At 32.7% G+C, this 72,089-nt stretch overlaps 4 protein-coding genes across 4 annotated transcripts; 2 read left to right on the plus strand and 2 right to left on the minus strand.

The window, feature by feature from the left end:
* Positions 1 to 5,537: 5,537 nt before the first annotated feature.
* LOC133316888 (protein neprosin-like) lies at positions 5,538 to 19,491 on the minus strand. The gene is made up of 11 exons (XM_061518685.1): positions 19,402 to 19,491; positions 18,572 to 18,661; positions 17,088 to 17,177; positions 16,159 to 16,368; positions 7,618 to 7,848; positions 7,438 to 7,524; positions 7,131 to 7,331; positions 6,861 to 7,028; positions 6,678 to 6,731; positions 6,333 to 6,476; positions 5,538 to 5,909 (listed from the first exon to the last, which is right to left on the minus strand). Exons 1-11 carry the CDS (start codon positions 19,489 to 19,491, stop codon positions 5,538 to 5,540), a joined length of 1,737 nt encoding a protein of 578 aa, XP_061374669.1.
* A 17,354-nt stretch (positions 19,492 to 36,845) lies between these two features.
* Positions 36,846 to 39,814, plus strand: LOC133316880 (GDSL esterase/lipase At5g37690). The gene is made up of 7 exons (XM_061518677.1): positions 36,846 to 37,077; positions 37,195 to 37,322; positions 37,415 to 37,541; positions 37,660 to 37,772; positions 37,932 to 38,196; positions 38,300 to 38,314; positions 38,350 to 39,814. The coding sequence occupies exons 1-7, from the start codon at positions 36,846 to 36,848 to the stop codon at positions 38,589 to 38,591; spliced, it is 1,122 nt and encodes a 373-aa protein (XP_061374661.1). The 3' UTR covers positions 38,592 to 39,814.
* Positions 39,815 to 42,714: 2,900 nt separating this feature from the next.
* Positions 42,715 to 45,395, minus strand: LOC133316883 (glucan endo-1,3-beta-glucosidase 2-like). Its single transcript, XM_061518681.1, has 4 exons — positions 45,330 to 45,395; positions 43,239 to 44,492; positions 43,109 to 43,136; positions 42,715 to 43,016 (listed from the first exon to the last, which is right to left on the minus strand). Exons 1-4 carry the CDS (start codon positions 45,385 to 45,387, stop codon positions 42,860 to 42,862), a joined length of 1,497 nt encoding a protein of 498 aa, XP_061374665.1. The 5' UTR covers positions 45,388 to 45,395; the 3' UTR covers positions 42,715 to 42,859.
* Positions 45,396 to 47,974: 2,579 nt separating this feature from the next.
* On the plus strand, positions 47,975 to 54,331 carry LOC133316875 (uncharacterized). The gene is made up of 10 exons (XM_061518670.1): positions 47,975 to 48,209; positions 48,300 to 48,351; positions 48,665 to 48,939; positions 49,842 to 50,504; positions 50,597 to 50,645; positions 50,722 to 50,847; positions 52,042 to 52,146; positions 52,221 to 52,312; positions 52,404 to 52,557; positions 53,920 to 54,331. The coding sequence occupies exons 1-10, from the start codon at positions 48,076 to 48,078 to the stop codon at positions 54,193 to 54,195; spliced, it is 1,926 nt and encodes a 641-aa protein (XP_061374654.1). The 5' UTR covers positions 47,975 to 48,075; the 3' UTR covers positions 54,196 to 54,331.
* Positions 54,332 to 72,089: the final 17,758 nt, after the last annotated feature.

The raw sequence follows: 72,089 nt of genomic DNA on the forward strand, positions 1-72,089 counted from the left end.
ACACAAAGTTCTCTTTCATACAAGAAACGTCGTCGTTTAGGGTTTAGGGTTTAGGGTTCAACTCAAACCAGAAAGCATGGCATCGAATCGAAGGTTGAACGCATGAATTTGGGGAAAATTGATTGACGGTTTAGGAAAAATGATTGACGGTTTAGGGAAGGTGGGTGTATACTGTTCGATTTAGGGTTGAACTTTGTGTTTATGCCATGATTATGTCTTCTGGAAGGGGGAGCTTAGGTAGTTCGTTTGGGTTCAGTAGTGGAAGAAGGAAAGCTGCTCCATTATGTAAATGTGGGCTTAGTTGATCCATTATCATTGTCTTTGTAATATGTTTATATCTTTGTAGTATGGTGGAGTGAAATGCACATTTTTAATCTGTAATATGTATGCTTCTCTGTAATGGAAAGACCACTGTTGGGATGTAATGAGATGTTGATTGTTCTTAAAATGGTTAATGTCCTTGAAATTGATTGTTCATAAAGCACAATTTGCTAAGTATTAAGTTATCTTGAAATGCCAAATAAAATGTCAAAAGACTGTATGAGCTTCTGTGGATTGAGGGAATGCCAGTAACAACAAGGATTGAGGGAATTAAACAGAAGGGGGAACGAGCTGCTGTGGTAACAGCTTTTGGTGCCCCTTTGGTCTTACTGTCATGTGTCTTACTGTCATGTGTTACAGGCACTAATTTGGGTCTCGATGAATTTGTTAGGGACCTATTTGTCCAATAGGAAAAAATTATAGGGACTAAAATGGTCATCGACCCAAATTGTGGGGGACTTATAAGGCATAAAAGGGAACCCAGAATTCAGGTATGTTTACACATGACCCCAAAATGACACAGCATACAAATATTGTAACAAGACAAGCAATGAATCAAAAAATAGTACTGTTTGACAGTATAGAAAACAATCATGACAGTGAATACAGATAGTAACCAAACTGACATAATCTTCCAATCATTTCACATCAATGACAGCAATTCCAAACTAGTAATGACATAAGAGATTTAGTAATCCATAAAGCATATTTCATTGATATCATGACTGTGTACTTACAATTGGCACTGACATAATAAACCATTAAGTAGGAACACTATGTATTCCCAAAAAACAAAGTGTTCATACTTAATATGGCCATAACCAGAGGCATACAAAAAAAAGCCATTGGTGAATAATTTAAACAGGGCCAAAACCAAAGTAAACCAAAAAACTTGCCTAATTACAATTCCAAGCTAATGGCCTAATAACAAAAAAATGCCTCCTAAGACATTCGAACTGGCCTAATGTCAGTGATTACAATTCATGTTCAGTTATGTGGGGCTGGCCTAGGTGGCCTGAGTCCTGGTGTAGTCATGAAGCTCATGAATCTGGCTCTGGTGCCACTGCTAGCTGCAGCTGCTGTCTCACTGGTCACTGCCTCAGCAGGATTGCATGGTGGTGGGCTGCTGGCTCTTGGTTCAGCTGCATTTGGTGCATGCTGGCTGCTTGTCTCTGGTGGAGGGCCCTGACTCATGCTGATGAGGATCTCTTCAACTGACCTTGACTGGCCAACTTCAACATTAACCGGTTTAGTTTTTTTCTTTGATCCACCAGCAGGTCCCTTACATGTCTTGGCATAATGACCAGTCTGACCACACTTGGAGCATTGAACTGTGTAAGTCTTCTTAAGCTTCTTGTTGGTCTTCATAAGCTCTTCAGTTGGATCCTTCTTGCGATGCTTTTTTGGACGTCCAATAGGCCTTTTCAAGCGTGGAGGAAGTGGTTTTGGGGCATCACAAGTTGGCCAATATTGTTGGGAATTGGCTGGGTTCAGAGTGTGTTCATAAGTGGCATGCAAAGCATCCACTGTTAGCCATTGGTGAACATGATTTTCCACAGGTTCATTCTTGTGTGCAATGGCAGCAATGGCATGTTCACAAGGCAATCCAGTCAGCTGCCACACATTACAGCTGCAAGTTTGCTGAGTTAAATTCACCCCAACACGTTGACCCTTTCCAGAAACTTCATACAGATCTTGGACCAAGTTTCCAGTCCATGTTGGTGTCCAAGAATTGCTTGCAACCTTCAACTGGTCCAGCCTCTTCTGTTGTGCCGGTGCTATCTTACACCTAAAGGTTTGTAGAATCTTCTTGTGTGCTGCCATCCTTCGCATTATGTAGCACCTCAATTTCTTGGCCACCCAATCTCTTGTAGCCCTTTTATTCTTGAAGACTCTACAACATGTATGAGTCTCTTTAAAAGTCTCAACTTGGAATGTGCTTTGCTTACTGTTCCAGGCACAATACACCATCCATTCACAGTCTTCTACACTGCATTTGGCCCTTACTCTCACCTTGTCATTCTTAACCCATACGAAGTTCCTACCAAGACTGATATTGTAATCTTTTACTGCACCCTTAAATTGGTCCAGATTCATAAACTCCATACCAAGTTCTAAATAGACATGCCCAAAAGAAGCTTGCTCATTGAACTTTGGCATAACAGGTCTAACATTCTCATCATCATCACTTGAAGGAGGAGTCCTCAACTCCTCGGACAGATAGGTATATCCTTCTTCCTCAAATGACATCATGGCTTCCTCTTCATCAACTTCTTCAGATTCAGAGTCTTGTATTGGGGCATCCTTCTTGACTGCCTTCCTCCTTGGGGTCTGTTTTGCAGGCCTTTCTTTCTCTACAATTGGCACTGACATATCATCATCATCATCTTCTGAATCATCCTCAACACCAGGTGGGGGAGGCTTGTAAACCTCATCCTCTGCACTCTCATATGAATCTGAGTGTGAGGTAGCATGGTCATCATCTGCATTGTCTTCTTCAGACCCATCATCTGCACTGTCTTCATCATGGTCCGAATTGATCCCATCATCACCTTCTGCATTCAGGTCATCAGCAGCCTGTGCATGGTCTTCATCCAAATTCATCCCATCATCACCTTGTGCACCAAGGTCAACAGCAGCCTGTGCATGGTCTTCATTTTCTTTGACCCCAACATCACCTTGTGCACAACCTTCATGTGAACCGACCCCATCATCAACCTCTTCATGGTCGTCATTGTGTGCTGAATTAATGATATTATCCTCTTCACTGTCATGTGTAGGTGAAGCAAACTGGGGAATTGAGATGCAGCCCTCAAAGTAGACATGTATCTCATTGCCATTCCCTAAAGCAGCCTCACACATAGCACACACATCTGAATCTGTACTAAGAGGTCTCAGCCCCAGATCCAAATCGGGTACCCCAGGCTGTAGCCACATCATCCTCTTGTATTTTTCATACCCATATTGCTTAAACAGGGTGTCAAGGTCACGAATATTGCAGTAGTCAATGTCCATCTCCGGCAATGAGTCCACCCTTCCATATATATAGGTCATCACTCCATCTTCATCTCTGATAAACATACCACCGTGATGATAGACAATAACTATGTATTCGGACATCTGTCAAAACCAAAAAACCAATCCTATCGTTAAACCATGAAGCCACAGACTTTGAAAGTGTTAAACAATACAAAGCAATAAAAAAGCAACCTTTTTTATGGATGCAGACATGTATTCCAACGATTAACATGGGGTTTTTAAATATTTTTAAATGGGTCAACCATGGCAGGGACCACACCACCTGGTTGTTACTTTCTTTTAAAACAAAACCCTAAATGGAAACATGGACCACAAAGTTCCACTTCGTGCAGACAAAAACAAGCATTAAACAAAGGGGAACGACATGGGGACCACAAACATTAAACAAAGGATGACAAACAACAATATAAAAAAGTTTCAACTTATAAATACTCATACCTTTTTCAACGGAATGCTCAGCCTCACAAAGTATCCAAATATGGCCCTTCTTTCTTCCACTGGTTCCCTTTGATTCTGGAAAAAGTTGGCAATATTCTAAACGCAAGCACCAGGGTTTAATGGACGGTCTTCTTCCTTCCTTCTCAACGATGAAGTGTCGATGTTAGAAGAGGGGGGAAAGGTAAAGTGTCCAACGGTTAGGTGAGGGGCAAAATTGGGTTTTTGAAAAAAGGGTTGTCCAAGTGGCTGAGTTTGTACCAAACGACGTCGTCCAACCACTCCACGTGGGCAACCGCATGTCACTTAACGTGACACATCAGCACCGTCACTCACTCCGTCAATTTTCATTTGACAGAAGGACTAACGTGGGACCTGTTTGACATTGTTGGGGACTTTTTTTTGAGTTTATTTTTCCTAGGGACTAATTTGGCCACCGCATTTTTTGTCAGGGACCAATTTGGGTCTTTACTCTTAAAAAAAATTGAGAGAACAGATTCGAGAGTGGTTCTTGGGAGCTGATAAAGGTTATGTAGCACCGTTGATTCTCAAACAAGAAGGGTCTATCTATTAAAAATAATATCAAATAAATTTTTGTTTAGTATCTGTTTTTGTTTTAAATTTTCTTAGTCGATCAATCAGATCATCAGCCATCTAAATTAGGGTTGGCAAAACGGGCCAACCCGGCTCGACCCGGCCCAACCCACATTCAACCCGTAAAAAACGGGTCGGGTTAGGGTTGGTCCGAAAAAATAAACGAGCCAGAAAACTCAACCCAGCCCGACCCGAGCCGGGTTAGGGTTGGCTCGATAATCAGCTCGCGGGTTGGCTCGGAAAAAAGCTCGCGGGTTGGCTAAAAAAAAGCTCGCGGATTTGCTCGAAATGATGCCAGTGGGTTGGCTCGCGGGTTGGCTCAAAAAAATTGATTTTTGTGAAACTAGTCTTATATATGGACTTGTACTAAACAAGTTTAAAGTTCAAAATGTAAGCTTTCATCTTCCACTGATCAAAATTAAGCTAAATAAAAAACCAACGGTAAAAAAAAAAATGAAAAAAAAAAACTTGACAGCAATAAACATACAAAAAGACCAAAATGCTACCCTATTCTTAATAAAATTTATAAGTTACTAATTGGAAAAGCTAATTATTTATAAGTTCAAAATGTAAGCTTTCATCTTTCTTATTATTATTATTTTTTTAATTAAAAAAAAAAATACTCAACCCGCGAGCTGGCCCGTTTGACCCGCTGGCTGGCTCGTTTGGGTTTGGGTTGTATCGGGTCGGGTTGAGTCGGGTTGGCAGCTCATTTAGGCCAACCCAACCCGACTCATTTAGGACGGGTTGCGAGCCAACCCGACTTGCCATCCCTAATCTAAATAGCACTACTCTCACATTTTTTTATTTTGGGTTCTGTGATTAGACTTAATATCAAAATGAGTGATTGATGCATCTAGTCAAGCAATATAAAAGAAAGTACAGATAAGAAGAAAACAACATTTTCATGCCGAAAGAAACTTCCCAAACATGCAACTTGAAAGTCGCTGAATTTGGGCCTATTCTCCTTAGTTGGTGTTGCAACAAAATGAGAAGACATTAAAGTGCAATTTGAAAACCACAAGCATAGAAATGAAAAGCATTACAGTGCATAGCTCACCAGAAAAAAATAAATTCTTAATAAGCAATGATAGTCACATTCTTTTATTTATTGTTGAACTTCAAACAAAGCTAGATCGAAATATAGATTAATTAAAACAGGCACCTCCAGGTCCTCCAAATTGGAGAGCATATCCAAGCTCTGTATCCTCATATCCATAGTATTCAACACCAAAGCAATCTGGTTTGTCAGTGAATGTTTCTGTCAAATAATTTTCAGGTTCATAATCTTGTCTGGATGCATTCTGATATTTAACACCAATAAAATAGCATGCATGTATGTAGTTCTCATCAGGAAAGTATCCAGATCCCATTGGAGGACTAGGTGTACCCGCAGCTGTTGTTGTTCTCCCACCCCACCCAACTTGATCTGCTGTGGTCAAGTTGAAGAATAAATCTGCTGGAAAATATCCAACATTCGCATTTTCCATAATTAACCACCAATTTTTGGTACGTGCATCCTGTATAGTGTATACATCCATAAACTTTTGTAAAGAAATATATATATATATATATATATATATATATATATATATATATATATATATATATATATATATGACAGGATCCTTTGACACCGGTGTCAAAAAAAAAGTTTGACACCTCATCTGAGAACCGTTAGATTAAAAAAAATCAATGGTGTCACATGTTTACAAATCAGAATCGTTGATTTTTTTTAATCTAACGGTTCTATATATGAGGTGTCAAACTTTTTTTTTGACACCGGTATATAAAGGATCCTGCCTCTATATATATATATATATATATATATATATATATATATATATATATATATATATATATATATCATGGTTCATATACAAAATTTATTGAATAAATTTTAACCCTTAATTATTGAGATAATTTTATGGCACGGGTATGACCTGTTGAAGAGAAAATGCAGTCTCAATCATTAGCCCATTATAGATTGATGAATCCGTCACACGTGAACCGAGGTAGATTTGAGGGTTAGTCTGAACAAAACCACGGCACTGTACATTGTAGCATCCTGTCTTCTTCGAATCTGACTGTCATTTGTTAAACTTTGAAGGAATCAAGCTTTATGTTTTTCCAATTAACCTCAAAAGAAAAATTAGATTCAAACTAAAATTGAAAATATTCATTGAAAGCAAATAATTTAATAATCTTTTTTTTATATATATGAACAAATGAAGCACATCTCTATGTCGTAAGTAATGATTAAAAAAAAAAAAAAAACCTTTACTTACCCTCCAGAATGAGTATAGATAAGTTCCATCATCACCATATAATTGTGGAGACACCTAATACCAATGCACAAGATAAATTAGGTAGTGTTTTTATATCATTAAAATTGAGACAAATTAGCAAGCCATATATATGCAATTTTTTAGAAAACAGATATTGCGATAATTAAATAAATTAAAACTCACATGCCATCTTGTAATGATTTTATCAGTAGCACCTGGCCGTCCATTTTGAACCCATATATGAGAAGCGCTTGATTGATGTTTCTTAACTCTCGGATTGTAAATGCTATTATTTCCACTAACTCCATAGTAAGGCATACCAGGAATTGTTTTAAGAGATACTTTTGCAACCTACAAATTCAATAGATTGATCAGATAACTTGTCCAAAATTGATTGAAACATTATATGCGATCTATAGAAATAAATTGAGAAAATTTGAAATTGAGACTTACATGAGTACCAGGGCTGTGTTGAGTCAGGATGTGATTATTTAATAATGATTTAGCTCGAATGAGATCATCTTTTGTTGTCCTCCTAACAGGAACTGTTCCTGTTGGACACTGATCCTTCTCAAGCCGAAATATGCGTTTAGCTTTAGCTGGTGAACTATTCGAATTTGTTTTTCCGATTGTTTTTTGAAAGCTAGGTTTTCTCTACAATTAATGGAAGAAAAACGAAGATTGAAAGAGGAAATGTAATCAAAGAAAAAAGATAAAAAAAACTTAACCACATTAGATGCTATTCCAATTGGGTGTGTACCTGCAACTTGTGATTCTTTAGTAAAGGATGGTCAAAAGCTGGTTGCTTGTTAATGTCAATGCAATCAACAATGTACCCAAACTTTGTCTATAGAAACCAAAATTAAAAAATAAAACCATTTGGTGAAATCAAATTCAACAAAAAGGAAGCATATGGTGAAATATAAGATGTAAGGAATACATGAATACTCTTGACGGGAATCTTGTTGATATGCTTTAGCTTTTGCTCCAACTCCAAATCTTCTTTCAGTGCACTTTGCATACCATCAACTATATGGCTGCTACTGCCACTAACCAAACACAAGACAAAGAACAATATATTTATCATTTTCATACAACTCGATCTCTTGTCAAACAAAAATGACTCGATGATCAATTTCATTTTACTATAGCCTACTTTTATATTAATATGCTGCAGAAGAAATGAAATGAAGTAAGGTAAGACAATTAATGTCATAGGCATATAGCCATTTGTTATGGAAACATCACATAGGTTCTTGAGATATAGAAAATGCATTAAATAGTGTACATACCATATGCGTACATATAATTTGCAAATTGGAATTGGATGTGTCCAAGAAAGTCAGTGTTGCAATGCTGCACATTTCCTACATAAGATATTTTTTACAATGTATATCCCTTTTGTTTTTTATATAATGGGGTCCATGACTGCTATCACAGAAAATGATTGGTCCATTTCATCGGAACAGAGGACTAGCTATAGATCCATGGAAATGAAGATCGAGACTCATTTATTTGGACTTTGGAATGTAAATGCCAAGTGTTCATGGGAAATTACAGGCCTAGAGTGATATTTCCCATCAAAGGGCTACCCTTTGCCGCAATTAATTTGCATAAGGGAGTAGCATGATCAAAACTCATAACAAAACTGACACGTCATTTCTTGCACATGCATTTGACCTTATTATAGCTTAAATAATTAAACCCCGCAATGGTGCTTGTTGACGAACTCGGCAAGTGCACCGGTCGTACAAGTAATAAAGTGATAAAGTAGAGTTGTCGATCCCACAAGGACTGATGACCAAGCAATAATCTATTTATTTAATTAAAGTTGGATCTATCATTAAGGGTTTTCTTGAGAATATTGTGATTAAAGTAAAAACAGAATTTATAAACTTATTTTTGGTTTTTAATATTTTAGAAATTTAATTCAGAATTAATTAAAGCTAAAAGAAATTGATTTAAGTTTTCAATAAAAAGGCGTAGTTAGGATTCAACTTCCCCAATGGTTTCTTAACGTGGTTGTCTATTCTCACGATTACATTCAAGATTGAATTATTAACAATTCTTTCTATGATTGATTAAATCTCAATCCCTTGGTAATCCAATCCTTTACTCTAATCCAAAGCATAATCCCTTAGTACTTTCTCATAGAATAAGCATTAACGCAAGAACTCAAGTTATAAAATTCACAAGTCTATCCCTAGATCATGCAAATTCCAGCAATCAACCAATCAGAATCACATACCAACATCCCTATTGTCATATGTGACTCGTATGTTTATCTACGAGTGATCAAGTCATAAATAAAACTAATCATATATATCCGATTGATTGCATAATTCAAAGACAAGAATATAATTCATAAGAATAAACATACATCAACTAAGAACCCATTGGTTCTGTATCTTCCTAACTACTAAAAGTAATTTAGCCTAACATACTCATAAAGACAGAATTAAAATCTACTGTAAAAGAAATTGAGTTCATGGTAAACTTGTCTAAAAGTGATGATCAATGGTGCAGAGTTGACTCCTTCCTTCTCCTCTGCCACGATCCAGTGCTACGCTTATGCTCCTTCCTTCGCTTCGTCTCAAGTGCCTTCTTTCTCCGCGTTCCAGAATGATTTTCACAGCTTCCATCGCGTTGTATTTAAAGGGAAAATATGGGCTTTAATTTCCTGGTTTCGCTCGCTCCATCGGTCGCCTATGCTAAGAACTTTGCGAGCTGCTCGCCCACTTGCTCGCTTTAGCTAGGAACTTTGCGAGCAGCTCGCCCACTTGCTCGCTATAGCGAGCAGTGGAGCGAGCTGCTCGCCCACTTGCTCGCTTTAGCGAGCAGTGGAGCGAGCGTTACCAATTTTATTTTATTTATTATTTAATCTCTGATTTCCCCGTTGGTCCGCGTATTCGTTGCCTCATTTTGTTACTTTGTTATTCCAGTATTCCAATCTTAACAACCTGAAACAACAACAAATATTTAGAATTTGTTTATTTGTTGGCAATTCATTCTGTTTTACTGTTTTATTGTTTTAACACTATATTTTTAACTATTTTAATAATTATTTGAACTCTTTTTATCCATAAAAACACAGTGTCTTAAACACTTATCAGTGCTATTGGCTGATCATGCTTCATTGGTTTTTTTTTTTTCCCCTAAAATGGATTCATAATTTCATACAGACAATCATTTTAGCAAACTGAAGAACTCTTAACATTAATCAATGCATACTTTGTGAAAGAAGGAAGTACCGCGTAAATAGAAATACAAAAATTCACAGAATCACAATTTCGTAGGTATGACATCCGACTGTTATTTTTTTTTACAATATAATAATGGGGAGGATCCCCTTACCACCAAAATAGTTTACAATTCTTACAATCAATTTAATCACCGTTGATTTCTATTAATCTAACGGTTATAATTTATTGGAAATTAATAAATGTGACACAATAAATGCTATTAATTTATAACCGTTAGATTGACGGAAATCAATGGTAATTAATTGGTTGTAAGAGTTGTAAAATTTTTTGGTGGTAAGTGGATCCGTTCCCAATAACAATTCACTTTATTTAAACTTTGATTTACCTTATCACAAGTTGTTTTATTCTGTCTGTTGCATAGGTTACCTTAAAGGTTAATATATTACTTTGAATTTAATAAATAAATATCTAATATATGTAACTTCAAATTAGCTTATACGATTTTACAAAATTTTAAAGTCAAAATATTTTTAAAAAATAACATAAAGTTTTTTAAATTTATATAAGTTAATATAAATATATTTATCATTAATCATAGTGTAATAGAGACTCATACAAAATTTAATAATTATACAAAAAAAACTGTACATCCTTGCAATTATTTTAAAAACTTTTAAAGGTTTTATTATCTTATATTGTAAAGTGTTGATTAATAAATTAAAATAAAAGTTATTAAAAAATAGAAAAGTATTTAATAACTTAAAAATATAAATAAAAATTACATCTTATAAAATAATTAAGATGATTTGATGAAATCAATAAATACTTTTTAAGGCACATGTTAGAAGTTGGAAAATTTGTAATCTCCTAAATCTTATAGCGTAAATTGATAAATTTACGCGGGGCAAAGCAAAATAATGAAAAACACCCATGTGAAATTCAGTATTTCCGAGTGAAAAAAGGACATCTCATGCCTCAGTATATATAGCATACAACAGATGAGATGCATAATGTACTTTGATTGATCAATTTACTGAGAATTTGCATTCTACCAACTTGTGTGTACTAAAGGAAGTGAACACAAAATTGCAATACAAACCACGTCGACTTTCATGCCTTTGATGGCAAACATGTCTTCATTTTATGCTGTCAAAATTCCAGTGGCAAACTTGAGCATAATTAAGATGTATATCAGGAAATTTGTCAGACATCAAGAAATTTTTTGACTTTTGATTATGTACATCGCAGAATATATCTTATAGCCAAGTCATAGAGCCAAAGCCATCTAAGTATCTAACCCCAAGACACTAATAAAGCGCTGATATGAGTCCCAAATTTAAGTATAAGCATAAATATGAAACTATAAAAACAGGATGTAACATACAAGGAGTCAAGGGAAAAAATATCATACTTTAGAGGAAGGAAGAAGATGCAAGTTTAGTCCTTTTCAGAAATATATCTAAGGAGGCAAAAGGATTTCCAGAATCAAGAATATAAGCAGAATAATTCTTATTAATAAATAGTTAGCCCCTGTAAAACAAACCCAAGCTACTATACTTTACAATGTAGCAAGGTTTATCGAATTAAATTCAACAGATTAATGAAGAGCAATGAAGTAGATGACATACTAAGCACTTCACCAGTCAAACTTTAGTCTATCTGCAACATTTTATTTATTCAGCACGAAAAAGAAATACCTCTAGCAGTATATAGATAACCCAACAAATCCAGTCTTAAGAAATTTTATTTTACTGCTCGTTTAAGTTAATTCAAATATAAGCACGTGAAGAGGGTACTTAAAAGGCCATCAAATCTTTCATGCAGAGACTGAATTAGTAACAGATCTGCCACTTTCAACCATTTAAATAGCATATGCTATATAGCTGGTTTACAATGAATATATTCATTATTAAAGTACAAATTCAAGATCCAGTAAAGCATATAATCAGTAAGTAAACATAGAAAACAACAAGGCTTTCATAAATTTTACAAAGAAACATAAGATATCTCAAATATTTATATCAAACTCAATAAAATGGTAATCGTAATCCGACGAATCTAATAGTTGAAACTAAAAACTTAACGCAACGCAACCTTTGAACTTTTTTTTTAAATTTCTATAACGCGTGTTGAAGTGTCAGGGAGTGTCGGAGTGGCCGAGAGTGTCAGAAAGTGTCAGACACGACACGCCAGAGTTTTTGAAGTGTCGGTGCTTCATAGTTCAAGACTACCCTCATGTGATTCTAAAGCTGATGCCAAAGCAAAGCGCGGTGACGTTTCTCCATTTGTAAAGTATTTAACTTTCACATGGAGGAGTTGACTTATCAATGCAGGAACCTTTTCCACCAAAACCAGCCTATTCTAATTTGTCATAAGCAGCCCAGTGATTTTTCAGACAAATACTTAGCAATCCCGGACTAAGAATATTGAAAAAGAAGGAAAAACATATAGGGTGAATAGCAACTATAGGCAGATAGAAACATAAACTAGTAAAAATGATGCATAAATTAAATGTTACCAGTAAAGCAAGTATCAAGCCATCCTATCTCTTCAATTACTACCCGAAAAACAATATACATCAGAATTAGTGACATTTAATTTCAACACGTACACATCAGAAAAACAAGTATCAAGCCATCCTTCCTCTGCAAAGCCATTCTCTCATTTCTTAGAAGGCAGATCCTCAGGTTCAATCTCACGTATATTTATCTAAAAAACTGAACAATTTGCAGCTGTTAACCAATTGTGCCCTGAAGTAAAGAAGAATAATAGGCTGAAGAGGGGTTTGTTTATGGGGTCTTTGAAATAAAGAAGAATAATAGGCTGAAGTACTTTGAGTGACGTGGCACTCCGTCGTTAAAAGGTTATTAAACATTAATACTAACTTCTAATTCAATGAAAATTCTATATTGCTAGCCTGTCATCGATATGAAGAGATGAATCAAGTTTCAACTATTCAAGAGTATATCCACTGGACATGTCTGTGTGTGTTTTACCAAGTTATTTCCTATAGTAGCATGCTCCATTCATCATGTTCTTCAACCATGAGTTAAAATGATATAGATCAATTGTCCTTTGATTTAAATGAGAAGTTCAGAACATTATAAATGGACCAGAATAACTTAGCTGTGGGCTCATAGAATCAAATCAACTAATCATTGTGTGGAATAATGAATCATCTAATTGAACTAGGTAAGCGTGGCTGTCTAAGGGGAACCACAAGCAGAAAGTGGAATTTTCTAATCTTTTTGTATTGGCACTAATTATTCGTGGGGTTGTACTTTTTCCTCCTTTAGAAAAAGAAGGTTTAAATAAATTAAATAGAATAAATCAATCAACAATAGACAATTTAGTATATAACACAAAGATTTATTCTATAATTTAATATAACACAAAGATATATTCTATAAGCTGATGATAGTTGGAAAGTTCATGGTTTAAAAGTCAGAAATGTAGTTCTTTTTATGCCTACATTCAAATTAATGGTGAAAAGTGAGAAAAACAGTAAGGAGGCTTTTGGTTCAGGTTTTTGAGAATTTAGCCATGCATCTGAGTGTGTCTTTTTGGACTTCCTTGATTGGTTGAAGTTTTTGAAAAAATTTCCCATGCATCCGTGTTGCCCAGCCGTTCACATTTGTGTGGAAAATTGGGAAAAGAACACTGTTGAGAAAGACCTTTTGCAAGGTGGTATTTCAAGTTCCCTATGCTAATGGGTGAAAGAGGACAATTTCGCTGCCAAAAATACCCTCTTCGTAGGGCTCTTCAATCGTTAGCGCAGCTAGTCGGAGCAGAGGTTGTTGTGAACAGAATCGTTGGTGACATACCTCTTGCGAGAGTTAAGTGTCGCGAGCAGAGGTTGTCGTGAATAGAACCGTTATACGACAGTGGGTTGCTCTGAAACCATCGGTTGTGCAGTTGTTGTCCATCGCCTGTGTTCCACACTGGTCTCGTACGTGTCTATCCCGTTCCGTTTACCCATGTGGTCTACAAAACTTGTTCATTCTTGCAGAACATATTTTCAGCACGAGGCAAAAACTTGCTCATAGGAGATTTATTTAAGTCCTGTGTAATTTGAAGTATAAACTCAATGAATAAAAAAACTTGCAAAAGTTGTATCCAAGTTTCATCTCATTTTGTGCTAACATCAAGTGTGATCCATTTGGGTTTTGTAAGCCTTAAACCTGAAATTGTGCTATCCTCAAGTCTGCTACAAAATTCAAAAGTTTGATTAATTTAGAAATACACGTATGCTTCGAAAAACAAATAATATCTATTTATGAAATATTTTCCAATGCAGAACAGCCAGAAATATTTTCCAAGCTTCTTTGTTTACTGGATTGAGAATTCACACCACCGAAAACTCGTGTCGTACCAGATGGTTGCCGATTTTGAAACCAGACACAAAGAGAGAAGACAGAGAAACGTAAACTTGAATATTGACATTGTTGCAACGGCAGAGTAACAAATACTTTATTAGGCAACACCGTTTGCTATATAACGGTTATTTCGTAATTTGAAGTTATTTTTCATCAATATTTTATTTTCAACTAAACATAGACTCAGTAAATTTAACCAAACTTTCCTGGTCAAATTTCGGTCAACCAAACAACTCTTTTTCAACTTCCTTATCAAACTCATTTTCCCACCAATTTTCTAGTAATTGTATTTTCCTGGTAAAAAAAAATTATCCTGAACCAAACGCCCCCTAAGAATTGTAGATATTTGTGGACTACCTGTAGTTATTTTGAAAGCAACTTTGAAGCTTTTTTACCTTTTCCCTTTAACCTCACAGAATTTGTGTGTAAATGTTCAGTTGCATTTATTTAGTTATTGGTAATGATGTAAAAGGGATTATAACTTGTAATCTTTGACATAGGGAGGAGTTTTCCCTTTCAAATTTCTTGGTTTCGTTTTCATAATGCAAGTCATTCCAAAGGATTTACATACTGAAATTTTACATCAAAAATATAATCATGTGACATGAGAACAAATGATTTTTATTGCAAAGTGATTGATGGAAAAGAAGAAACAAAAGAAGATCCCATACTTTCATCATGAGCTGAGTATAGATGGAAAAGGGCAAATGGAGGCAGCGGAAAATTATGGGAATTCTAAATTTGACAAACAAAGACAAGGCACAAGAAACCAACCAAACATGAAATAAAAACCCCACAATTCCACTTGTCCAGAATACAAAGCTTCCTAAACGAAAAAATAAAAATAAAAATGACTCAAACATGGAAGCACCAATCAATTTAAAAACAAAACAAAATTATGAGGAAAAATCCATCCCGCTCAAAAGTACCTCACTCATTGGTTCTCAAATTAGAAACACTTTTTTTTTTTATTCAGTACACACCAACTTTGACATTCAAATTTCTAGCTTTTTAATCATCAAATTCAAATCCCACCATCACTCCTATTACAAATATATTCATCTACTACCACAAACAACACCACAACATTATCATCAAAACCTTAAAAGACAATCTTTCTGTTCTGTTATAGCCTTGTAAGATTTATCAAAATGAACGACAAACACACAAAAATAAAGATTAAAAAAAATAAGGAAAAGAGAAATACCTGAAAGTCCAAGGAAGTAGCAGGGGACTAAAAAAAAGGGTTCTAGAGCAAATATGGTAGAAAATAAAAAGGAAGTTATGGACCTGATTGAATTCATGATAGGTGAATTCAAAAATGGGTGATATTTATTTGATTGAATTAATTGCATCAGTTGCCAAATTAATTGCTGATTGCTAAAATGTTAGTAAATAATGTCTTATTTAATATTGTTAAATTATTAATTGATTATAAAATCAATTTCTGATTTTAATACATCCTTCAAATTTTTGTGTCCGGGATCCAAAACGATTATCTACATGACTACTGAAGGAAAAGGCAATTCATTAAATTGTCATAAAAATGAATTCAATTTGCATTTCATTGAATTATATATGTGTCACCACCAACAAAATGACATCAATGTACCCTGTCATTCATCGTAAAGTGTGGAAATCTTTTGATTTTTCCAATCAATGTTTATTGATCCCAAGGCCAGATAGTTCTAACCTAGTATCTAGCTACCCAAGGTACGTGCAAGGATTAAACTGCTTCATCCCCCTGTTTCTAGCAAAGAAGCCATCAAGGATATGCATTATCTTTTCATGACAGTACAACATACAAAATAAATGCAGTGCTTACAGCAGAATAAGCCAAATTTTATTAGCCTTAAAGAGTGATATCAAGCAGGAAGATCTATAAGCTTAACAAAGGCAGACCTGATGTTTTCCTTCAATTACAATAATTTTAAATGGATGCCAGTCTGGGTCCTTGAGATACCCTTCCCACAATGAACACAACTCCGAAACTCTATCTTCTGCCTCCTCCTCATTATATTTTTTCTTCATAGCTTGAAGGATTGGTCTAGTATCAAGTTCCCCCATTCTCTTCACACCAATATTGGCACGACTAGATATCTCTTTAATGCCCTGAAACAGATAAAAATCCAAGAAAGTTTAAAATATCAACATACACAAAACCTTTAACTCAAATTAGTTGAGGTCGATGGCAGATGAACCCAAATGACCAAGAGAGTTTAAAAAATGTGAGAAAATTTCGAAACATTAAATGCTACAAGTCATGTAACAAAAGAGCACTGGATATCCCCACACGGTATTGTAGTTTAAAAATCATCACCTAAAACGTGACTGGGGCTGGCTGTGTTCTACTGACAGCCAAGAATTCATATATGTGAAAATTCAAAAACACGACCCAATTGAACAGGTGCTCTTACAAAATCAGCACTCTGGAAACAGAAGATACAGTTGGGAACCAAAAAAAAACATAGACACTTACATTAATCAATTCTTTTCGAGCTTCCTGCAGCTCATTGTTGCTCTTACGTTCTTTAATGATCAGTGTTTGGTTCAACGCATCTAATTCTTGAAGTAATTGTTCCTTTTCTCTTAAATTCTTATGTAAAACATCCACCTTATTCAGAATTTCTGAATCATCTTACAAGTGCTTCATGACATTTAATTTTCCTTTCAGTTGTCTAGTTGTTTTTCAAGCAGGATGATTTGAGCATGGAGTTGTTCTTTTGGCCGCTGGATAAATAGATAGTCAAATACCATTAACAATCTGCTATTCTGATGCTGGGAATGACACTTTCAGTCATTAACAAAGCATACAAACAGGTTAAACAAACCTTTTGAACTGCAGCCACATTCAAAACATTTTCATCAGCTTTCTGTCGCTCCAGTACAGCCATTTCTAGAGAGCTATTTTTCATCGTACTCTAAAAAGACAATAGTCATTAGCATTGCTAAGCAAAACCTTCTACAAGCTTCTTAGCCACACCTTTATTATTAACGGATTTCAAAGACACATCAAAACCAATTAATATCAAACTTAAAAGACATATACAATATTCTGTAATAGAAACTATCTCATAGTGCATTTATGATTGGCAAAAAAAAAGACTATTCAAAGAGCAAATGCATAGCCTTCAATTACTACTCTAACAGAAACCACTTTGATTATATTCCCGATATTCTTGGACTTAATAGTGGATAAAGTCAACAGAAAATCTTTTCCAACCAATCATTTGATAATCATCCAATCTCATGAGTAAAAGTGGAAAAGTAATCAACCTCCTTTGAAACACTTAGGGCCTGTTTGGTGTGATGTATAAGGCCTGATAGTATAATACGTTATGACATTTTCAGTTGTTTGGTGTGAACATCAGGATAACTGACCAAAATGTCATTGTTCACCAACTTTTTTACCTAAATGCCACGCGAACAGTGTTATTTCCCAATCTGCCACGGGGGCAAGTTCGCTTCTGACACAGGCGAACTCGGTTTGCTGATGTGTCACATTTTTAGTGGATAACAAGTACCAAATTTAAAAATAAAAAAAAATGAAGGTCGCCTATATGGTAGGCGAACTTAGTTAAAAACAGAGGTCGCATGTTCAGAAGCGAACTCTGACACCACCAGCTTCCTGACACATCATCATGCATAGTTCGCTACCGCTGCAAGCGACCTTGCCTGCGTGGCAGTTTGGAAAATTAGTTCAGGAGCGTGGCATTTAGGTAAATTTGTGTGGGAACAGTGGCACAATGGTCAATGTTCCTGACCATCGTATAGTATAAGCTTATACAGCAGGACCCCTTTATACATCAAAATGATGTATAACTTAATCCGGCCTAAGAGTGGTTGATGTATTAATATTGATTACAAGTACAATTTCCAAGAACTAATAATCATTTCAATATTTATATATTAAAATAAATTTTGTTAATATATTAATTTTTAAAATATTAGAGGATATTATCTTATACAATATCATACCAAACGCTAGATAGTATTAAAATTTAATCAGGTCTTATACAATCAGGTCTTATACTATCACGTCTTATACTATCAGGCCTTATCCTATACTATGCACCAAACATGCCCTTAGGGAGCGTTTGGTAGAGGAGAAAAAAAAAATTATCCGGGAATCTCGATTAGAAAAAATATGATTTTTATATTCAGTTTACGATAATATTCACTTACTTAAAATTTAGAAAAATTATTTTTCCGAAAATCTTAAGTAAACAATATTTTTTCCCTTCGATATTCATTTCACAGAAATATCAATCACACCATGTTAGAATAGATGAAACAAAATAAGAAAAAACTACACCTTCTTCATCTCTTCTAACTTTTTTCTTTCACTTTCATTATGTGCCTCACGTTTTTCCAGTTCAATTCTCTGCAACTCAAGTTCTCTATTCTGAGATTCCAATTGCAACATAGTCACCAACTAAACACAATATTAGTAAAATTAACTCAACTTTCTCAGTATAATTTTGGCATACCAAACACTTTTTCATAACTAATCTAGTCAAAAATATTTATCACCTTATTCTTAGAAATCTTTTTTCCCCGGTAAAAGAAAATATTTCCTGTACCAAACATCTACTCTCGCCAGACTCCAATTTTTTATTTTTATTTTCTTTTTTCTTTTTTCTTTTTGGCACAAGATTCTCCGTTTTCTTGTGTATCCATTGAAGTCCAATTTCATGTTCGACACAAGCCCACGAATGACGGGTTTGGTTTGACGGCGTTTAATATGATGATGATCAAATTAATAGTAATGAACAAATTAAGAGTATAAAACCCATAAAAAACTAGGGGAATACTTTTCTCCTTTCAAAAGAGAGAAGAGTTGTCAAAGTGCGACCATCAATTTAAACAAAAATAAAAACTTGACACGGAAGTAGATGTATGTGTTGGAATGAAATTTGTCTCATGTGAAAAGAAAAAAAACATTTCTCAAAAAACTAATAAAAAAATTAATTCAACAAATAGATATCACAAGTTTTTGTCAAACCAAAGGTATTTTATATTACTCTTTTTGATTTTACTGTACATCATTATATATTTTTATAAGCAACAACTCTCATCATTATCTAACTAATCACTCTTAACCTTAACTTCTTGCTCACTTTAAATTTCACATATCTCCACTACTATAGCCTCTTCCGGAGCCGCCTCCGCCGGTGCTGGTGCCGGTGCAGTTCCGGTCAATTGCCGCAGTAATAACCTACACATGGTCTCCATTATGGAAAGCCAACATCGCTACTAAAACTATAATCATCGGAAGCACCCAGGGCCTCCTTGCCTTGTTCGGCGTAATGGTTGTGGCTAATTTTTAGATTCCTCAACAGACAACGCATCTTGCTTGGTTCCAAGGCATTCATTATCTTCTAGTTCAGAAGAATCACACGTATCCACAAGTTCAGATAACAACTTAGATCCTGCAAAGTGATCAACGTCATACTCAGATAATAACTTAGATCTTGCAAACCATTATCAACGAGGGAGATCATCTTACAAGAATTAACAACAATATTTAACAACTGTTGTTCTAAGAAGGCAAAACAAACCTGCTTCATTTGAATCATCATATGCATCAGAACTTTCTTCCAGTTTCTTTCTGCGAGTAGAAACTGCAGGGACCCTCCTCCTGCTACGTTGCACCATAGCAGGAGTAAGTAACTGGTATATTGGCAGGTGCAAGGACGTGTTCTTCTCAATGGAAATACGGTAGAATGGGTGTCGTTTTCTTAAATGGTCTATCAGCTAACGAGTCCAAAAACCACACCTGACGTAGCGCGTTGCCATGCATTAATTTTGGCAATAGTATTCTGATTGTCTTATTCAGGTCAAACATTTGATATGTGTACCTACATAGGTCAAAAAGTCTTCAACCTGAAACAGTTTAAAGCAAGAACCTTTTTAAAATTCAACTTCTTCTCATCACAATTTCGGAAAAGGGTTTCTGAATCAAAAGAATGCAGAAAATGAATAGAACAGTTTAATAAAAGGGATTATGTCACAGGAGAATTCAAATCTTATGTTATAGATACGTCAAATGTGGGATCCACTTACTTAAAAAAATAAAAAATAAAAAATTGAGTGGCACACTTTATTATGGTGTGGACAGAAAGGGTTTGTTTTCTCATGCAACATTATAAAAACAAACCCCTTAATAAAATTGTAAATATAAAGAAAATAGAGATCATCCAAGAAATGCAAGAATGAAACATTTTGAAAGACAGAATAATCATGGGGAGAATCTAAAGATGTTTTTTTTTTTTACTTGGGGAAGAGCGGCAAGAGCTTCAGCCATGGCCAAGTTGGTGATGTTAGCTGGTATCTTGTTCTTCTTGCAGAGGGTCTGAAGCTCCTTCCTTGAGAGGGTGTGGAAGTCCATGATTGTAAGTAGAAAAAAGATAGATCAAAACAAAAAACAAGGTGTTTTGGGTTTTTGATGAAATGAAAATCGAAGAATGCGGCGATAGACACAAAGACAGAAGATAAGGTAATGGTGAAGAGAGAAGGAACATGTGTAGGTTATTACGCCGAACAAGGCAAGAGGCCCTGGGTGCTTTCGGTGATTGTAGTTTTAGTAGCGATGGTGGCTCGTATAATGGTGCTTCCGGTGATCGTCCTAAAAGCTAACTCAAAGGGTGGGAGACTGGGAGTGCTCAAAGGGTGGGAGACTGGGAGTGCCCAAGGTCTTTCTAAACTCCACGTTAGTTACACATACAATCATCCTAAAAGCTAACTCAAAAGGTGGGAGTGCCCAAGGTCTTTATAAACTCCACGTTAGTTGCACATACAACTAATGTGGGACTATACACGCTCTCTCACACAAGAGCCCATTGGGCTTGAAAAGTGGACAATGCAACAGGCCCAGCCTACCTGTGCTAAGAAACACCACAAGAGAAAGTGAGGGCGGCGAGGTTCTGATTCCATGTAAAGAACCTTGGGATACACCATCCAAAAGCTAACTCAAAGGGTGAGAGTGCCCAAAGCCTTTATAAACTCCACATTAGTTGCACATACAACCAATGTGAGACTATATATCTCAACAGAGACCATATATATGTAGGTCATTACTACGCAATTTTCTGGGCTTGAGCCCCTCCTTTGTACTAAAAATAAATAAAATTAAAAAAAAGTTAGGAGTGATTAGTTAAGAGTATCAATGTCCAGTTGATCACAATGTTGTGGAATTGTTTTTTTTGGGAAGAGGGTTTGTATTTTAAAATGAAATAATTTGTATCATTTTTATTTTCTTATACAGAGGTGCGATTCACATTTTTTATTTTTTTTGTCCACTTTTTTTCTTTTATAATTTATCTCTTTCTTTTACTTTAACACAATTCCATATTTTTTAAAGTGACACACACTTTTCTTTTTTCTTTTCTTTTTTTTTTTTTTTTTGGGATAAAACTCAACCCATGCACCCTGGACTGGACCACAACAATAATTATTTGAATTATTCGCCTTTATAAAAACACTTTTAATACTAAATGAAGAAAGCTACACGTGATCAACACTCTTAGGGGGCGTTTGGTTGAGGAGAAATTTTTTGAATACTAGGGAAATGTAATTATTAGAAAAATGGTTGGAAACTGAATTTAGTAGGAAAATGTAAAAAAAGTTGTTTGGTTAGAAAAAAATTTACCAGAAAAATTTGGTAACATGAGGGTATTTTGGTTTGGATTAACTTTCACCTTTTGCCATTTACCCATCTAACTAAGGAAAACCACCTCGAAGAAAGCTTTTTAATAGGTCGTGTGTTCTATTCTCTATAACTTACAAAAAAAGAAAGCTTTTTAAACAGTGATAATTGCTCCATTTCAAAGGCCAAATCTGAATAGCTATGCAATATGAATAGATAGGGAAATTTTAAGAAACTCTCTACCAAACAAGAAAATCAACAATTGCCAGCTTGATTTGATGGAAAAATTTTGAGAAACCCCCAACCAAACAGCACCTTAAAGTACAATAGTGAACGTGATGCAAACCCGGGTTTCAGCAATAGTAATTACTATAGTTGTCATGTGGCTAATGGGCAATGGCTATTAAGTTGTGACTGAGACTTCTATCGAAAAAAAAAAGTTGTGATTGAGACTCATGTTCAGTTGTCTAGTTAAAAAAATTTAGAGTAAATATTTTTTATCTTCAACAAAAAAATACGAAACTTATAAAAAAGTATTCAAATTAATATTTTTCAAAGAATTAATGTGAGTTTTTATTTTAAATTTCATAGGTACTACAACTTTAAAAAATTAGAATTTAAAAGAAATTACAAGTTAATTTTAGAGAAATTATAATTTTATTTAGTGACGTGAGAAGACCGAGCATTACTGAATGTCGTGACCCTTCTCTCGCATCACTCACACATTCTCTTTTGTATTTTTTATTGAGTGACGCCCTCTCCCTTGGGGCACAATCCTATAAATGCCTCAGGGGAGGAGGGCGTCACTCAATTAAAAAAAATAAAAATAAAATAAAAGAATGTGTGAGTGACGCAGGGAGAGGGTCACAGCACTCGGTGCCGCTGGGTCCCCCTCACCTCTATTGGTAAATACTGTGAATCAAATACCAGATTAAATTTATGTTTGTTAATTAATTTAGTTTAATTTGTCTATATTAATTTAAATCATTTTAGAACTGTTAATTAATTATTTTAGGAGTGTTAATTAATTTAGTTTATTTTAAAGATCCTCCTCCTCAGTTGATGGAACTTATAGTTGCTGATGCTAGAAATATGTCTAGCTTGTTAGTTTGTGATTTGTATTTTCTTTCTGTTTTTGGGGCTTAGCACTTCTTTATTTACAAAAAAAAAAAAATTGAACTATTAAGTAATTTAATTTAATTTAAAATTGTTATCAAATTAAATTTAATTTATGTCTGTTAATTAATTTAGTTTAATTTACTTTTCTTAAATTAAATTATTTTAGAACTGTTCATTAATTATTTTTAGAAGTGTTAATTAATTTCATTTAATTTAGTTGATGTTAAGTTACAATTGTTTTGAACTGTTAATTAATTTAATTTAATGTAGGAGTGTTAATAAATTTAATTTTATTTATGTCTATTAATTCATTTAGTTTAATTTACTTTTATTAAATTAAATTATTTTAGGACTGTTAATTAATTATTTTTAAGAGTATTGAATTTATTAGACTAAAAATACTGAATTGTTCGACTACTCACAAATAACATGTTATGCAGCATAGTATGTATACTCACGTGTCAAGGCAAAAAAATTAAAATATTATTATTTTAATAAATAATTACGAATAGATAGCTGTTTTAAAATTATCTACGGATCTATTGCACTCATTCACGTCCAAATTAGGCATGACTCCCAAGGCATTCACGCCCAAATTTAGGCGTGAATCATCTGGTGTTGATACGTGGCAAAAAAAGTGAACTTAAACTTTGGAAAGCCATAACTTTTGACTCGGATATCCGAATGAGGTAATTCTTTTTTTGATTCCACATAACTTTTCGAGATCTACGTAATGACATCTCATTTGATATATTTTATCTCTCACAAACACAATTCAAATTTGCAATAATTGTATTATATAATGTATTACCAAAAAAAATTAAAAAAGTATTATTAATAAGAAAAACAAAATAAAGATTTAATTTGTGATTTAAACTCAAAAATCAATTTGAAAAATCTGTATTAATAGGAGTTGATTGTGTTTTGTATTTAATAGGAGCTCATTGCGTTGTAATTTTATGAGTTGGTTACAGATTGTCGCCAATTCAAATAAATTTGCTGGAGGTTATTTGAATTTTTAATTTAATGTTATAGGAGTTGATTGCACTTTGTATTTAATAGGAGCTGATTGCGTTCTGTATTTAATAGGAAATTTGGTGCCATCTTATTTATAGATGAGTTAATCCACTTTGGTGCCATCTTTATAGTATCATTGTTGCAAATTTGAATTGTGTTTGTGAGAGATAAAATATATCAAACGAGATTTCATTGCGTAGATCTTGAAAAATTAGGTGGAATCAAAAAAAGAATTACCTCATTCGGATACCTGAGTCAAAAGTTATGGCCTTATAAAGTTTTACGATTAAATTATTAATTTTTTGTGCCACGTGTCAACACCAGACGAGTCACGCCTAATTTAGGCGTGAATGCCTTGGGAGTCACGCCTAATTTGGGCGTGAATAATCACGCCTAATTTGGACGTGAATGAGTGCAATAGATCCGTAGATAGTTTCGAAACAGCTATATATTCGTAATTATTTATTAAAATAATAATATTTTATTTTTTTTCCCACGTGCCAAACATGTCACATACTATGCATAGCGAGTTTGAAAGACAACATTAATAAATCGACAGACAAAAGTAGCGGGATATTTAGGCCCAGTAACGGTGATATTAAGGGGACACATTAATAAAACGAAAATAAATTTTCAATAATCTGTAAGATAAGAAATGTCTTACGAGTTAAATACGAAAATTATATGGATATAAGAAGAATTTGGGAATATAATGTTACCGACGCATACTTACATGCATATTTACACACACATTAACTTATATTTGTATCAACTATCTTATTATATTTGGCCTCATAACTCTTTTTAAGTGCATCTACATTCTAATTTTGCTACCATGCACATATATGGGTTGGAGTATTTGGTGATAGGGGTGTTCATCAACCGATCCAAACCGATTCAAACCGCGGTAATCGAACTGAAAAACCGATAACCAAATAAACCGAAAAATCGAAAACCGAAAAAAAACTGCAAATTTTAATTGGATTGGATCGGTTTTTGGATGTGTTGATGAAAACTGATCCAATCCAAACTGATCCAATATATTAATTCCCTTCTATCTACTTGGGTTTTTCCCCAATCATAGCCCAAAAATTTCTAAATCCAAGACCCATTAACCCATCAACTAAACCCCAAAAAAAATCTAGTCACATCTCATCAACTAGGGGTGTTCGCGGTCTGGATTGGATCGATTTTGGAAGCAAAAATCATCCGATCCAATCCCTTCGGTTTGATCATATCATCATCCATTCGGTTTGGATTTTTTTTCAAATTCGATCCGATCCAATCCAATTTTTTTCGGTTTGGATTGGATCGGTTTTCGGTTTTTTGAAAATCCTAAAATTTATTTCATGATTATTGTGCAAATAGCATCTTTTGTATATATTGGCTTTGTAATATTTTTTTTGAAATACAAAAGCATTAGTAAACTATAATATAAATTATTTTTTTTGGTAATGAGATATGAAGCTCTACAAAGATAAAAAAAATTGATGAGACGTGACTAGATTTTTTCTTGGGTTTAGTTGATAGGTTAATGAGTCTTAGGTTTAGAAATTTTCGGACTATGATTGGAAAAAAAAACCCAAGTAGGTAGAGGGGAATTAATATATTGGATCGGTTTGGATTGGATCGGTTTTCATCAACCATCCAAAAACCCATCCAATCCAATTAAAATTTGCGATTTTTTTTCGGTTTTCAATTTTTCGATTTTCGGTTTACTCGGTTATCGATTTTTCGGTTCGGTTATCGCGGTTTGAATCGGTTTGGATCGGTTGATGAACACCCCTATCATCAACAAAATTTTATCTTTGTAGAGCTTCATATCTCATTATCCAAAAAAAAACTATATTATAGTTTACTAATGCTTTTGTATTTTAAAAAAAAAATAAAAAATTACAAAGCCAATATATAATTTGCACAATAATCATGAAATAAATTTTAGGATTTTCAAAAAACCGAAAACTGATCCAATCCAAACCGAAAAAAATTGGATTGGATTGGATCGGATTTGAAAAAAATCCAAACTGAATGGATGATTATATGATCAAACCGAAGGGATTGGATCGGGTGATTTTTGCTTTCAAAACTGATCTAATCCAGACCGCGAACACCTCTATTTGGTGATAAAGAAACTTTGTTATTATCATGTGAACTTAACTCACAGGATTGGGACAGTTGATTGTAAATTTTTAGTATGTGACTCATTTATGACTCTTTCCTATTCTCCTTCTACCTTATCCTGACATGGTTAAAGGTCACTTAGTACCACTTTAGTAATAGGACCTCCTCTAGACCTAACAAGTTCTATTATCCAAAAAATGGAAAGAAGAAAAAAGAAAAAACTTTGTTATTTGAAAATAAACATAAAATAAAGAACAAACCAGAATTCCAAAAACAAAAATGGTTGCAATGGTTTGGTTTGATAGCACAACTTGCAAATGAAGCGAAGAGGTTTGATGTTGGACTTTTGGCCCTGAGGTCCCTATCCCTTTTGTCCCCTACACTCTCATCCACATGGCCTCTTACCCAAGGTTGTCAAAAACGAGCTTTTACCTAGAAACGGTAAGCAAATGTAAAATCGTAATACAAAACGTTAATTTTACCTATATTATAAAATTAAATTTTATATAAATATATATATATATATATATATATATATATATATATATATAATTAAGAAAAATAGGTCACCTGCCATCATATATATACATTTGCAAGTCCACATAATTAAGAAAAATAGGTTACCTCTTACACAAAATTTTATTTGGTGGGTAAGTCCACATAGTAACCAAATCAAACAATACAAGATAACATATACTCACCAAAATAAGAAATGAGTCGCTAGTTACTAGACCCAGTTGGTCTGCGTCTGCCGCACGAGCCCACCGCCCACGACTTCAAAGTTCAGATGGAGATTAGAGACAAAAGAGGAAGAAAGGAATAAAAGAAATCTAGGGATTTTTTATTTGGGGCTTTTTGGTTTCAGAAATTAAAATCGCGTATTTACATTTTCACGTTTAATTGCGACATTTTTAACGATTTCACCAGTAAAACATTTTTTCCCCAAAACGAAAACGTTTTGCCCAAAAAAAAAACGTAAAAGCAGCGTTTTTACGCTTTAAAACGCGTTTTTAACAACCTTGCTCTTACCCGCTATTTTTCATATCACACTTCTTTTCCCTCCACACCTTATTTACTGCTAGTTACTAATTATTGTAACTTGATGTGAAGTGTTAATTGTAAATAAGTTGAATGTAATTAATTGCCATTAAACATAGAAAACAGTAAGATTTTACCAAAATTTAATTGACAAGGTAAACCAAGAGACATTTAATTAATGTAATAATTTGATCTCACAGTTCTTTAATTTTTATCCCCCAAGTGGGCCCCACTCTCCATCCATAAACACAAACTCTTGCTCCTCTCTTTTATCCTCAGAGCAGAACAGAACAGAACAGAACCAAAACCTCTTGAGTTTCTCATTTGTTCTCAGCATGGGTTTGGTCAACAAGCGACTTACGTGTTCTTAAATAGTGTCAAACCAAAGCTAGGAAAGTTGTCAAATCCACCTGAATCCCCAATACCTAATTTTTTTATTTAAAAAAAAAAACAATTAGCTGAGTTCTAATGTTAAAGGGAAATTAGCTCAATTATATTCCCTCTAGGACCTCTGCAAAATTCAGCAAATCAAGCAACTTAGTATAAAGGCTCTATATATAAGAAAGAAAAATGAAAAATGGGGATGATAAATGAGTATTATTGTCTCCTTTCAGGTCGCTGACTAATAAACTAACAGCTTTATTAGAAAATACAAGATATTAAATGTTAATAAAACATTTCCCTTTTAAAAAAAAAACCTAACACCAAAAGAATAATTTCGAATCTTTACACTTCATAGCTACTGTAAGCATATAAATACATAGCTTAGGGGAGTTCAAGCATATAAATATCCTATCACCAGCTCCAACACAGTTAATATCTGCCTTCTTTCCATGCCACTCATGACACATTGCTGCTAACTTTTGCCAGCATCGATTAGCCTCATCAAATATCCACATCCTAAGACTTGTACTTTTACAAAAAAAAAAAAAAAAAGACTTGTACTTTCCAAGAATTCAGATAACAACACAACTACCATCTCACCATCACACTTCATTGCAAGGAACAATGACTATTTTGTCACACCTAGTCAAATTATTTATCAAACTGTCACGTCAACAGTAAAAATTCTCGGAATGTCACGTGGCATAATTCGCTACAATGTGCGGCGAATTATGTTTGCAAATAATTCGCTACACAGTGTAGCGAATTACTGCCTGCTTGACACATGTTATTTTTGCTGACTGTATAGCTTGACATGGCATAATTCACTACACTGTGTAGCGAATTATTTGCAAACATAATTTGATGTACATTGTAGCAAATTATGCCGCGTGGAATTCCGAAAATTTTTACTGTTAACGTGATAGTCTGGTAAGTAATTTACTGAAGTGTGACAAAATAATCATTGTTCCCCCGTTATAATGGATGATTATATGAAATCTTGTTTGATTATAATTTACTGGAGTGAGTTTGAATTTGAACCATTGCGTTTAGAAGTTGAAGTTGTAGTTGTAAGTTGTAACTTGTAATGAGCTAAAGGAAAAAAGTAGAGCCCTCTCTTTATTAGGGATTAGTAAACTACGACACTGTGAAGAGAAAAAAAAAAGGGTCCCTGAATTAAGTGGTTATGTCACTTATCTTGGAATTACATAAGATTTTTACTGTTTAGAGACATGAATGAAATCTTTGAAAATTAGTCTTTGTTTTATATATTTAGATTTACCCGTTTATGTGTATGTGAATTTAAATTGTGTTTTCTTTTTAATCAGTATTGAAATGGTTATTTACATAAAAAGAGTAAGTTAGTGATTGCCCTCACTCCTCAGTACACCCAAAAAAAAAAAAAAAAAACAGTGCAACCATTTATAAATTCATTGTCAGTAACTCAAATCTCACCTTCACAGTTCACACCACTTGTGTTGTAACACTCTTTTGTGTGTTTTTTTTCTTCCCGTATGTGATTGTTTTGTTGTTCTCCTTTGAATATGTGATGATTATATGTTGAGTGTTTTCTTTATTAGTTCAATTTTTTGCCTATATTTTTTGAATTTTGAGTTTTGTTTGAAATTTATATTATTTTCAAATCATCATGTGACATATTTGAGGATTTAGGTCATAAAAATGGACAAATCATGGATTGATATGCCGCGAAATTCAGTTGAATATCTACATGGGTTAAATAAGTTCCTAGATTTTGCATTTGAGAAACGGTCTATCAATGGCGCAATCATGTGTCCATGCCCTAAATGCGGTTTTAATAAATGGGAAACAAAAGGTATTGTGCGTGATCATTTGATTTGCAAGCATTTCCAAAAAAATTACAAAGTTTGGGTATGGCACGGTGAAACATATGAAACAATGATGTTAAGCGACACTCAAGTAATAGAAGAGCCATTGCAAAATGAAAAACCCATTACTAGACATGATAAATGAAGCATTTGGGATCAACAAACAACATGCATCACAACCCACCACTTCACCTGAATCGATGCTTGATGAAGAACGCAAAGATGTTACTGACTTGATTAGAGATGGTAGCCAAGAATTGAATGAAGGGTGTCAGAAATATTCAAAATTATCTTTTTTGTTAAGATTGTACCACATAAAGTGCCTATATGGTGTAACTGACAAGGCAATGGCATTAATATTGGAATTGCTAAAAGATGCATTTGAATATGCAAAAATTCCTGATTCATTCTATGAGGCAAGAAAGATCATCTACAAACTTGGTCTTAATTATAACAAGATAGATGCTTGTCCGAAAAATTGCATGTTGTATTGGGGTGAAGATGAAAAATTGGAGATATGCAAACATTGTAAAACTTCTAGATGGAAGCCAAAGGGTAAGGAAAAAAGAGATAACCCAACTATTGGTAGAAAAAAGCTACCGGCAAAGGTTTTGCATTACTTTCCATTGAAACCAAGGTTGCAAAGGTTATTTATGTGTTCTAAGACAACAAAGTCCATGAGATGGCGTGCTTTGGCGAATAACCCAGATGGATTATTGAGGCATCCAAGAGATGCAGAAGCCTAGAAGAGTTTTGACCAACTTCATCCTGAATTTGCTTCAGAATCTCGAAATGTTCGCCTTGGTCTAGCCACTGATGGTTTTAATCCTTATGGAATCAAGAGTAACAACTATAGCATATGGCCAGTGATCTTAATTACATATGATTGTCCTCCTTGGGAGTGCATGAAGCAAACTTCCTTAATTCTTTCAATGATCATTCCAGGTAAACGAATGTCGAGGAATAATATAGATGTGTACTTACAATCTTTAATCAAGGAGTTGAATGAGCTATGAAATGAGAGTGTGGAAATATATGATTCTTTTATGAATGAAGTGTTTAGAATGAAACCAACTCTTATGTGGACAATTAGTGACTTTCCTGGGCATGGTATTTTATCAGGGTGGAACACTTACACTGGTTATGCTTGCCCAACTTGTAATTTTGATACAACCTCATGTCGATTAAAATATAGCAAAAAATGGTATTTTATGGGTCATCGACGATTTTTAGAGAGAGGTCATTAATTTAGATTAATGAAGAAGCACTTTGATGGTACAATTGAAGAAAGGGATCCACCTATAATGTTGTATGGATCAGAGATTCTGAAGTAACTTGGTGATATCAATGTAACCTTTGGAAGCAACCTTGAGTCAAATAGTAGAAGGAAACGAGCTTGTTTAGAAGATAGACCAAAACATTGGAGGAAGAAGAGCATATTCTTTGATCTTCCTTATTGGAAGAGTAATCTTTTACGCCATAATCTAGATATAATGCATATTGAGAAGAATATATGTGATAATGTGTTATATACCTTAATCAAAGATGACAAATAAAAGGATCATCATGAAGCTCGCCAAGATCTAAAACGTATGGGCATAAAACAAGACTTTGGCCAACTGAAGATGGAAAATTTCTTCCTTTATTATTTATAATGACAAGAGAGCAAAGAAAGATATTTCTCACAACGTTGAAGAATGCAAAGATGCCAGATGGTTACTCAAATAATATATCTCGTTGCATTGATGACAAAAATGGTAAGATATTTGGTTTGAAATATATAAATACATAAAGTTTTTAATTTTTATAAAAAATTTGTCTTACTTCACATTAATTTTAAAATATATAAATAATTTCACTCTTATTCACAAAAAATTATGGATATGCAATAAAGTCTTTATGCGTTATAGACGAGGGACTCAATGTGCATACCTCACTAACACTCGCTCTAGCTAAAGGGGATGTTTTCTTAAGAAATTTTCCATATAAAATTACAAACACATTTAACCACGTTTTTTTCATTGATGGATTTGAGTTGGATTCACGGTTAGACTTTGAAAATAAGGATATGTATCAGAGTAACTGGGTGTGTACCAGGATAAATAAGGACATGTACCAGGGTAACCGGGTGTGTACCAGGGTAAATAAGGATATGTAACAGGGTCAATAGCGGACCTGCACTATTGCCCATGTGGGCAAGTGCTGTTGAAATATATAGTCCACATTGGTTGTATGTGCAACTAATGTGGAGTTTATAAGGCCTTGGGCACTCTCACCATTTGTGCTAACTTTTGGGGTGGTGTATCCCAAGGTTCATTACATGGTATCAGAGCTTGAGTGACTACAAGGTCACAAGTTCGATCCTCACCGCCCCCCACTTCAAAGTGGCATTAAAATAAAAGCACAAAAGGTAAAGCAAAAATTAGGTCTGTGCATAATCCACGCTTCAAGCCCAGAGGGCTCTTGCGTGAGGGGGTGTGTTAGAGAATATATATAAATCCTATAAAAAGGCCCAATTTTTTATTGTGGTTTTCCGAGCCCACTTAGTGTTGCTGCTCACTTCGCCCATAGATGACGGTCTGTATCAGAGCTAATGGTGGATTGGCCTGTGGTGATCTGAGTATGTCTTGATGTGGGAAGCCAGAGTCTTGATGGATAGCCAAGCCTTGATGAGGAACCCCATGAATACTCGAAGAAAGAATGCGGGCCTTGGATTCACACTTGAGGAAGAGATGTTGAGGAATCCAAGTGTGAATGATTGAGTGAAAAAAGTCCCACATTGGTTAAAAATGGACTAAGTGAGCACCAGAAGGACCCATGCACCTAATGCCTTAAGGTTTTGGGTTGAGACATGATGTCGAATCCACTTGCAACAGCTAATGTAGCCTTAGCTCATTGGTGGTGGCCCCCCGCCACGGACCTTCATGTAAGGAACCACTTCAACCAAAAACCTTAAGGTTTTGGGTGAGGGTCTTTTTTAAGGATTTATATATATTCTCTGACAATAGACACTAACTTGCAAAAGTAATTATTTTTTCTATTAAAAAATTGATCTATTTTGCTTATGGAGTTGCCAATTTATAAGCAACCAAATGTGTTCGGTCTCTCAATTACTTATAACCTGTATGTTTGAATAATAGATATGTTATACTACATTCTTGAAATTAATATCGTTGTGCTTATATTTGTGCCACTGTGCTTATATTAGTTTAGATTTACTAAGTTGTTACTTTCTCTTGTCTTAATGGTTGGTGTTGTGGTCATGTACCCAAAAGTCACATTTTTAATTATTATATCTAACCTTTTGCAAATGCAAGATAAGGCTATTTATCGTATATCATTTAATGGATCTTATGCATGGCGATAGCTTTAAAAAAAAAATCTGGGGGCACCTCGCCACTAAATGTGCAGACATAAATACAATTTTCTGGGTCCGCCACTAACCAGGGTAATCAGGTGTGTATCCGGGAAAATAATTTTCTACTTGGGTAACCGAGTGGTCTACCAGAGTAATTGAGTGGTCAACGGTCAAACATGAGTAGATTGGTGTTATGTTTGTTGAGAAGGTTAAATTTTTGAAATAATTTATAAACGAGGGCAAGATGATAATTTTATATTAGTGAAAGGTTACAATGGTCAAAAAGTCATGTATTTATCTGTGAAATTTGAACCCCAATTCAACTTTATTTACAATTCAAATTTTCTACTTCATTGACCCTTATCTCATATTTCATTTGCATACATGGAATATGAGATATCGTTGTATTTTGCTTATCTATTTCTTTTCTTGGGGAATTCTGCCCATTATCAATAATTAAATAATAATTAATATCACGATATTGTCTGTAATTAAAATAAAATTTAACATATAAGGGATTGGAATACCCACTTGGAATAAAGGAATATAGCAATTTGTTATGGAAACTTCACATAGGTGATTGAGATATAGAAAATATATGCAAATTTAACATATATGCAAATTGAAATTGGACGAGTCCAAGATAGTCAATGTTGCAATGGTGCAAATTTCCTACATAAGATCCTTTTTACAATGTATAGCCCTTTTGTTTTGATTAGAGGTGGCAAAGTGGGCTGCTCGCTCCGCCCCGCCAAAAAGCGGGTTGGCTCGCCCCGCCCCACCTTCGAAGATGGGCTAGATATCTCAGCCCGCCCTGCCCCGTCCCGTTTGGGCGGGCTGCCCGCCAAGCCCGTGACATTTTACACTAAAAATTAAAAAAAAAAAAAAAAAAAACCTGGGCGCTGGCGGGCTTGGCGGGAAGCGGGTTTGAGAAACTCAGCCCGCCTTCCCCGTTTGGCGGGCGGGGCGGGGCGACCCGACGGGCTCGGCCCATTTTTCCAGCTCTAGTTTTGATAGAATGGGGTCCATGATTGCTATCTCAAAAATGACCTAAAAACTAAAACTGTTAACAGAGAAAAGGTTTTGAAATACTACTTTTTGTTTTTAATTATCCAAATATATATACAAATAATTCAAACTCAATCGGATCCTGTTCTATTATAGTAACATTGAAAATAAATAGTCCATTTCATCGGAAAATAATTCAAACTCAATGAGATTCATTTGTTTGGACTTTGGAATGTAAATGCTAGTAATAATTTTCATAGGCTATAGACCTAGAGTTAGGGGTGTAAATGGGCTGGGTTAGGCTAGGCTTTGCCTTAGATAGGTCAGGCTTGTGTAAAAAGCATTGGATATGGCCTGGCCTATTAGCCTGTGTAGGCCCCAAATTATAAGTCTGCCCTGACCTATAATTAAAAAATAAAAGCCTTGGCCTAGGCTGTTAGCCTGTTTAAGCCTATTAAACATTCAATAATTAAAAGAATAACTAAAATAATATTACTTTATTATTCAAAATTATTAAAATAAAATTTTATTTATTTATTTTAAATAAATAATATGATATAGGCCGGCATGTAAGCTTATAGGTCAGACATGTACAAAAAAGCCTATGACCTATTTTCTAAATAGGTATTTTTAAAAGCCTAGGCCTATTCTATTTTACTATTTATAATAGGCCAAGTTTGGCCTAATATAGACTAGGCCGTAGGCCCCTGTAGGCCGGCCTAGTCCATTTACACCCCTACCTAGAGTGATATTTCCTGTCACGGACATGGCTTACCCTTTGCGGCAGAATAAATATTTGGTGTTACTGTTACACTAAGATTCAGTGCATTCTACCAATAAGAGCATTACACATCACAGAAGAGAGAAAAATTTTGGCAGAGAAAAGAAAACTTTAACTGACATATAATATTTCTATTGATGAGATGTACTGAATCTTTGGTACAACAGTAACACCAAAAATTTATTCTTTGCGGCAATTAATTTTCATAGGCAGTTGCTTGGTGATCAAAACTCAACAAAACTGATACGTCGCCATTTATTTGTTGCACATGCATATGACCTTATTATAGCCTAATAATTAAACCCCGCAATGGTGCTATTGGCTGATCATGCTTCATTGGTTATTTTTTTTTCCTCCTGAAATGGATTCATACAAATAATCGTTTTGTGAGAGGAGGAAGTGCGTGTAAATAGAAATATAAAGATTCACAGAACCACAGTTTTCGTAGGTATGACATCCAACTGTGAATTTTTTTTATAATATAACAATTCACTTTATTTAAACTTTGATTTACCTTATCACAAGTTGTTTTATCCTTTTGTTTTTTTATTCTGTCTGTTGCATAGGTTACCTTAAAGGTTAATATATTACTTTGAATTTAATAAATAAATATCTAATATATGTAACTTCAAATTAGCTCATACGATTTTAGAAAATTTTAAAGTCAAGATATTTTTTAAAAATAACAATTTTTTTAAAATGTATATAAGTTAATATAAATATATTTATCATTAATCTTAGTGTGTAATAGAGACTAATACAAAATTTAATAATTATATATTTGATTTTTTTATTTCTTTGTAGCAATATTTGTATGTACTTCTTATTTAATTTTATGTGCATAATATTTTTTCTTAAATGGGAAGCTGGTACATAATTAATACTTATATAAGTTACGTAGACAAAAAAAAAAGACAAGAAAAAATGTTTTCTTACTTTATTTTTTCATATAATTATAATATTCTTTATGACAAGAAAACCTATACAATTTTATTTTATTAATTTTTTATTTTATTAATGATTTTAACAAAATCGTAATTATATTTTGATAGATGTTCTTTGTGTTTCACACAATTATCTTTTAAAATTATAGATAAAGTCATGCAATGTGTAAATAATTTCAAATTCATTAGCTAAAACAAATGCATCTGTATTTTGTTTATATAGAAAGTTTGTATCTGATAGTTAATATTTGATATATAATCTGAAAAATTAATTTTCAAAGTAATTTTTTAAGTGATATTTAAGAGCTCCACACACTTTTATATATATAGAAAATAATAATATCTTTTATAATATGAGAAACTTTTTTTTTTTGGGTAAAATATGAGAAACTTTAAATCCTTAATAATATCTCAAAGCAATTTTATTCTTGTATGATGTATATAGATAAAAATATGTTCTCCACATCTTAAACTTCCACGCATCGAAATCCTTTCTGACAAAAAATAAAAATTCAAAAGTCGATAAGTTTTATTATAACTTGCTTCAGGAGTTAAGGTGCAAAATACAACAACAACAATAATAATAAACAAATAAATAAATAAACACCTTCCGGGCCCCTTCTGTTTCCTTCTAGTCAAAATAGGGTAACGAAGCAGGCATGACATTATAGCTAGTGTGTTCTTACTTCTCTTGTTCTTTTCTCACAAAAATAGGCTTTGATTTTTCTTTCTTCAAAGTCTCTCCACCAAGACAAGTGGTAGAAAATGGACACCTTTAATAGCCAAACTAAATATTACCTTAAATTAACCCCAAACAGCACTAGAACTTTGTGAGGTTAAGCCTAATTTTAAGCAATGTGGCATTACCTTTAACGTACAATATAGTTGGTTAACAATATTGAATGTAATTCATAGTAGTTTCCTTGGCAAAGCCAATTTGCTTGTCCTTCAATTAATGTTGCAGGCAGAGCAAGTAATGGAGTTGAGTGAGGCAAAAAACAGCAAATGCAACAGAAATTTGAGTACATGCATTATTGAAGTGAAGGAACTTGCAAAAGCTAACATTGCTGACTTAGTTATTTGAGTTGGCCAACTCCTGATTAGAGACTTCAACCACCAAATTTTCTGACTTTACTACTTAAGCAAACATGAGAGAACCCATTTAGTTTCACTCCTCAATTATCTACGCGGTTTGGAAAATAACCACCTAACATGCATACTTGAAGAATTGAGACAATAGTGCAGAACCTGAATGGTATATACTGCTATAAAACTCTTAACTCATTTTCCATATTTTCAGTAATAGAAGTTGGAAACATTGAAGATGTCAATGCCAAGGCTGGTTTTTGCTACATGTATTTTCTTACTGGCAGCAATTGCTTTAGCAGCTGAGCCTGTGACCTATGTCTTTGGTGATTCATTGACAGATGTTGGGAACAATAATTTCTTGCAATATTCTTTGGCGAAGTGTAATTATCCATGGTATGGGATTGACTATAGTGGTGGCCAGGCTACTGGAAGATTCAGCAATGGAAGGACTATTGGTGATTTCATATGTATTTCATTCTTCTCAAAGCTTTCTCTGGATTCCTCTTTCTTCTATTAATTGAATAATAAACTATTAGGATGTCATGCTTTGAAATTTGAAGTCTTAATTTTATTGCATTTTGCAGCTGCAAAGCTTGGAATCCCATCGCCACCAGCTTATCTTTCAGTGCCTCAAAACGTTGATGCCCTCCTCAAAGGGGTAAACTATGCATCTGGTGGGGCTGGAATTCTCAATGATACAGGACTTTACTTCGTAAGCAGAACATCTTCAAACGCTCAGGACTCTATTTACAATTTAGAACATCTTCAAACTCCAACTAATATTGTGTCTTGAGTGTTTTTTAGATTCAGAGATTATCTTTTGATGATCAAATAAACTATTTCAAGAAAACCAAAGAAGCAATCACGGTAAAAGTAGGTGAGGCGGTTGCCAACAAGCATTGTAATGAAGCCATGTACTTAATTGGGATTGGTAATACTTCACATTTACAAAAGTGTTCTACTTTATACTATATCAATGTTTTGAATGTTGCAAACTTAAATTCTTCATGTACAATAACCTTTATTACATGTCTATCTCATTTTTGCAGGCAGTAATGACTACGTCAACAATTTCTTGCAGCCCTTCTTGGCAGATGGCCAGCAATACACTCATGATGAGTTCATAGAGCTCTTAATCTCAACCTTGGATCAACAACTTACGGTAAAAACTAGTGTTAGTTATTAGTTAAATTAACATTTGCAAAAACGTAACAAATTACCATCAATTAATGAGACAATTTCTACACATCAATATCATCCAAGAGTTTTTACCTTGCATGAGAAAGAGATTGTTCTCACTAAAACTTAAGTGTTATAACAGACACTCTATCAGCTGGGAGCACGAAAAATGGTCTTCAATGGACTTGGTCCACTAGGTTGTATTCCTTCACAGAGGGTTAAATCCAAACGAGGCCAATGTCTAAAGCAAGTCAATGAATGGATCCAGCAATTCAACTCCAACGTACAGAAACTAATCAACAGACTAAACCATCGTCTTCCAAATGCAAAACTAATATTTGCAGACACCTACCCGTTAGTTCTTGACTTGATCAATAACCCATCTGCTTATGGTAATTTAGCATCTCCACTTAAAATCTTAAAACATAAGCATATGCAGTTTAGCAACTATACTTTCAATATTCAAATAAATTTTGTCCCTCCACTTTGGTAAATTGCAATAATTACCAATCCTGCTTCGGTTATGTGTTAACATAGGTCGAAATTTAACGATTCCGCAGGTTTTAAGATTTCAAATACGTCATGTTGCAATGTAGACACAAGTGTTGGAGGGTTATGCTTGCCGAACTCAAAGTTGTGCAGCAATCGCCATGAATATGTATTTTGGGACGCCTTCCATCCTTCAGATGCAGCAAATGCTGTTCTTGCAGACAAATCTTTCTCTAGTATTTTCTCATCAGCTCCTTCAGCAGCACCAGGGCCTTCTCCACAACTTTTCCAAACATTCATACCAAAAAATTAATAGGAGTTCATTTTGCAAGTTTAACAACATATGCAATCCAATCCAATGAAATGATACTGCCAAGTCTTGAGTGTAAGAATAATGTATACTTATGAGATAATGGCATATACTAATTTAAATGTAATACCTTTTATGATTCTCTTATTATAAATTGTAACGGGAACTACCTAGTCTTACATGTAGCAAAAATCAATAATGTTACTTATGAAATAATATCAAATACAGATTCTAATTCTCTTGTTATGCTCATTTCTGTTTGCTTTTCAATATAGCAAATATTGTTCATATTAAAAAAATGAATTGTTGACTTGAATATTAACATCCAGAAACCAATAACTCAATTGGCCTTTTAACAGATCCACAACAGTTACAATGAAACAATTCGGGGATTAAGCATTACATTAGAATTGGAACTTAATTATTTTTAAATGAGCCGGGGTTGTTTGCTCTCAGTTGATGGGCACTAATTTTTCCACATGAGAAAACTTGAGATGGGTAAAGGCCCCTTTCATTTAAGCTGATCTGCTTCGAGTGCTTGACAAAGCCCTCTCCCAACCTCTAAAAGAAGAGGACAAAACTAGACCTCTTATTTTAGAAGAAGAAGTCATCAAGCAAAACCAAGCACAAAAAGCTTATCTTAAACTCAAAGGAAAGGAGCCTTCATGCCCCATCCAGCCTCCCTTCGGTGTGGTTAAAGCAAAACAATCATCATCGAGCATCCCCAATAGCATTCACATACATAACCACAGAGAGAACCACAAAACAAAATGCTTGCAACTCAATTCAACCTAAAAAATGGAAAAAGAAAAAGCTCCGAAATTTGTAACGAATTCCCTAATTTCAAGGAGTAACAATCAGAACAAGACTAAATAACCCAAAAAAATACACACCCTAAAAAAATTTAAAAAAAAAAGAAGAAGTAAAAAACAAAAACAAAATACTTGCAACTCAATTTGGAAAAAGCTCCGAGCTTTGCAGTGGATTCCTTGATTTTAAGGAAAAATAATCAAATCCCAGAAAAGAAAAACAGAACAGTGTTTGTGAACGAATAAATTGTGGATCCTACGAGAAATAGCAAGAATCCATTGGTAATGGGAATATGCCAGTCCATAGGAACCGGTCAATTTTGCATCTTTTCGTATTCTCTATGCCATATGGTTAGAGAAATAGAGAATCATAGTGGATGCACGTTTGTTTAAATACAAAGAATCATGAATTGAAAATCAAAAAGAACAACAAAAAAAAGGGCTTAGAGAAGAAAAATCGAGGGAAATGATAAACGATTAGATCTGAGAATACAGAGGAACTAGTGAAAGAGATGGGATCGCAGTTTATTTATATATCCTTGCTTGGGCTAGGGTTTTGTGTATCACTAAAATTACCAATTTACCACCGTAAAGCCCAGATGTCAATTTCTACCGGCCCAATGTACTGAAATTTGGCCTAAGATGGATGGAGTTAATTTTATTGTGGTAAACGAATTTGCCCACACGGCTCATATTTTTAAAATATATATTTATATATCGGGATAAGATATTGTGTATTTTTTATATCTATTTTATTTATTCATCTCCAATAATACCATTATATTATAATCTCATTTAAATTTCACCTTTTTTCTCTTTTCTTAAAATTTTGGTCTAATAATATTGAAAAAAAGTGAATAGAATAGATATAAAAGAAAGTAAATATAATATTTTATCCCTTATATATTATTTCACAGCCATCCTAATTTTGACATGCTACTTGACAGTATAGGCAAGTGTAAGGCACAAATACGACAGGACAGAGAGATCAGAAGTGTAGAAAACATACAATGCAATTCAAATCATGATGTGAATTGAATTGATTATTTTATTTTATTTTTTGGTATCCAATTGATAATTTGTTGTTGACTCGTTATGTTTTCCTATTTTCAGCTCAGTAAAAATGTTTATAGAATATTCAGACACATTCTAAATGGTCACTAACAACATGGTGTAGCATAGTTAAGAAAAATTAAATTTAGTTTAATAAAAGTAGTTAAAATAATACATATCATTTTTTAAGAAAGAATAGCATGAGAATTAAGTTGTTTTTTAATAAATATATTCTAATTTAACATATGTAAGTGCATTAACTTGGTTATACGTAATCATGTATTTGAATAAGCTTTTAAACAGCATTTTTATGATATATATATATATATATATATAGGGTTTGTTTTTTCTGATGTTACTTTAGATAACTTTCTCTAATGTTCATCAAAACGACGTCGTTTTGGGACGGAAATCATGGTATTTTTGTAATTTTAATTTATTTCAGAGTTATGATAGTCTTTATCACTCTAATTTTTTAATTTTTCAACCCCAAAACGACGTCGTTTCGATGAACATTAGATAAAGTTATCTAAAGTAACATCGGAAACTTTTTTCCCATATATATATATATATATATATTCTCAAAAGCTTTTTTTTCTCCTAACTTGACTTCCGAGAAAAAAAAAACTATGATATTGTGTATGCTATGTTGACATTCTTTGATAATTTTACGTAATTTATATGAAATTTTGTATATAAGATGTTTTTATGAAAAAATTAATTTTTTATGCGAGAAACGTTTGTTTAGAAAAAAGTTTTAAAAAACAAAGTAAATGTATCACAAAATTTAAAAACAAGAGGTCAAAGTTATATTTTGACTGTGTTTCTATAGGTCCATCGAAATTAAATACAAAAAAGTATGACCAACCTAATTGATTTGTGCAATATAAAGACACATAACAGAAAAAGCAAAATTTCTAAGTTGGAACAATGAATCAATAACCTAAAAATAAGTCTATTCTTTACATGGTATCAGAGTCTCGCCGCTCCCCACTTTCTCTTGTGGCGTTTCTTAGCACAGGTAGGTTGGGCATGCTGCATTGTCCACTCTTCAAGCCCAATGGGCTCTCGTGTGAGGGAGTGTGTTGAGATATATAGTCTCACATTGGTTGTATGTGCAACTAATGTGGAGTTTAAAGGTCTTGGGCACTCCCACCCCTTTGAGCTAGATTTTGGGGTGGTGTATCCCAAACATAGGAACATAACCTTGATTAGGGGTGTAAATGGACTGAGCTAGGCTAGGCTTTAACTTAAATAAGTCAAGTCTGTGTAAAAAACATTGGGTATGGCCTGACCTATTAGCCTGTGTAGGCTTCAAATTACAAATTTAGCCTGATCTATATTCAAAAAATAAAAGCCTTGGCCTAGGCTTGTTAGTCTGCTTAAGCCTATTAAACATTCAACAATTAAATGAATAACTAAAATAATATTATTTTATTATTCAAAAATTAAATAATAATTTTATTTATTATATTTTAAATAAATAATATGATATAGGTCAGCCTGTAGGCTTATAAACCTGACATGTACCAAAAAATCTATGGCCTGTTTTTTAAATAAATTTTTTTAAAAGCCTATTCTATTTTACTATTTATAATAGGCCAAGTCTGGCCTAATATAAACTAGGCCGTAGGCCCCTGTAAGGTGGCCTAGCCCATTTACACCCAACACGAGATATTTCAGACCAATTTATTATCTTTTTAAGCTGTATCAAGCAAAATTATATACCAAATGTTTGTAAATAACGACATGGATATATATATATATATATATATATAACACAAGATTATAAATAAACAAATCGAAAATTATGGAATAGTCAATGGTTGATAAAGATTGAATCAATTCTAGCTGAAAAGAATAACATAAATGATTCATTTGTAGCCTAATTCAGTCCAAACCTTTAAATTTATCTTTTTAAGCTATATCAAACAAAATTATACACAAAATTGTAAATAACGAAATGGATTTGTACAATATATATATGGGAAAAAGCATGAGAAATCATCTCTCCTATCACTCTCACTTCGATGTCTGTGCCAATCACTTTTCTATTTTTTTATTTTTTTTCTTTAAGGTGGGTCCCACCCCATTCTCTCTCAGGGAAAACTTGAATTTCTCAGACAACATGAGGAATTGCAAGCCCTGTATATATAACACAAGATTATAAATAAACAAATCAAAAATTATGGAATAGTCAATGGTTGATAAAGATTGAATCAATTCTAGCTGAAAAGAATAATAATGATGATTCGTTTGCAGCCTCATTCAGTCCAAACCTTTAGATGGTTTTTGTACAAAATTGAATGGACCAATGTGAACAACATAATGCAACCAAAACGAATACGTAGCATTATCATCTCCCACAAAAATTTTGAATGAGCAACACATGTTCCAACATATACCACTTTATAGCAAAACCACTCCCCATATTAGAAATCCTGTCATCATTAGAAGGTTTCTAACTCTCAATTCACAGCTGCGGAGGCTGTAGGCTGAAGAATCTGAATTAGTAGAATTCATTGATGGAGCTGTGAAGTTACCAAAGGTGCCATTTTTGCCAAGACTGCACATTTTCACAAACCAATCACTTGTAAGCATTAATGACACAACCAAATGAGGGATAACAAAAATAAATCAAAGAAGCAATTATCTTACCTTCCAGGAAAAACACAAGAACCATGGCCTGCAATCATTCAAAAACTCGTTAATTATCCTAGAAGTCATCAATAGTACTAAAAAAATGCTAAAGCTAATCTAACCCACTATTGGGGAATAGTAATTTTACTTGGATCGGAGGTGGAGATTGTAGCCACTCCATTGAAATCACATGAATCAGGAGTCCTTCCCATCTTCTGATAGTAACTGTCAAAAGCATAATTTGCATGTGCAATCACATTGTCTGGTTCATAGCATGGTTGCCCTTGCAACATTGTAGAGCATTCCACCTTGCCAGGTCCACATGCCCAATCTAGTGCAGCCTGCAGCATCTTTGGGTCAGCACCATCCTTTGCAATGCAGAAAGTTTGATTGCTGGTATCATTAGCTAAGACTGCTCCTGATCCTGTTAAGTGTAAAATGTAAATAGGTGCCCCATTTGCATCAAACAGTCCCCAGTTCTTCTCTGACAATGGCCCCGTCTTCATATCCTCGTTGTAGAGCTCATAGATGTATGTACTAACAGCAATTCCAGGATGATTGGGAGTTCCAGTTTTATTCAGCACATGCTTGATCAAATTGCTGTTGTAAGTATTAGCATTGTCTACAGTTGCATCAGGCTCGTTAGAATCACCTTTTGAGGGCCATCCTGACTCTGTTACTACTACAGGAATGTTAGTGTAATTTAGAAAAGCCATGGCGAAGTACGCTGCATCAACCATAGCATCAAATACATTGGAGTAATGGAGAAGGGTATTGGAATCAACAGCTTCTTTGTTTGGAGGGAGAGGCTTGAAAAGTGCATAATCTAATGGAATTACACCATTTGATTGCATGTAATCATAGTAAGGGTATATATTGAGCATGAGATAAGAGCCAGTAGATTGCAGGAAATCAAGTATTGGGACCAAAACTGGATTCAGCGAGCGGTTGAAGAAAGCCTGGGAAGGTGGAAATGAATCAAGGATGATGGAAGAGGAAAGGGGTGTTGAAACTTTAACTTGGCGATCAAGATTAGATGCCACAAGGGCTGAATGAATGTACTTAAGAGCGTTGACAAGTACTTTTGCTGCATTAGGGAGGGTAGTTAAAACCTCAGAACCAACACAAATGGCTGTGATATTGGTGGCTGGATAATGTGCTACCACATTGCGGAAAACCCAGTTGGCAGCTGTGGAATTTGATTGACCAATTGCTAGGAGCTCTTCATTAGGGACAGTTATAACAACTTGAATGCCTGTCTTTGCAAGTGCAATGAGCATAGCTTGGTCAGCATCATACAATCTAACATGTCGAATTTGCTGGGCTTTAAGTAAAGCTACTACTTGAGTAGGGTGTGGCATATCTGAGAGATCTGTTCCAATATTTACTCCAATAAAAAATTCTGCAAGGTACAAACATTAAGATCCATTAAACATAAGATTTAAGTCCTCACTGTATTCACCAGTCAAATAACACAAGGTTGGAAACGTATTCAGGCAGACTCTTATGCACATTTTGTTTCTTCAAAACAATCCAAATTTTGGGGGGAAATGTAATTAAATGCTTGTGCCTTAGTTTATGAAAAAAAATTGCTGCTTCTTTTGAAGAGTGGCTGCAAAATTTTGAAACAATAGAATAGTTCCCACAATAAAGAAAGCTTCAACTTCTCCAATCTCCACTGCAAAGTGATACACACATCCAAAAGTTGGGGGAAATGACAATATATGACTGAATAGAAGAACAAAAGTTTACATATATTAATAACTCATTAACTAAGCCATAATAAGCCCATCAAAACATTGGTTCTGAACACTTAAAACTAATTAAATCTAAAATATTACTCTAACCCACAGCAAGGGTGTGCTGCTGCTACGAATGGTGTGAAAATGGCAAGCAGGGAAAGGTGTACTTAGGCCTTTATACAATGAATCATAGTTAAATTTCACTCCCACCAAGTACACCCTAAAAATCTGCAGAAAACAGCAAGGAATCATCCAAAATACTCTGCTGGAGGGTGAGCACTGAATGAGGAAGTAATGACTTAGAACAATGCAGTTCAAATAAATGTAAGTTTTGCAGTGAACTATGAACAATGCCAACCCATGTCGAGAAAATAAACTAAAGGGCAACGAAAGATTCAGAATGCAATTATAACTTGAAAAAGTGGGAAATCTCTTGACAAAGAACATAACAACAGCAGCAAAGAAGACTAAGGAGGGAAGTTAAACTGTCCACTCACCTTCATCAAGTGCAACAGCAGAAACTGCAAAAAGCATCAGAAGAAAATGCACTGCCATAGATTCAATCTCTCTGAGAAATCTCTAGAAAGCCCAATAATGAATGAGAGAGATAGAAGGAGTGTGAAACTGGATTGCTAGAAAATGAAATGAAACCAATGGGAAAAGTAGAGAGAGGAAAGTGGGGTAAAGCTGTATGAGAATATATAAGAGACACAGAGAGAGAGAGGGTACAAGATCAAGACAACAATCCCACGTGGAAAGGTTGTCAGATAAATCAAACGGCTAAGGAATCATCAATGATATGGAGTTTCACTGTAACCAAGCATAGTCCTAATCCTAAGAGAGGTAGCCGAAGCCCGAAGAAACAAAACCGAGGAATAAGGCAAACAACTTTTTTCTCCTTTAATTTAATTCATTACTCTTCTTTTCATTTCATAGTATGAAAAATATATATTTGTAAAAGATAACTTCGTAATTTGAATTATTTAAGACAGTTTTAAGGGAAACTGTTCTATTAATTACTTTGGACAATAGCAAATAATGAATGAAATATCAAATATGAATGAGTGTAAGTTGGTATAAACATTACTTTTTAATGATAATTATTAATTTTAATTTAATTGATTACTGTGTTGTAGTGTAGGTGCATGTGGAGGAAGAAGATATATGCACCTGTTATCCTAGCCGTTACAGTACGGTGAGTTTTTTTTTTTTTTCAGTTGGATTGTTTTGTTGTGTAGTAACAAAATGTCTGTCTCTGTGTTTGGATTCTCTTACCTAGAATTTGTGTATATATATATTTTTTGTGTGAGTTTTTAAACAATGAAACAAAGAAGGAAAGGGGTGCATCTTTAAAGACCCATCAACGGTCCAATCTACCAGCCCTTACGTGATTTCGTACCAACCACATGGTCCACCTCTTAATTGCGATTTGTCATTCTATTCATTCGATCAGCTACGCGATTTTAACTTTTGACTAGCTTTTTTTATCCATGGGATTTTTGTTTATAGGTTACATTATATCGATATAAGATAAAGATATTTTCATTAATCCCAAAATTATCTTATTTTAAAAATTTGAAAAATTAAAGAAATTTTATTTATTTATTTTTATATAAATTTTATCAAAAACATCTATAATTATTTTTTTTAACCCTTAAAATAATATAATTTTGAAATTGAAGAAGATAATTTTATCTCATGTTAATGGAGAAATAATAAATTATTTATTTATATGATATTAAAACATATTTTTTCTAATTAAAGATTTTTTTTAATTTCATTTTTTATGTATAATTGCTTTTATGAAAAGCTTCACTTTCATGCTTATAATTACAACATGTATTTTCTTAATCAAATGCATCACTTAATCGCTATATCTCAAAAGTTCATTTATTATATAAAATGTTAAAAATATTCTTAACAAAACAATCACTAAATTGTAAATAAAATATTAAAAATAACATGCCATAAATATCATATGAAGTGTCACTCTATTTTAATTTTTCTCAACAATAACATGTCATTCTTTATTCTATTTTTCAAAAAATTCAAATACAAATTCCCTTTCGAATAATTATATTTTCAATGTATATATATAATGTAATCTTATGAGTTTACTTCGTCAGATATAATTATATGTAATTTTTTTATTGAATAAATTCGTGGCAATTAGAGATAATAAATGGGCTTCAAAATCATTTGGAGGCCGAACGAACGAGTTAGTTGAACGGCCAGGTGAACAACACTTCATACATCTTATATTCGTAGAATGACCTTTCATTGGTTCAAACTAGATCAACAAAATATCCAACCCAATGGCTTTCTCGGGCTGGGCCCTATTTTGCAAACGGGTGGAGACTTGGTTCAAACTAGTATCATTAACATGACTTGAGAGAGAGACAAATAGAGAATTATTAACATGAAGGAACCGAAGAAAACCTGGGCCTAGCCCCTTTATTCTACTAAAAAAAAAAGAAAGGACACCATTAATTTATTTCTTATCATTTCATATTAGTGTAATGTGATAGGATATTATACCTATAGTTTTTTATGCATATTCTATTTATTCCTTTAACATAATATCATATCCCTATTATTATATCATGGATCCAAAAAAATGTGTCCGCCCCGCTTTTAAGATGAGTTGAAAAACTCAGCCCGCCCCACCCTGTTTGACGGGTTGGGCGGGTTGGCCCGCTGAGCCAAGCCCGTTTTGCCAGCTCTAATAGTGTTTGAGAGAATTACCAAAAAAATAAAATAAATATGGGCATGAAATCCTCTCTCTAAATTAAATTGAAAATGATTGTTGAGATTTTTATACCATTATAAAAGTAATCTCATATGAAAAAATGGGATAGGATACTCATTTTCAACACCAATCTGAAAATAGTTGTTGTGATTTTTATACTATTATAAAAGTAATCTCATATGAAAAAATGGGATAGGATACTCATTTTCAACACCAATCATAAGAGGAAAAGATAAAAAAAATAAATGTTAATTGATGATTGAGTAAATAGGTAAAATAGATATAATCCCTATCTTATTTCATAAAAAATAAATTAAAAGTTATTATTTATCAGTCGAGTACTTACTTCTGGGTCACTGTCACTGATATGCATGATATTCAAAACCGTTAAATTCTCTCTTCTTAGCAGTGTAGATGAGAGTTGAAAGGGAACCTGATTACGAAACCCTCCGTTCAATTCAATACGCGAAATTAAGAATTGGGAGCAGGAAAGCATGGCTTGTTCTTTCTTTTCGGATGTAAACTCAGTGAACTCTGCCTCACTCGAACACATTCCATTGACACAACGCCGAAAATTCTTTCATTCCCACTCCCCAACTCTCAAAAACCACCGTCCGAAACCCTTCGCGTCAGCTTCAATTTCATTTTTCTTGCCTCTTTTTTTGTATACACCATTTTTTTGCGCTAAAGTTTCTAACTTTCTATCCACTGTATGCAGGGCCCCCCTTGATGCTGTTGTGAAAAAAGAATACGGGGATTGCGATTTACAGGTAAATTATTATTTTTATTTCTTTTTCTTTTAATATCATTTCGCTAATATGATCAAGAAATTATTTAAGGTCTATATGAAAGACTTACTTTGGTCTAAGGATCGGAGATATCATTGTCTTTATATTTTTGGGGAAATTTAGGTTTGCCGACCAAGTTTTGAGTTATTTTTCTTATTCAATTACAGAGGTTTTTGCAAAGGCAAGAACTTTATTCTTTTTTTTGCAAATTTGCTATGCGAGCACAAGGCAATGGTAAGATTGTTCCTTTTGTGACGGGAAGACTCAAGCATGACTATGCCCTATTTTGCAACAGGTATCATGTCCTACAATTCAAACTGATGCTTGTAGAGCGGAGAAAAGAAGTGTTAACATCAACATTTTACCCCAACATCAAACACTTTGTGATGTTACTGACACTTTAAAGGTTGAAGATTCTGAGGTTCTTTCGAGATCTGTTGATAATTGTGAAAAAACATCTCTTCAATCAGTTTTTCCTGCCCCAAAGGTGAAAAAGGAGATTTCTGAAAGCATTGCTGATGATCTAGATCATATTGTTTTGAAAGAACGTCAAAGGATGCTGCTAGCTAGGTACTTTATGTTAATTGTTGATATTTTTCTCTTGGGAGGAGTTATAAGCATACTTTTTGTCTATTTACCCTCCTTAATTTTGTTTTTCAAATTGTTAAAACGACAACAAAGAAGCAATAGAATATTAGATAAATATTGAATATAACATATCAAATGAACTTTTTGATATCTCTATGGCTTGCTATGAAAGTCTTTAAGGCCATGTCCTGATCCATTATTTCAGTATCTTTTCTCTTCTTGTGCATTCTTATAAAGACCAAAGCCAGCAATGTTGCCCATTGGATAACCTTTTGTCTTCAGCAAGATGTTGGGTAAAGAACCATAAAGCCAAGGCTGAACTTTACATTAAAACTTGCATGCAAGTTGCAAGTCTCACCTAAGAGCTATTGAAATTGTTTGTTTGTGGTGGGTGGTAAAACCAAAAAACATACCATGTACGAAGAGTGGAAGGGACTTGTAATGAGCATGCTAGAGAGCGTGAGTGAGTGGAAAGAACTTGAATTATATTTCTAAATTATCTTAGTTTTTTTACATTCTATATTCTGTTTTTTGATCTGTGGATGCAAAAACTTTGAATGGCAGTGCTCTTCATATTGTTGATTTGCATTTGAAAAATTTATGGCCTAGTGAGAGTGTGAATAGGAGAAAAGCAGTGCTAATAGCCGAACCCTTCTTTCTCCTTTTAGTTTCTTGCATTTTGATTTCAGTTCCTTTTAACACAAAATTTTCCATTTTGGTTGAAACATTTTATAACTAGAACAATCAAGTTTATTACAATTGAAATATGGAATACCATATTTTCACCATTGCAAGGAACCAAAAGAGAAAAATATTTTGTTGAAAGGAAGCTAGATGGATTTTGGTTCTTTAAAAATGGTTTAATAATATATTTATTATTGCAGGAAGCTTCCAGGATTTTCAAATCAAGCTTTTGAGGTAAATGAAGAGATTTATTCAGCTGATGGGAAAATGACAGTAGCCAGAGATCAGTGTCATGACCTTACAAAAGGAAGTAATACTTCACTATTTGAGTTACCACTTGGGGCCACTTCTGGATCATCTTTGTCAACTGATTATGCCTCACCTAAATCAACAAAATCAGTAATTTCAGCAGGTCTTCAAGAACATGATCATATATTCAAATCCAGAGGAATGATCACGCAATTCGATTCACGCAAGGATCAAGGTGTTATGCCTATAAACAATGATGGCCCAAGTACTTCAACTTGTCCAATCTCTTTCAAAATCAAGGATGAACCTTGGGATAACATTGAAATTCACAATGTTAACAGGGATGCTATGGGTAGCATTTCCGTTGAACTCCCCAATGTAAAAAGTGAATGGGAAGTCCATAGTGAATATCAAGATGATCAAGTGGAACATATGAGCTTAATTGATCGACTAAATTTTCTAATGTCTGGAGAGGATTCTAGTTTAAATATTTCTACAAGTTCCTCATTTTTGAAAAAGACTAAGCCTTCTTCCTTTGTATCGAGCTCTATTTTCTCAGAATCTGCAGAACCTTTAAGCATCAAGTGTCCACGTAAAAGAAAAAAAACAGCCACGTACTATCTAATTCTGTTATGTGTTAAGTAATGTGGTCATTACTTTTCTAGTTCTGTTATAATGATTATCCCAAATGTTAAATTGTTTGCAGTGATTCAGTTCAAACAGCACTTGAGGAGGATGCTCCTGGGCTTCTGAAGGTACTATACTTAGTTTCTGTACAGTCACTGCGACATTGGAATTTGTATCAAGCTTCATGGAAATGCTATATGGCAGGTATTACTCGACAAAGGTGTAGTAGTAGATGAAATTAAGCTTTATGGAGAGGCAGATGATGATGAAGCTCTGGATGAATCATTTTGTGAAGATAGCTTTTCAGAGCTTGAGGCTGTGATAGCAAAGGTGCAGAACATACCATAGTTATAGTGTCTTCCTCAATTGTTTTCAGAACCAAAGTAACTCAAGACATTATTTAGTTGTGATGTCTTCCTTAATTTTTTGCTTTCTCATTTCATTTCATAATTACATATTAATAAATTCTTTTGTAAGTGGGAATTATGACTAAGATTACACAAGTAGACAAAAATTGACAATTATGCTCTTTAGAAAAAATAAAATTTGATCGCATAAGATATTTTCGGTTGAAATCATTCTTCCAAAAAAATGGAACTTTGTGTAATTTTTTATGGCATCCTAAATTTATTTCCTTTTCTAGAAAAAAGGAGTCATTTTCCTTCTCTAGAAAAAAGGAGTCATTTTCCTTCTCTAGAATTGTTTTCTCATACTAATCCCTGCATCAAGTAGTGGCAGTGGAATTCCCCCCCGTTAATTGTTCTAGAATTTTTTTCCAACTCTAATAACTGAATCAAACAGTAGAAAACATGGAAATTATTTTCCAACTAATCTGTGATTACGATGGAACCATTTTTAGGGATGGATCTATTGAGAAGGCTAATCATATGAGAGAAATTAGAGATTTAATCTTGACTGTTCAGTTTCCGACTTTCCGTGAATGATTGAATGGCCAGGATTCACTCCTTTCATTTCTCATATATGATTAGCTTTCTTGCTACATGCTTCCCCTGGTTGAACATATCAGCTTAAACTTTTACAATATGTCTGCAAGATTGAGGTGAGAAAAAATAGGTTGGTTTGGCAGAAAAGGAAGGAAATGGAAATATGACCATTATTTCTTGCTGACTTATTAAGGGAAAATGATGGAAGAAGGTTCATCCTCTCTTTTCTTGTGCTCACCGAAAGAAAAGGAATGAAAATAAATTAGGTTTTTAGATAATCCAAAGTCTCAAACACTAGCTTTCTAGAAGGCCCCAAAGAAACAAGTCATTTGCACACTGGCATTTTTTCAAGTACCTGGATTTTATGATGATATGATCAGGTCTAGTTTACCGGTTACAGAAATAAAAAGGGTCTTATATTTGGTTAATACTAGTTTTAAAACTAATTATTGATAAATATTTGATTAAGCAGGGCCTTTAGTTTTTATAATATTACATTGAAATATTTTTCTTATGAGTCATTTGGTGGTTATGCTCAATTGCTTTATATTCATTTATATTTTCCCCTATCTGGAGACAGATTTTCTCTAAGAGCCACTCTTTCTTAAAATTCCCCATTATTCGTGCTGGAAAGGCTTCGAGAGCGAGTTATTGCTTAGCTTGTCTAATCTCACTTGTGGAGCAGGTAATTGGTTCTATACTATTGTTTTGATACTACAGTCATTCCTGTTTTACTTATGTTTAGTTTTTCTGCTACAGACACGATATTTGAAGTTTCGAAAATGGCCTGTTGAGTGGGGTTGGTGCCGAGACCTCCAATCCTTTATTTTTGTATTTGAGAGACATAACAGGTGCTCAATTCATGAAAGTTCATCTTTTTCAGTCCATGTTTTCTTCTCATCATATTCCATGATATTGGCATTAAATTGAACTCCAATGCAGGATAGTGCTGGAACGCCCCGAATATGGTTATGCAACCTACTTCTTTGAGCTGGTAGAATCCTTACCTGTTGAATGGCAGATCAAGCGGTTGGTGATTGCTATGAAACTAACTACCTGTAGCAGGATTTCTCTTATTGAGAACAAAGAATTATTGGTAATGACTTCATGCATCTTTGAGATGCTGTTAGATGACTTCTAACTGGATTTAGTGTCTTGCTACCCATTAGTATAACGTGGCCTCTTAAGCTTCTACTTTTAAGACTTCACTATGATGCTAAGTTATGTTAGATTTCCCTCCCATTAGTTATACTAAGTTACTAACGCAACCTGGATGCCGTGTGAATGTGGTGTTGAGTATTAATCTTCTCTCGGGTACCATAAAGAAGGGAAAAATTGAATATTGGAATGACAGGACATACATATTGTGCTAATTTAATACTCATTTTAGCTTCTCTTGGTTAGCAGGATACTTTATGCTTTTCATAATATTATTTTCTGAGCATTTGTTCTGGAGGGTAAAGGATGTAGGTTGGTTTTAAATTTGAAAAAATCAATTGGTAGAAAAATACTGTGAAAGAGATTATAACTAACTATTTTTTTGGTATAATATTTGTATCTAGAAAGAAATTTCAGCCAACCTAAAAGTGTTAGTACTGATTGACTGTGTAACTGTGGTATTATGACAGATATCTGAGATGTCGCTATGGGATTACTTTAAAATGCTTGTTAGAAATTGGTTGATGTGAAGTGGAATCCTAAAACTTGAATAATTTTTGTCCTTTGATGGATTAGTTTTTGAATCTTTCTTGTCAGGATGGCTTATTTCTATTTAATAATGCCTATTGCTGATTGTTAATGCTTTCCCTTTTATTTTGGTTTTGTTTTGCTGCCGAGTTAACTGACTCGGGCATTTTTTAGGATTTTAACCTTTTTACTAACCATGAGGCATTTGTTAGGTTTGAACTTCCATTATCTTCTCTCTTCTAAAGTATTTGCTTAGTTTTAGTTTTTACGTATTGACGAAGTGATTAGAGTGAAATGTAGCAGGTTAGATATTCTATTTTGCTTTTTGTTTTATACTGCTGAACATCACTGAAATGTGGTGGCCGAAAGTGTTTTATATAGATATGATTGTTGAAATGAGTATGTTCAGCTTAAGAGCCTGGGTTCTATGGAGGATCCTCGGCCTTTCAATTTCTAAAAGTAATATCCAACTCCAGTCGATAGAAAAGGGATGGACCATGAATCTAACTTAAAAAATGGTTCAGTTACTGCTTCGCTGTTTTTTGAATTGAACAACACTATTTGCTATTATGCTTGCCTTTCCTTTTATTTATTTATTAACCAGTCCTTTCTTAGCTAAAACAGTAATACTTTCTTTTTTCCCCTTTATCTGTCAGACTATTTTTATATGTTGATTCTTAGAACCAAGGCATAAGTTACCTCTTATTACTGCTTTGTGTCCCACCCCAAATAGAAATTTTGCTCTGCTCAATTCATGGTGTCTGTGGTATAGGTTGGAGAAGATTTGACTGAAGGTGAGGCAAAGGTGTTAATGGAATATGGTTGGACACCAAATAGTGGCCTGGGAACCATGCTTAACTACTGTGACAGAGTTATGCATGATAGAAAAAATGAGGACAGTTCATATTGGCGATCTAAAATAGGGAAGTTGCTGATGGATGGTTATAACGGTGGAACCATAGTGACACCCAACATCCCAAAAAAAGTTGTAGAATACAGGTGTGCTCAATTCCCTAACAAAAGCTCTAGTAGCCCAATGTCTGATTAGAGGTTAGCAGCTTGTGCAGAAAGTGTTTTTCTTATGTATGCATGTTGTATTTATATGGTTGGTTACCTTTGTCATGAACCAGAACATATCCTTTTAAAGGAATACATGCTTTACTATTATTATTTAGATATATATCATGGGATGAAACAGAATAAAATAATTATATTATTATTTAGATATTTTATAATAAAACAAAAATAAAGTTTTTATTTCATTGTTTAAGAAGTGAATATAATTATAAGAGTTTCATATCATTCTTATTTCTAGCATGTTAAGTTTTTAATTATGTTTAACTGAAAATAATTTTATTTTCACATAACATGTACTGTTAGAGCATATCTTTGGTATTGGTATTACAGGAGTAGGTATTCCTTTATCAAAAAATAGGAAAAAAAATAAGATTTAAATGGCAATAACTATAAAGGATGAGTAAAGTTAATTATATTACTTCTTTTCAAATTTAATAAAAGATGTACCCAATCTTCATTACAATGAATGAAATTTGGATAATTGGATTTTAATTTTATGAGCAATAGAGCATCGATCTCGAATTTGATAGTTTCATGAAAATGGAGCTTTCTGGCTTCAAAGTATATTACGAAACCATGTTGTATTGTAGCAATGGCAAAGTAGATTAACTTCCGTTTGAGCTTATAAAAAAATAAAAGAAAAAAAAGATTAACTTCCGTTTGCCAATATATAGCAATGACCAAGTTTCCAAAAAAACAAAACAAAACAAAATGATCTCACTTTTTATGATTTTTTTATCTAAAAAATTAAGTATATGTTTAATATTTTTCATTTATTTCACATATGAATATCGATTGAACCAAAATTACATTTGCGAATGTAATTTCACATAAATTTTGGCTTACTCTCTTCGCAAATGTAAAAAAAATTTGGCTTACATTTGCAAAGAGAGTAAGTCAAACTCAAAACAGGTAAGCCATGACGTGGGGATGCCGACAAGCAAAGAGGTAGCAAGTTTAGCGTCTCTGTCTAGAACAAGTAATTTAATAGTTTTATAAAAAAAAAATTGTTTTTTTTTTTTTTTTTTTTTATCTCGTATTCCAAATTAAAATATAGAAAAATGAGAGGATTAAATGAAATTGATTGGATAGACTTTATATTACATTTCATTCCATCTTATTTTAAGAAATTCAAATATTCATTCCATTTTCTTATATTTAATTCCTTTTCACCAATCCAAACATAATTTTAAGATTTTGGAAACTATTTTCATTAATTCTTTAGAAAACAATCCTAGAATATATTTAATAAGAATCTTGAGAACCTCACTTGCACTTCAATTCAGGGCTTTACTATGCATATTGCATATGTTCAAGTAGAGCTACCTTATTATAAGGGATGATTCAAATAATAAGCAAGTGTAAACTAAATATTTTATGGACCTTTATAGTATTAAGAGTTTGAAGCGAAAAAATAAAATTAGCCTCAATATCCAAACAAAAAATATGTCGTGATATTTTATTTTTATTTTTTTAAAAAAGGGTTAAGGTTAATTCATAAGGACTAACGAACACAAGAATCCTACCCAATGGGTGCAGCTCAGTTGGTAACTTGGCGCTGAGTTAGTGGGGTTGGACATGTGTTCGATTCCTGCTGAATGCATTCTTGGGGAGGGGGCTGAACCTTTAGCCATCACTGATCCCCGCACTCCGGATTAGTCCCATAGCCGGCTCAAAGAGTCGAAGCTCGTGGGGATACCAGAGAGAGCCAACTCGCCTCAAAGAGGTAATTAGGATTGGGTAACTCCAAAAAAAAAAGAACACAAGAACCCTGTAATTTTTGTTTGTTGAAGTGGGGTATTCCAATTTCCAACTCTCCCTACACTATAAGTTTTGACCTAAAATCCAACAAAAACCTAGTCAGATGACGTTATCTATGGGAACTTTGATCAAATTCATACACCGTATGAACCTGAGAGTGTAAGGGGTTTGCTAATTCTAATAGTTGTTGAAATTATTGGTTTTTCTAATAATAGTGCTTGACTTATTGCATTCAATAAATACCATTACTACTACGCCAAAGGAATTTGCTATAAAGTATAATATGTAGAAGTAAAACGCATTTAAACTAACTTGATTGAACAAAATCTTTAGTCACTATTATGGCAACAAAATACGTTTGGTAGAAGGATTTTTTTTTTAGATTTATGGGAAAGTGATATTGGAAATTCTATTTTTCCCATATTTGATACAAGATTGTGAATTTTTTTTGGATAATCTGATTTTTCTATTATTTTGATTTGTGAGCACTTTTTAAGGCAAATGTCATTCAAAAATACTACTAGGAGGTGGTATTTTTCGATTCCCCAGAGGAGGAGAAAATGTTTTGGCATCCGCGCCACTATTGCGGTATGGCACCACTAGCCCCAAGTCTTCAAGCAATATTTTTGTCCCACGCCAATAGTGTAGTGATGACGCCACTAGCGTCAGCAATGCAGTTTTTAAAATCACTTTATATTTTCAGTAATATTTGACAATCAAAGAAAACTTGAGTCAACATTTCTGGTAATATTTTGGTCTACCAAACAGTTTTTTGGTCACACTCTCAAGAAATTTACTTTCTCATCATATTTCTAATAATCGTGATTCTCACATGTATAAAAAAAATTTATCCTCTACCAAATGTCTTCCTAATATCCGGAAAGACACTGCTTTTGCCAACTCATTCAAAATGTTAAAATATATGTTTGAAAATTTATTGAAAGCAAACTTAAATAGCACGTAATCGCGTATCATTGATCATATCAAAGACTAAAATGCAAAGCCAAATTGAAATGTCTGGGCCTAAGTGATTATGTGTCTTAGTGCTACAACACATGAATATTTTTCTTTCTTTCTTTCTTTGTTTGTTTTTTTTTTTTTCATTTTATGAAATTGGGGAAGGTCAATAATGTGGTACCCTCCAAAACATAATGCCTGGCTCTCATATTATAATGCTTCCCATGCCCAAAAATGAAACACCTTGGCAAATTTCAGAACAATGTAGAAGCCATAGTGTGGCTGCATAAGATAAGGTTTGTATGAAAATTAAAAATAGATGGCTGACACTTCCAAGAGAGAACCTTTAGAATGTTCATCATTATAATCACTATCATAATCATCAGATAAAGTGGTGGAAATAAATAAATATATTATATACAAATAAAAATGTGTGAAAGTTGGCCCTGGAAAATAACAATACTCTCTATTTTTTCCTTCTCGTTGGTTTCAAATTAGTATTGCCCTCTAAATTGTTGATCTGTTTCTTTTAGTATATGGGTGTGGACCAAGGAATTCCAGTGAAATGCACTTTATGCAAATACAAAGGAGGAATTCCATATCCTTTTAAAGTATGATTCATAAACTTTCCTTATCTTTCCAATTAACAAAATAAAGTTATAGTTTTTCCTTTTTAGACAAAAAAAAAAGGAACGTACCAGAATGTCAATCCATTCCAAATTATAGTGCAAGTATTATTGCGTCAAGCTAGCGTGTTGCTGAAGTCATTCTAATCAATAGCTATTCAAACGAGTATATTTGTGAAAATGATCAAAACATTAGGATTCAGGAATTCACATGCAACGTGTCAAATTAACATCAATCAAATCTAAACAGAGACAGAGAAAAAAAAAACATAATATGCATGAAAGTGAAATCAGAAAAGAAATATACCAAACTAGTATTTATTAGTGAATTTGTATATTCTTTTTTTTTTTTTTTGAGTAAAGCACCATTTCATGATTTAAGATTTTATATAAAAGATATTTCCAAAAAAAAAAGATTTTATATAAAAGACCAATTAAAGGAATGAAATTTCATTAATACTAATTTAAGGATTTAACTTTATCAAAAGAAGTTTTTTTGTTCATAAAAAATGTTAAAATGACAAAAATATTTAAATTGATATATCAATTTAATTTAGAACATAAAAATACATATGGTATATTTTAAAAACATCATAAATGCATATCCGCTCTCTGTTTCCCCCTATTAAACTTAATTCCTCATTTGGTAAATTTTATAAATTGAAGCCGTTAATTGATTATAAAAAAATGAAGTTCTTGTTAATTTTTTTTTATTTTTTATTTCAAAAAACACAAATAACATTATGTTATAAAAAAAATTGCAATTTCTTTTCTAATTCTACATAGTCAATAATGAATGATTTTATAAATATTTTATATCTTTCTTTTTATAATATAATATTATCAATCTTTTTGGAAAGGATTAAGAAATGATTTATTTTAAAATTCAGAAATGCACAAATCATAATGAAAATTTATAATAAATAATATTTATAGAAACAAACTAATAAAAAACTTATAAACAAAAATTCAAAACTTTTATCCTAATATAATTTGGGTTTGCCAATTAAATCATCAATAATATCATCAATGTTTAGAAGAAATGAAAGAATATAATGCCAGCATATAAATCTTATTTCAACGCCTAAAAGCAGCAAATATGACTTGTGAAGATGCACTCATTGGAACATTGATTCATTTTGAATCATGATGAAAAAGCATGCAGTTATAGAAATAAAATAACAGTGTCAAGGTCGGTTTCCTCAACAAACACTTTGGAAGCATTGGGAGATGCACATATGGGGCCCAAAATCCCACTAAATCCACCAATGGACTTCATATCTTTTTATTCATTCTGGGACGGCAAACGGCACCACCCCATCCTATTATTCATTTGGGTTCTGCACTTTTTGTGCACAGTGCACCCATCTCACACCCCACAACATAATAAAAAAATAACCTAAGAAAAAAAGTGACCCACTAAATTACCCTAATATTGTGGAACATCGATGATGATCATCTTCATATTCTTATCATCTATCACCAAGGAATTTAAACGAAAAAACATTTGCTACCAACTTCACTTCTTCTGAACCCCTTTTTCTTAAAAAAGCATATCCTCTTTGTCCAACCCATCAATGGTTTTTAGTCCCGTACCTCTTTCTCTTAAAAAACATCTGCTTATGTTTCTGTGGATGATATGAAACCCATGAACCGTCCCTTTCACATGTCCATTATTTTATATGTAGCACTTTATGCCCCCCACGTTAATTGCTATCTCTGCATTTGTTGATTTTTTTTTTCAAAGAATAATATAAATCGTTTTCATTTAACATCTTAAAATTTTGGATTGAGATGATTCTTTACATGATATTAAAGCTTCATTGACCATGAGTTCGATCCATATCACTCCCCACTTGAGGAATTAAAATAAGCACAGGTAAAAAAAAGAAAAATTAAGACTATGCAATATTCACGTTTCAAGTTTAAATATGTTAAAAAATAATGTAAACTATTAAAAAAACCCCACTTAACACCTTTGAAATTTTGAAATGAGATGGTTCTTTACATTTTTAATGCATATTTTGAGCAATTGTTCAGCCTTCATTGGATTTAACCAGAAAAGAATATTAAGAAGGATTATTTTCTATGTGTGGGAGTTAGTTATTGTACTAATCGCACAACAAAAGAAGTTTCTATTCATTAGTCTCTTCTAGGCTTCTAGCCCCTTCTTTTCTTTTAAAAGGAAATTCTTTTCAAGATCAAACAGCCATCATTTTTCATTTCCGCTTCTTTAACTTTTATTTTTTCTATGTTGTATCAGTTCATGCGTGTCTTGTAGCTATATATATACAAAACCATATATTAAAAAATGGGACCATACGATCGATTTGACAAAATTAATCAATTAATTGGTTATATGTTTGATGCAAAATAACCAATAAATTGAGATTATTTTTGATACATTCAATTTATAGATTTGAAGGAGTTAAAAAATTTAGTAAAAAATTGGCTAAACAAAATTTGGTAAATTATTTATTTTATTAAAAATATTCTTTTAAGTTAAATAAAGAGGCAGTGTATTTACCAAAAAAAAAAGGCAGTGTTAAATTACAAAAATTTACACGTGAGGCTTGCATTAATGCAAAATATGATTTGTCTCCTCATAATTATATATATTACGAATTTAACGTGTCTCCAAGAAATGATAGATAATTTTCTACAAATTAATATAGTAGAGTGGATGAGAACTTATGAGAAAAATAGACTGAGAAACAAAAGAGTCCGTCCATTCTAATTTACGAGAGATAATTTTATCTCTGACTTGAAAAAGAAATATTAAATATATATTATATACATTTTCTATGAGAATAAAAAAGAGAGAGAAAAGAGTAAGGGAGTTCATCAACCGATTCAAACCGCGGTGATCGAACCGAAAAACCGATAATCGAATAAACCGAAAATCGAAAAAAAACCGCAAATTTTAATTGGATTGGATCGGTTTTCGGATGGGTTAATGAAAACCGATCCAATCCAAACTGATCCAATATATTAATTTTCCTCTATCTACTTTGGACTTTCCCCACCCATAGCCCAAACATTTCTAAACTCAAGACTCATTAACCCATAAATTAAATTCAAGAAAAAATTTAGTCACATCTCATCAACAAAATTTCATCTGTGTAGAGCTTCATATTTCATTGCAAAAAAAAAACTATATTATCGTTTACTGATGCTTTTGTATTCAAATTTTTTTTTTTGTCAAAACCAATATATACAAAAGATGTTATTTGACAATAATTATGAAATAAATTTTAGGATTTTCAAAAAATCGAAAGTCGATCCAATCCAAACCGAAAAAAATTGGATTGGATCAGATCGGATTTGAAAAAAAATCCAAACCGAATGGATGATTACATGATCAAACCGAAAGGATTGGATTGGATGAGTTTTGCTTCCAAAACCGATCCAATCCAGACCGCAAACACCCCTAGAAAAGAGCATACCAAAAAAAAAAAAGAGAGAGAAAAGGGATCCAACCACTTTCGTATATTTACAGGAAATAACTATCTACAGATTGAAAGAAAACATTAAATGCATATATCATATACCTTGACGCTTCACTTACTATTAATTACTATTATTGAGTAAGATATTTGAATTAGAAGATATCTAACTTCACAAGCATCAGAATCTGTGTAGTGAAGATGGATTAATATTATATTATAATTAATCTGCATCAAAGAGTAAAGAATCGAACTCACATTATGCAGAAAATTGAAGAAATTCGAGCCCAACAGATGTTATCTTCTTAAGACAATTTATTTCCTCTATTGATGTCGAAGGTTGATGAATAATTATCTCCAAAGATAGAACGAATTGCGTCTCTAAAATGATGGCACTACCAAATTGGAGCCCCCTCGAACACAACCAAATGGTAGAGAAATCGCATTCTCTGAGTCTAAGGTAGTATGTACTATGACTATGGATGCGTGCGAATAACTTAGAAAAGTTTTGATTATTTTTTTTATAACGAGCTACAAGTATATATAGTATAGGCACTGATTGAACATGATGAATCGCAACCAGCGAACCGATGAACCGTTATGACTGACAGAAGCGAACCGGTTAAAATAATTGAACGCTTTATCTTGGTTCAAAACGGCAGGGAAACAAACCGAAGCATAAAAAGTTATATTTCACACATAACCCTACCGAACCGGCTGAAAGGACGGCGGTGGTGCGTGCGCGTGTGTAGCGGACCAAGACCCATCTACGTCCAAAAAAAAAACATTGTGATTCTCTCCTCCAAAAAAAAGTGGTGTGCCCCATGGGACAAACTAGAGAGGTGAGGTGGAGTTATAAACCCTTTCATTTCTCATGTCTTGTCCAATGTGAAACTTTTACCCACACACCTCTTTCACCTTTCCTATTTCTCCTCTTCCTCAACTCAATTCTCATTCATAACCCTTGTGATTTAGACACAAAATCCAACAATTGCAAGCATAACTTTATTCAACTTTTGGACTATATGTTTATATGTTTAATTTAATGTGTAATATGAGACAATAAACGCTAAGGGGGTGTTTTAATGGATTATTTTTGGACAAAAAAATTCATTGGTATTTGATTAGGATTTTAAAAGATTATTTTAGAGTTCGTCTGAATCCATTGGTATTCAATCAGGATTTTAAACAAAGGAAAAATAATTTTGTGGTATTTACGATTTTAATGGAATTTCTATTGGTGTCGATTTCGTGAGACTTTTTAGCGAGAAATATAAATAGGATGTCTCTCTCACAATCTCACCCTAACCCTTAGGATTTCTTCAGTTTTCTCTATTACAGTGTCTTCTTATTCCTTTGGTGGGTCGACCTGCTTAAAATCGAGTTCCGTCAAGGGAGCTTCGTCAAAGCTCAAAAATAACATATTTTTCAGCGATTTTCATCACAAAACATCCCATAAACAACAACCAAACAAGATTTTAATCTAAAATTCATCTCAAAAACAATAGAATTTTGAAGCAATTTTTGAGAATTTAGAAAGTTTAAAAACAATTTTTCAAGCTATTGGTCATGATTTTTCTTGGTACAAAAATGTGTGATTTTTGTATTAAAAACAACATAAAACAGTGGAAAAATAACAGGGGAACAAAAATCCCCAAACCAATTTTTATTTTACATCAATGAAACAATTGATTTAAAGAAAGATTGAAACTTTCATAATATGAATCCTATATTTGATAATAATACATTCATGAACGAAATTCTTTTGCTATAAGAAACGATTTAAAACAATTTTTGTGTCAATCGATCACTAAAAATTTGTTTTTCAAAACCCCCAAAGCAATTTAAGATTTCAATATATCGATTGAAAATAATTTGAGAAATTTTCTAAACTTTCATGTAATAAAACCGAGAAATTTAGATTCGAAATTTTCTTGGAATACTCAATGAAAACATGCATACGTAGAAAACTCTTATCACGTAGAACAAAAACCCCAAAGTTTACAAGATCAATTGCAAAAAATTCCAAAAAAAAATTTATCATGAATTTTACTAGCTGAGAAAATTATATTACGTTTTATTAATATCATTGCATTTCTTTATTAACTTTTTTTTATTGACTCTTGTGATTTTTAATCTTGTAATTTTGAATCTTTGTTAAAAATTCATATGATTTTTTAAAATCTTATAAATTCATATTGTCCTTTCAAATCTTATAAATTCTATTAAAATCTTTTTAAATCCAATCTTATGAAATCTTGATTGTAAAAAAGTCTTTTAAAAAAGTCTTGAAAGTCTCCCTAATTCTGAATAGTCTTTTAAAATCTATAAGATTTTTTATCTCAATTTTTTTTTTTTTAAATTCTAATCCAATACACCCCTAAACATAACAATTATTTTGTGTTTTCTTTAGTCCATATGTCATTTATTATATGGTTATTGTTTAATTTTTTTTGTTATTACTCTTTTATCTTATAAGACATATAATATATTTTTTCATGTTAATTTAAAATTTTAACTAGAATTTTTATAATATGTCATACAATATTAAAAATAGGTATCCAATCAATCCAATTTCACAGTTAAAATATTTTGTGAGAGAGGATAAAGGAAACAAAATTTACAATCACATAAGTAGGGTAACATGATACATTGTCAGATTTGAATAACTCTCCAAATTTTGTTCGAGCACAAGGAATAATGAGAATGAAAGTATGAAAATTGAGCTTGAAAGAGAATAAAATTATTTCTCACGGTCTTTATTTAAGTCTGAATGAGATATAAAATAAGTAAATATATATAAATTTGATGGGAGAGAGATCGCCAACCCTAATCTCTCCCTGGTTCTAACATTGCTAACCACGATCGTACTAGTATTAGTAAGCATGACATAATATTTTTAGTAATTTAACAAATTCTCAAATTTTAAAATCGTTGTTTAAGACAAATAAGCTCTACTTTAATCCATTTACTGAAAGTGATAGTTAATCAGAACCAAACAAATAAAGGGCGTCGAATATTCGTAGCTTAACTGTTTCCAGTCTTTTCATCATTTCTTGAATTTATTATTTATTTCTGCACACAAAGTATGCTAAACTTTTTTTAAAAAGAAAATCTAAAGAATAATTTCCAACATATACGTTAATACATTCTTACTTAATAATGGAGATAATTATATTGCCAATCGTAAATTAATTTAAAATTGATTAAAATAATGTTTATATATAACTTACAATTTAAGATAAAAGTTTACATAATATATATTTGTTGGAAGTATTCAAGTATGAGTTATAAAGAAGTACCACATCGACTAGACATAGACCAAGTGATGACTATATAAGTGCAAAAAGACCCATAAACCTACAGCCTTAAGGTTTTGGGTTAAAATGTGGTGTAGGCCCACTTAATGTGGTTTATCGCTTGGCCCATGGATGTATCTCTTGCAATGGGTTTTGGGCTCCCCGTACCATTCTTTACAGTGGTATCAGAGCCAAAGGTTTGGCTGGGCCGGGTATTTAGAGATGCTGATGTTTCAAGGCCTCCGCAGAAGGCTAGTGTGACTCCAATACTTAAAGAAAAAAGACTTCCGCAAAAGTTGCCCTTAAGGGGGAGCATAATGTTGGGTCTCATACTTGAGGGAAAAATGTTGGAAGTATTCAAGTATGAGTTATAAAGAAGTACCACATCGACTAGACATAGACCAAGTGATGACTATATAAGTGCAAAAAGACCCATAAACCTACCGCCTTAAGATTTTGGGTTAAAATGTGGTGTCGGCCCACTTATTATGGTTTATCGCTTGGCCTATAGATGTATCCCTTGCAATGGGTTTTGGGCTCCCCGTACCATTCTTTACAATATTTTCCCTCCTTACTCGTAGAAAATGGGTTCCGTGTTTGCTTTATTATGAGGCCTGGACTTTTTTCTTTTTCTATTTTTTTATGATTTATGATCGGCAAAAGTAATACGTAATTAATTAGTCCAATCTGGTGCTTTTTAACAGATGAGAAGTTAACGTGACAATTGTCTAATAATGGCTTTTTGAATGTATGAATGAATTTAGGATCCACCGACGGATATTATGAGTTGTGGCAAACAACCATAGTTGAAACTTGTAATCATGTCTGTGGATGAAAATAATATGCCACCGTGTGATCTATGAATTGATCTACTAATTAATGGCTGTTTTATAGTTTATTAAATCATTAAAATGCTTCACTGACCATTAACAAATAACAAACTATAAACTAAGCTTCCTGAGATGAAATCGACACGGTAAGAACCAATGAACTTGCTCCGACAAAAAACCATGCAAACCTAATCATTTAAAGATATTAGCATTCAATGTTTGTGATTGGAAACGAGTTTTTTTTTTTTAATAAAAAAAGTACGACAGTTTCTTTTTACTTAATCAGAAGTTTTAAATTCAAACTTCAAGAACGGAGAAAACGATTGATGGAGAACCTTCTCCTTTATAGAATTATAAAATTATTAATTAATTTTCGATGAACCGGTTGAGAAAACCATTTCTATAATAAAAAAATAAATTTGTTCCACTTTCATTTTGTTTTCTGTAAACGTAATTTTTGGTTCTCAATCTAAAGTGTAACAATTGTTTTTTTTTTTTTTTTTTTGATACAGTGTAAGCAATTGGTGAATATATTTATAACTTAAATAATGCTTACCACATTTTTTATTTTGATACATGCATAAGATTTGATTTTGATATATTTTTTAGCGTAATTGTTTTTTAATATTTTCACTTAACCATGTTTTGCTATGTTATTAAAATATTCAATTCCCTAAACGATTTTGTTAAAATTATATTCTTTAATGATTTGACAATTGATTAGTGTAACGTAAAAAAAATTAAAACAACATGTTTAATATCATATATAGGTTCCATTGTTATTTAATCTCTTTTTCGGTTTTCCTTTTTATAAATCTACAAGGCCTCATGATTAACAAAAAAAATTAAAATTTAAATACGCATAGTACATGGAGAGTTAAGTAATAAATAAATTTAAACACAATAATTTATTAGTTTTTGTAATATCGAAAGTTCGAACATAAGGAAAAAAAGAAGTTGGAAGTCACTTAAAAAAAATCGCCATTGAATATGCTTAATGCTTATATACTTGTCGAGGAATCGGTGTGGTATCTTTGATTAATTATTAAATATTTATTATTTAGAGGTTCTCATCAAATAAGATCCATTACAACTTACAAGTAATTTTTTTTATATGAGTTGTCAACCTATTGGTATCCAAAAAAAATATAGGAGAATAATCCGTTTATAAATTTTTTTCATAAAATTTTGTAAATTACATTATGTATTCTGAGAAGTACATAGTGTAACCTAATGTACTTTTGAAAATACATAGTATAGTTTGTAAATAAATTTTTTGTAAATATAACCCTTCCAAAAACATATATTTTCAAGTATTTCCCATTATTGTGTCTAATTATAAATTGAATTTAATGTTACGTTAGGCGGATAATCCATATAATAAGATATAAAACGCAATTTACACAAACGTGGTCATACATATTTGATATATATAATTTTTTCTCGCTTAGTATATATCTGTATAATCAATTAGTCAACCTTACTTTTTTATATGTCCTAATTTTAAAAATGGAATTAAATTAAATTTTTAGTTATGAATAATTTAATTTCATTTAAATAACGAATTAAACATATCTTACCTCGTTCAAAAATAGTAAATTAAATAATATCACTGTTTAAAAATTAAATTAAGTCAAATATTTATTGTCCCTTAAATGTGAATCAGGATTTACTTTTAAATTTTTTTAATTTGTATTCTTGTTCATGTATATTATATTCTTTTATTTTGAAGATTAATCTTTTCAATAAAAATATATTTAGGTCTTTATTTAAATGCTTGTCGTGCGCTGAAAAAGGCAGCTAATATTATTATAGTATCTCACAGAGTGATTAATTAAATTAGAAAAAGTAAAAAATCATTAATTCGATTTTAGTGGAGGATAAGGCACATATCCTTTTCGAAAAAGTTAGCCCCAAGAACGACACACATTGTTTACAAAAAAAAAGTGAGATGAGAAAGAAAAAAAAGAAAGAGAAAAAGAAAGAGTATTTGTGATGAAACTCTATAGTTGGCACTTGGCACGTTAATTAGTGTGAAGTGTGAACTCGTGTATACATCATATCATAACTGCGTTGACTTTAACTTGGACTTACTAGGTAGATATTGTTGCGTTGCCACGTAGACGTAGACAAAGTGCTTTGTACTATCTGTTATAAGAAAAATTCTAACACATTACTGTTATACCTATGTCCAAATAATAAAAAGAAGAAAAAACTTTAATATATTTATGTATTATGAAAATATATAATTTATAATTTTATTTTGAATGAAAGTCGTAACTAGTATCCAGTGTACGTGTGAGTGCGATCATGGTAGTTAAAATTTTGATTTAATTTGTGCTTTTATGATTTTATAATTCTTTTTAATCAAAATAATTTCATCTGAATTCCAAATATTTTTACGATTTTTTATTATTTTTTGTTACGTTAGGATTTTATGTTTTACGATTTTTTATTCTTCTTTTAATTTTAGATAAACAACCGTAAATGCGACATAATATTAAAAATATTCTCCTATTTTAGTTGTAAGTTGTCATGCACTATACAACTAGTACGTAGCTGGTATCCCCACGCGCCTCTCGCCGTGTAATCCACACACTACTAGAAAAGTCTTTAATATCGACGGAATTTTTCGACAGAAAAAATTCCGTTGAAATTATCGACAGAATTTTTGATGGAATTCATTTTCCGTGGAAAATTTTCGACGGAAAACGAATTCCGTCGTACATTTTTTGACGTAATTCAGATTCCGTGAAAATAAATTCGGTCGAATTTTTTTTGAAAAAAATAAAAGAAAAAGAAAATATATTTATAGACTTTTCGACGGAATTCAGATTCCGTCGAAGATTTTTGAAAAAGAAAAATGAAAAAGAAATTATATTTGTGGACTTTTCGACGGAAAGGAATTCCGTCGAAGATTTTTGAAAAAGAAAAATGAAAAAGAAATTAAATTTTGTGGACTTTTCGATGGAAAACAAATTCGGTCGAAGATTTTTGAAAAAAAATAATTGAAAAAAAATTAAATTTTGTGGACTTTTCGACGGAATTTCGATTCCGTCGAAGATTATCGACGAAAAAGGAATTCCGTCGAAGATTTTTGAAAAAGATAAATGAAAAAGAAATTAAATTTTGTGAACTTTTCGACAAAATTTCTACTCCGTTGAAGATTTTCGACGGAAAAGAAATTACGGCGAAGATTTTCGAAAAAGATGAATGAAAAAGAAATTAAATTTTGTGGACTTTTTGTTTTCAAAATGAAGATTTTACGACGGAATTCATTTTGCGTCGAAAGTTTTCAACGGAAAAGGAATTCCGTCAAAAATTCTGTCGATAATTTCAACGTCGATATAAAAGACTTTTCTAGTAGTGTTAGTTACATAAAGCATGACAATTATTTTACAAGTAACATGTATGCTTGTAAATTAGATTAAATTATTTTTTTTGAAAAATAACAGTCAAGTTTAATATTTTTTATGATTTTATTCAAAACATAAATCTAATTTAATTTAAAATGGTTTTTTTGTTGTTAGAAATTTTTTAATGTATAAATTTATCAAACTCATTAAAGCATAACAATGTAATTTTTTTCAGCATACATTAAATATAACTCCAAATTTTAAATATAAGAGAGAAAATTAAGTTTAACTTCAATATAATAAGAAAGTTCTTACATAATTATTTCTTATATATATATATATATATATATATATATATATATATATATATATATATATATATTTGGTTTGATTTGAATTTGATCAATTTTTGAATTTTAATTTAAAAATTAATTCAGCTCAAATAAATATTTTTCTTATCTATTTTTTATTTTATTCAATTTTCTGTTTTTATCTCATTTTCAAATAAATTAGTTCGATTTCAAATCTCAACTTGTAATATATTAAAAATTTCTTTATAATATTGTTATGTATTGCATCAATTATGTCAATGATGATTATCTTCAACAAAAAGGAATTAAATTTCAAATTTCAAATTTAATATTTTAATTTAACTCTAAATTCAATTTTATTCGTAGAATTCAAAAATGGTAAACAAGTCCCTGTTATTTTCAAAACGGGCCTCGCCATCATATGTCATTGGGTTCCGATGATAACATTGTTGTTGAGTAAATAAAAAAAGAATTTGTGACAAATTGGGATATGGTGAGGGGTACATAATAATTTTTTACTGAAATAATTATAATGAAAATGCCATATTAGTACACAACTATACATGACATCGCGAATTAATGTGTGACAATGTTTGTCACCGTATTATTAAAGGGTATATTATGTTCAATATACAGTATCATTTTCTGTTTGGTCGAAAAATTTAAAAAGTTAAGAAGATTTATATTTAATGCAATAGGTGAACAAATACGTATTATCTTTTTTTAGTCAAAAATTGAAAATATAAAGAATCACAAAAAATGAAAATTTTAGGTTTTCGATTTATTTTTTTCATTTGTATAATTTTTACTTTTATTTTTCTTATATGATATCTTTCATTCACATTTAAGTCACACTTCAATTTCTAACGTATTTGTCATTTAATATTATATATACTTTAAGATTGTCACATTTAAATATTTCATTCAAATCTTATATGATATCTTTCATTCACATTTAAATCACAAGAATTAAATGACATATAATTTAATTTTTAATTTATTTAAAAATTAAAAAACCTTATTTGATTAATTTAAAATTGTAAGGAATAAATTAAATTTTCCGTGAATTATTGAATTCATTTTCGTGAACTATCACCAGTTGACCGAACAATCCTTTTCCATAACTAAAAGGAATCCCCTGGGCCTGGGGTAGGGTATAACATGTTGAATCGTGCCTGTACATGTGGCTCCACTCGCGATTCAACAAATATTGTAAAAGGGTAAAATTGCAAATATTTTTTTTTATCAGTTTCAATTATTTATATGATACAAAAATAGAGAGAGTACTCCCAAATCCCAATTAAAGATTTATATGAGTTTGAAACGACTTGATTACTATTTATTTAAAGGAAAAATCATTTGTCAATTTAAAGCATATTTTTTTTATTATTTTAAATGAAATAACTGAGTTTAATTGTTAGTATTTTATGTTTTCTCTTCCATAAAATTAGGAGGAGAGAGAAAAATAAAGTATTGTCAAAGAGAGAATAAAAAAAAAGAAAAATTTCAAAAAACCCTGCAGTTTCCTTGAAATCACTGATGCCCTCTCTGAAATTTTTAATCATTTAAATTCCTACTTAAATTTTCTTTATCACTTATAACTTGATTTTCCACTCAAAACAGAAGTTAATAGAGTTAATTGTTTTAAAAATACCTAAACTACCCTTAAAAAATAACAGAGAAGAAGATAATATTGAGGGTATTTGTATAAAAAATCACAAAAAAGTGACACAAATAAAGATAAAGGATATAATATTGTTACTACCAAATAATGTTACTACTATTGTCAATACCGTATCTTAACCGTTGATTTTCGCTAATCAACGATTATTATTTTCACAAATCAAACTCATTAATTAATTATTAATTCGCAATAAATGATCATCGTTGATTGACGAAAATCAATTATTAAGATATGGCAGTGACATTGGTAGTAACATTAAAAACAATAATTTAACAATAATAACCTTTAAAAATTTCAACTTGAAAATAACCATTGATTCAATTCAACACAATTTTTTTTTTACCTAAAATCCAAAATAAGCGTTGACCACGATAAGGATTCAGTTCACCATAAAGGGTGGATTATGTTGTGCGAGAGTTGACATTTGGAGGGAAAGAAGGCAAAAGGGTGGTCAAAAATATAAACACAAAGGACAAAAATCACAGGACTACAAGCTTCAAACAAAGAGAGATACGCACCCAGATCTACGAAATCCAACACAACAATACTTATAAAATTTTCTCCTCCCCCTATTTCGAAGCTGTGTAGTGTTATGCTTTGCATTCTCTCTTCCTCTATGATAAGGAAGAAGGCTACGACACATTAGATGAAGACAAGGCGATGCAAGTCGCAGCCATGGGATATCAATGGTTCCTCTACGTTGTTTTTTTTTTTTCTGTTTTATTTTAAGGATAATTAAGGTATTTTTCAAAAAATTTAACTCCGTTAACTTTATTTTTGGATGAAAAATTAAGTTAGGAGGTAAGTAATAAAAAAACTTTAAGTAAATGTATAAATGATTCAAAATTTAAGGAAGGGGGTTAAGTGATTCTGGAGAAAACTTAGAGGAAGCTTTTGAAATTTTTCCTTACTTTAATTGACAAAAATTAAGAATAACAAACATAAGTCCTTAGCCTCTTTTTACCAAAAAAAAAAAAAAAGTCCTTAGCCTCTTATTTAATAATAATAATAATAATAAGTTTCTTTTTTATTAGCTACAACTGGTTATGGATTGACATTTTCACTCACCAATCAATGCTTCCAAAAATGGTGGTCACTATCCACCTCAACGGATTGGGACATTTACTCCTACAAGTTACAACTACAAGATGTGAGAGTAAGTCTTGGATTATACCTAATCGTGCGCATCATTCTCAATACACTGCACCAACGGATTCTACGTTCCTCGTTCACATTCAAAAAAATCAACTAATGTAAGGACAAGTAGATGAAACTTCCCAGAAGTCAGAAAATAACTAATCATTAATTTAGGTCCTTTAATACAGTTGCACACAAGTCACAACCCGAGCGCCGGGCATAGTTGGCAATTGAACTGTAGTATATGTGTTCAATTCTTGGCAGATGTTTTTTTGGGTCATAGGTGAAAACCTTTGCTCTCTAAGCCTTAGATGAGTATTAGTCTTGTCCTTCCTTCCATGATAATAGTCCAATACAATATTATTTAAGCCGTACTCCGAGAACAAGATGGTCGAAGAAGGTCGTATGGAGATATTTTCATGGAAACTTAAAAAAAATATAGTTGCACACAAGAATAC

The sequence above is a fragment of the Gastrolobium bilobum genome, unplaced genomic scaffold, assembly GCF_033153095.1.
Source record: "Gastrolobium bilobum isolate Gb01-03AN ecotype WA unplaced genomic scaffold, APGP_CSIRO_Gbil_v1 utg9312, whole genome shotgun sequence".
NCBI classification, from domain to species: Eukaryota; Viridiplantae; Streptophyta; class Magnoliopsida; order Fabales; family Fabaceae; genus Gastrolobium; species Gastrolobium bilobum.

Bases quoted from the DNA above. Each gene is read 5' to 3' on its own strand.
- LOC133316875 (XM_061518670.1), top strand. From the start codon at position 48,076: ATGGCTTGTTCTTTCTTTTCGGATGTAAACTCAGTGAACTCTGCCTCA. The intron at 48,940-49,841 runs GTACTTTATGTT...TTATTATTGCAG, and splicing joins CAAAGGATGCTGCTAGCTAG to GAAGCTTCCAGGATTTTCAA. The intron at 52,313-52,403 runs GTGCTCAATTCA...ACTCCAATGCAG, and splicing joins GTATTTGAGAGACATAACAG to GATAGTGCTGGAACGCCCCG.
- LOC133316880 (XM_061518677.1), top strand. From the start codon at position 36,846: ATGTCAATGCCAAGGCTGGTTTTTGCTACATGTATTTTCTTACTGGCA. The intron at 37,078-37,194 runs GTATTTCATTCT...TGCATTTTGCAG, and splicing joins GACTATTGGTGATTTCATAT to CTGCAAAGCTTGGAATCCCA. The intron at 37,323-37,414 runs GTAAGCAGAACA...AGTGTTTTTTAG, and splicing joins ATGATACAGGACTTTACTTC to ATTCAGAGATTATCTTTTGA.
- LOC133316888 (XM_061518685.1), bottom strand. From the start codon at position 19,491: ATGGAGACCATGTGTAGGTTATTACTGCGGCAATTGACCGGAACTGCA. The intron at 7,029-7,130 runs GTAAGTCTCAAT...TTGAATTTGTAG, and splicing joins AACACAGCCCTGGTACTCAT to GTTGCAAAAGTATCTCTTAA. The intron at 6,477-6,677 runs GTAAGTAAAGGT...AACAAATGACAG, and splicing joins ATCTATACTCATTCTGGAGG to TCAGATTCGAAGAAGACAGG.
- LOC133316883 (XM_061518681.1), bottom strand. From the start codon at position 45,387: ATGGCAGTGCATTTTCTTCTGATGCTTTTTGCAGTTTCTGCTGTTGCA. The intron at 44,493-45,329 runs GTGAGTGGACAG...TGTACCTTGCAG, and splicing joins TGCTGTTGCACTTGATGAAG to AATTTTTTATTGGAGTAAAT. The intron at 43,017-43,108 runs GTAAGATAATTG...GAAAATGTGCAG, and splicing joins TCTTGTGTTTTTCCTGGAAG to TCTTGGCAAAAATGGCACCT.